Here is a 72,089-nt window from a genome sequence, read left to right as displayed (position 1 = left end):
ATTTTGATATATTTCTGAACAGCAATGAAATACACAACACAAAAATGTATGAATTTTGGGACATAACCAGAAGTGATGAAACAAAGTACTTGCCTACATTTGTCACATGATGGGAAACCAATGGAAAAATGTTGTGGAGTCTGGTTCTAGAATAATAGCAAAAAATGTGGTCTAAATTTGTGTTGACTGGCATCACTTGGTCTATCCCAGTTAATTTAGTAGCCTGATAAAGTAGCAAATGTATCTATTAAATGTAATAAGGGAGGGATAGACGATTTGGGATCAGATATATATAGAAGAATATTTTCTGCATAAAGAGAAATGTAATGTTTTTTCTTCCATTAACTATATATATATATATATATATATCTGGGTGTGTCTTGATACTTATAGCAAGAGTTTCAATAGGCATTGCCAACAACAGGGGCAACAGCTCATCATATTCCTGGGAATAGTGAAAAAGCAAGGGATATATTTTGATTGGTCAGAACAAAGGCCATTGAGTGCATATATAATATTTTTTTTAATCATGTAATAAAAGAAAAACCAAGGCCAAATACCTCTAAAACTACAAACATGTATTCCCATGCGATCTGATCAAACGCCTTTTCAGCATCTAGAGATAGAATAGCAACTTCCATCTTATCATTATATTTAGAACACAGAATGTAAATAAACGTCTCTGTGAATGGTGCTGGTTTGAGGGCCCGTTAGGCTCTGGGAATCAGGAGTCCAAGAGGGTTTATAGAATATTTACACATATTAGCCTTTGGTGAGCTTGGTAGTAGAGGAACCAGACGCACCATGAGCTGGCTCAACAGGTAGTTCAACGTGTCCTTTGTCCCTCACCTTTGACACAAGCAGGGCTGGTTGCTTTTAGGCTCCTGTTAACAGAAGCACAGAGCCATGTCCATAGGGCAGGTAATGCCTCTCTCTTGCTCATTCTGTAGATCTCCTGCCAGGTTGCTTCCCCAAAAGAACTAACTAGCTCACAGTCCCCATATAAGCTCCAAGCTCCAAATCATCATTTCAGTAACAGCTAATAACTAGCTGATTGGTCTATTACTTAATCGCTGATGAGGTGGGACTGGGAGCATCTGTGTAGCTGCCCTTAGCAAGATGTCTCCCTCAACCCAGCCCTAGACTTATGTCAGGTCTGTCTTCTGTTTGTCTGTTTCATCTCGATCCTTTTTCAATATTAATGATATGTTAGCTTTGCATAAAGAAGGGGGGGAACTTAAAAGAGAAACAGAGTGATTTATCATTCTTAACAAGAGAGGGGAGAGGTCCTTGTTGTATTTTTGGTGAAATTCTGTTATTCTGTATCCAGAGCCTCTTTCCTCTGACTCCTGATATATGACCCATGATGTCTGAATTAAAAAATGTCAAAATAATCTGGATCATAGGCAGCCTCTACACTCCCTTTAATGGCGCCTCTGGACCCTCTCTTTTCTTGACATCATTTATTTGGAACTTTCTATCGCCCGGGTCTATGGAGCCAGGGAGGGGACTGTGCTGGCCTGGAAAGCGGCCACAGATTCCATCAGATCTGTAATTAATCTGTACCCAGCTACTATTGACTGAACTAGGTCCCTGAGGTCCTTTATGGGGTGATTTGGGAGGGAGGGAGGGATAAAAATGGAAAAATGGGGGGAATTTCTTGTTGTATTGTTCTATCGTTGTTTGTTACCCAAATATTTGATAAAAAAAAAAAAAAAAAAAATCTGGATTATGTTGAAAAATGTACTGCTGCAATAGGGACAATGTGGGATACAGGAAAGGTAAAGTAATGTGTATTTTTAAGCACTGCAGCATGTTCTGTAACACTTTAAGACATATTTGTTGAAATAATTCATGCCTCGCTCACCAAAACAGGTACTAGAATACAAACAATGCAATGATAATATTATACAGTACTGTATATACAGAAAAAGCATAGAAGCCAGAAAAATTCTTCAGTGTACATTTAAGAAACAGATACTAAATCATCAAGTATGTATGTATTTCTGATTCTATATCCTTGAGAACTTGAAACTTTCCCTAAAACTGAGCAAGAGGTTAATTAACTTTTTCCTTTCACCCAGCACTGAGATGCCAATACCAAAATAACATTTCCACTGACATTCTTCATACATAGGTTTTTATGCAAAGCTCTTCTATGGGAATTACATTTTCAAACGTAGGAGCTCTAAAGGTCAAGGATAACAGCAGGATAACAACATTTAATAAAAAAAGAATAAAAATTCAAAGTGCAAGCTTTGGTTGTGATTCCCCACTGTAACAAACATGAACAATTACATTACATACAATCATTATTTTTGTTCCTGTATCTGCCAGATCTTTAAACAATCTCGCAGCTGCTTATCTTGATATGCTAATACCACATTTACATCTTAAGTACCAGCATGTAAAACTTAATCTCATCCCCCCCAGTACCAAACTGGGGCTGCTTTCAACTCCATCTATAGTCTGCAACCTAATTATCAGTTCTAAATTAATTAATTCTGTCTTAGTCACATTTGCGTGGTTGCTTTTTTCTGCAATCCATGATTTAAAAGCTACGTCTTATCAATCAGAGCCTGAGAGTATTCTCTCAGTATGTATTTCAAACTCACACTGTCAGAATCCCAGTTCAAATCCTGTTGATATTGATCTGCTGCTAATGGAACCGTACAGAATAGTTTTCAAACTGCATTTAAACCGATCCCACTGGCAGATGGAAATAAGGCATATGAGTAGACAAGATTGGTGACAGCCTGATAGTAGATACTACAGGTGGAAAGGGTGTCTATAGCTGGATTAATGACCCTAGTAACCATGACAAACCCATCTGTAAGGCATGCTGAGAAATCCTGCATCTTAAAACAGATTAACTCCCTATAAAAACTTAGCCTGAGGAACCTACAATTAAAAAATACTGTAATAACTAGCATTTGTACACCCTCAGCAAGCATGTTCTGTACCTATACAGGGTTCAGATAAGCATGTTAAAACTAGTTGAAGCATGGTTGCCAGACAGACATAATGCACTGGGCTGATGAATCTAACATAGAGTCTGTAGATATAGCCAAAGGCCAAAGTTTAAACAAGGAGGAGAGGTGTGTCACTCGTAACATTATTCTCCTTTTTAGAAATGGGTGATGGGAACAGTGAGTTTAATTCAATGAGCAATAAACCAGTGAACACATTGGTGTCCCACAACTGCATAAGAAAAACACATGCTTGAGATATAGACGGGTGTTTGTTGGCCGCATGCCCACGGTGATAGTGACAGGGTAGAAAATTTGATTTTCTACAATGGATGGCATGCAGCTACAGAAAGAGTGGAAAGTAAACAAATCCCTTAATTCTACCCTTTACATTAATCAGCACCCAAAGTGTCAATTACAAGTGAATCCAAGACATGGATTTCTTCAAAGATTATGGCATTTCTTTTCATTGTGAATTTAAGACACCACTGCCTTATAGTGACATCTGCTGGTGTATCAAATTGTAAAACAAGCTGAAACATATACAGGACTGCATTTTAATTATAGACTTTTAATGTACTTTTAATAAACATACTTTTATCAAAGTGTTTGTCATAATTGACTAAACTGATCTTTTCTATACCACAGCTTCACTAAGTGTATTTTTGGTAGTTTTACCATGGTATAGTTTAGTAATTAAAAAAAAAAAATGTTTAGGCAGTTTTGGAGAATCTGCGTAAATACTGTGCGTTTATATGGGTTGTCTGGAAATCTACTGCGATCTCACTGCAATCAATACAGCTGATGTACAGAGGAATCTGCAAATTCACTTAAAATTAAGTGTAAAATAACTTCAGGCTAATACAGCAATTGTACAATCAAAAATCAGTGTATTTCTTCATATGTTATACCAGTTTAATGTCATTTAAAGAACAATACTATTATTGAAACATTTAGCCTCAACAGCCATGTGAGTCACTTTAGCAAACTTATCAGTTTCTATCCTTTTGTTTGAATAATAACCTTATTGACATTAGGAATGATCTTTACAACATACATACAAAACATAATTATACAATTACTATCTGATTATACGATTATTACTGCCACCCTGTGTAAGAATATAGTTATATTAATTTGGATTAAATATAGCCATTTGTAGGTGTATGCTGCCCTCTACTGATTATAGCACACTATTTGAATATTGTGATTCAGTGATAGATCTTGCTGGCATAACAATCTGCTTGGATAATCTCACAGGGATTTATTTATTTATAAATTGACTTTTTTTCAATAAATCAAGCAATGTATCAAATATTCTGGTAGTTTTATTTTTTGTTCAAGAAGTATAAGGAATAAAATACGGAATATAAAGACAACTAAATGTAGAAAAAGGTAGAAAATAAGGCAACCTACTGTTATACAGTTGCATATTTTAATATAAACTGAAGGAATCAGTTGCAGTTTACCAGGCCATCCTTGATAACCTGCTGACACAGTTAAGCAAGCAACCAAGAGAAGAGCTGCACACCTTTAAAATGTAAACGTTTTACATTGAAGACATTCATATCTTTAAAATGTTAACGTTTTACATTGAAGACATTCATATCTTTAAAATGTTAACGTTTTACATTGAAGACATTCATATCTTTAAAATGTTAACGTTTTACATTGAAGACATTTATATCTTTAAAATGTTAACGTTTTACATTGAAGACATTCATATCTTTAAAATGTAAACGTTTGAAGACATTCATATCTTTATATCTTCAGGTTGCATTTCTTTCCCTTTTTCTTTCCTTTTTTTCACGACGGAACGATTTCCAGCCATGTCTAAAATATTAATGAGTTTAATTATGGATTTTTCAACTCACTGGAAAAAAGTGGCATCAGGCCTCAGTTGAAACGACCCTCATGGCACTGCAGTGATGCCATTAATCACTCAGAGAAGCAGTGAAGTTACAGTAAGGCTGCTTGGTTATTGTGCTGAGCCCAGCCTTGACTTTCTTTATTCTATCTTTTAAAACTGAATTACGAGTGGATAATTATCTGTGAAAGTGACACATAATGATGTCATATCACAGGTCTGGCAAGTGGTAGAGTGTAGGTTGAGGTATATACTAATGTATTCCTTTATTTTGGACACAACTATACAGGCTTAGTGTATTTTGGGTTAAATGATAATAATGATTGGCTTTTTATCTATCTTTCAAGTTTTGCACATAAGTAAACCAGGATTGCCTTTTGGTCGTAATTGCTTAGTCCAGTGTCAAAAGCATTAACATGGACAGATTTTGTTCTGGGTTTTAAGTTTAATATTCATCCAGTTTCTGTTTGTAATGAAAAAAGTAGAGCTTATCTGATGAAAACATTTTCCATCAAAATACTGCAGACCATTCTGTGTTCTAGCCAATGTACAGCAGAATGCTTTTAGCACCTGCACATCTCTTTCTGTCACCTGTATTAGATTAGAAAAGATGACTTCTTTTTTTTGACAGTGTATTTCAGCTTTGATAAGAAGACAATGACATTCCATATCTCAGTTGTTTTGGAGAAAATTATTGCACATCATAAAAAATGATTTCAAGATGTTAAGCTTTGCAGAAATACTGACAACTTGAAAAAAAAACTAGTACAACAATAGAGAAAAAAACTCTCTTCACAAATATCTAGTACTGAGAGTAGTTTATTACAGGGAACTTGAATAGAAAAAACACAGGGTAGTCTGCCATGTCTGCTGCTGTTGAAACAAAAAGTCATTATTCAACAGTCATTAAGAGGCAGGCTGTGCTGGGAATGGGAGCTTGTATATTGAAACTGTACCATGACCTGTTAAATTGAACTGAATGACAGAGAGATTGTACTTGTCATATAATTCCTAATAAAATAGTTATTCACTATCAGCTTCATATTTATGTCTCATGATACATTCGAAAGGAAAATGACAACTGAACTCTAATAGAAAGTGTGGCAACAGCAAGAGTCTCTGTCTCCTCTTCAAATCCCCTGCATAGCCCAACACGGCTGTTTGTTTAACCACGCCCTCTTGAACAGGAAATAAAAAAAATAAAAAAAACTTTGGATTCAGACAACTGGGACTGCTTGATTTTCCTATGTCATATTAATAGCTTTGGGGTTGTGCAAGTATGTTGTAGGCAGGAGGCTGTGTGGTCCAGTGGTTAAAGAAAAGGGCTTGTAACCAGGAGGTCCGTGGTTCAAATCCCACCTCAGCCACTGACTCATTGTGTGACCCTGAGCAAGTCACTTCACCTCCTTGTCAGAGCGTCTTTCGGGTGAGACGTAATTGTAAGTGACTCTGCAGCTGATGCATAGTTCACACACCCTAGTCTCTGTAAGTCTCATTGGATAAAGGCGTCTGCTAAGTAAACTAATAATAATAATAGGGATTTCAAGCCAATATATACTGACAAAGTACAGAACTGCTACATGCTGTGGTAAACTTGACATCCTAAAGGCTTTTTAAACCTAAACATAACCCAGACTCCTGCCCCCACCAAATGAAACTGACCCGAACCGGTACATTCAAAGGGCCTGTCTATATACATTAAAATAATAATACAAATATGTTACCAGATCAAAATATGATACTGTACTTTGAGTTGATATTATTCATGATATAGCATCATTGAGTTTTAGTTCAACCTCACTCAGAGATTCTTCTGTTCAATAGAACCTGGGATTTAAAGGTATGTTATTACCTTTTACAGCAACCAGCCCTACAGTTACTGCTTAATTAGACTGTAATTACAGTACTATAATTATGCCAGTAATTAATTTACCATAGTCCTTCTTTTATTGGTATCAGTATGGGCAAGTCATTGTTAACCTACGTCATTATTCGCTCAGCAAATTCTGTCATTTGAGGTACAATCCATTTGCTTATAATGACCGCCTATAGAAGAACCATATAAAATAGTACCATTCATAACTGTCTTTAGAGACAAACAGACCAGATGATTTGTCAAGGTAAATGTACACTATGTTCACAGATACTATCTGGTCACTATGTAATTGATTTGAACTAAGCAGCATGTAATGTTACATTCAATACTTATCTAAACAGTTCCTTAGCAATTACATTTTAATTAATGTAACTTAAAAAAGAGCCATTACACAATATAATGGGACCTGCTCAATGGAGTTTGAAAACAAGGGAATAGAGACAACAAGGCAGCACATTGATGTTTCACTGCAGCAGGAAATCATGAGTAGCGAGTGTGGGAAGGATTTATCCTGGCACGGACATTATGCGTTTCCAAAAATGGACTCCAGCTATTGATAAAGACCTTTAGAGTGCATTGCCATGCAGTTAGGGATCCATGAATGATATGTCCGCCGTTGATAGCTTATCCTTCCCAACCCATTAGGCTTACACAACCCCATCAGTAGTCACTGTAAAAGGGCCTGCTCTGGGTCAGTCATCTGCAGATGCAATCTGTGTTGGAAACTGTGGGGTGATTGCAGTAAAGAAAAAAAGCAATCTCACATCTCTCCTCTCAATATGTCAATTGCTTGGTGTTTCTCTCTGTCAAATAAACACTAACACTATCTACATTTGTGTGCTTCAACTATTAAGTAGATTTTCCAATAATAATAATATTAATAAATATCAATAATACATATTTCTCAATGTATTAGTATCAATCAAGCCTCTTATCAATTGCAGAAAATTCTATTTTTTTAATGGTAATTATATACATACTGTACTGTATACATTCTGGTCAGTCTAGATACTGGATGCATGATGTTTAACTCCATCAGCTCCTTTGGGGTCCAAACACACACTGGAACAATAACGTTGCTATGAGTAACACAATTGCATGGGATATTGTCTTTATTTTAAAGATAACATCTTGGGGTGCATTGTTAACATTGGAACCATATTTCAGACATATACACCAGTGGCTCAGACAACAGCCAACAGTTCTTGATATTTTTTCACTGAGTATAATCTTCTTGAAGTAAATTGTGACTTTCTTTTCATCTACTTTATAAACCACACATAACAGCTGCCATTCTTTCTTCTAAAACAGATAATATTGTGTGGGGTGTGTTTGCACAGAATCTTTCAAGAGCTTTGATGAGAGTTAGTATGCTCTTCTTCCTTATTTAAAAAGACTAGAGCAAAATCCTTTGATTAAAAAACGTATAATGTAAAGAAAATACCTTGAGTGACCCGCTGAAAACCCTTGAATGCCATTTCAAGAAAACCTTAGTCAGCGATGTATAATTTGTCACATTTTTGTAAACATCCTTTGAAAATATAGATTACGAAGACAAGGTTAGCAAAACACCTCAAACCTTTGGAATACCAATGTGTAACCAGAATGTAAATGTGGTGCAGCAGAGCTGTCTTCTTTGATAATCAAGGAAACACATTCCAAAAGCGCATTCCAATGGGAAAAGACTCAGCTGTAACCCTTAAAGCAGATGGATAAATACCAGATACAAAGAGTTTGCATGGCTATTAGTTCAATTAATTGTTTACAAAGTCATAATAGAGAAACCTGAAATAGTTTAAGCTCCAGTTCACAGGTTTGTTTCATTATGTGAAAAAAGTGTAGGTATCAGAAGAATATGGCCTGAGTTTGTTTGTGCAGGCTGGTATAAAAATAAATTGACAGGGCTTGAAAAATGACCACAATAGGTGTGCAATTAAGTAGTAATTTCGATCCCCTCTGTAACTATGATTTTGAATATTTTCATTTACCAACTCAAAGTTGTAGAGGGGGCAGAAATTACAGCTAGACATCCCCTTATTTCTAAAACAACCGTCCTTCTGAAATTCAGCTTTTAGGAGTAGACCTGTGGTTAATCAAATTGATATATAATATACTACACAACAAATAATGTGATTTTTAATGGGTAAGAAATTAATGCATTATTACAGTGTAGATTTTGCGCAGTATTAAAAATCACCACATAAACAGGTGGATTCGGAATTCTTACTAACATTGGTGAAATTTAGTCATGTGCGAACCATCCAGGTAATTTTCTCAAATGACCTCCATCTACAAGTCATGATGTTATAATATATTCAGTTCCTTTATACTAGTAGGAGCTAGAACATTCAGAGAACATAATATACTGGGTAATTTTAAAGCACGGGTGTTGTGGAAAGCATGTTATCTCCTGGAGTAGAAAGATAACCATATTAACACTTAGGCTTCAGCTATGTCACCCTGCAAAACCTGCCATCACTTGGTGCCTCTCTTAAAAAAGTAATCCTCACTGAAACCTCAAACAGCAAAAGTAAAAACATAATTAAACATAAGAACAACACATAGCCACTAAAAAATAATACTTACTGTAAAAATAGCAATGTTGTTTATGGAATAGCCTGTGAAAAATGTGATGAAATAAAATATGTTGGAGAGACTGGAACAACGTTATATAAAATAATTCTGAACCACCTTTTATTAATTAGAAATAAGAAAATTAGTGAACCAATAGTACAGCACTTCACCAGTCAATTACATGACATAAATTATATAAAGTTTGTTGTATTAGAACAGCTAAAATGAGACAATCCGAAGAATCAAAGAAAGTAAATGGATAAATAGACTGAACATGATTATGCCAGCAGGACTCAACAGAAAATAATGAACTAATTAACTCCAATAAATATATAACATTTAAATAAATAAATAAATAAATAAATAAATAAATAAATAAAATTCATTCAAAAGTTGTGCATGCTGATGCTCTGGGGATCCAAATCAAGGCTGATCCTCAGAGCCAGCATTGCATGATAATATATTATTATTATTATTATTATTTTATTATTATTTATTTCTTAGCAGACACCCTTATCCAGGGCGACTTACAATCGTAAGCAAATACATTTCAAGTGTTACAATACAAGTAATACAATAAGAGCAATATATAAATCTAATTTTTATAAACTAATGTTAATTAGAATTAATACAGATTTAAAAATCGAAGTAAAAATGATGTCACATTACATCATGTAAGAATAAATCATGGATTTGAATATAAACAATAACAAGTCGTTGTCATGCCATCAAAAACCTATAAATACCTCCGATGTTTTGATTCAAACACATGCTCCCCTCAGAAAGATATGTACAACATATCGAAACGTTGGTCAGCTGGCTCTTTGAGCTAATACTGTATATATATATATATATATATATATATATATATATATATATATATATATATATATATATATATAAAAAATACATATATATATATAAAACTGCAGTGTACAATATTGAAGGCATATATATTTTTAATAAATGTACACAAAAAGTTTAAAAGATTAAGAGACTAAAACTTTTTGTGTACATTTAAAAAAAAAACTTTTCTTTCATATATATATATATATATATATATATATATATATATATATATATATATATATATATATATATATACTGTAAGCTTAATTTCCCTGTTATAAGTCAGTTGGTAATTGCTTCCATATTGAAGACAAATTATTGACAATTCACGAGGGACCATCTCAAAAGTGATGACTCCATGGGCAATTCTGGGCTTCACTGACTATTTTTAAGAACAACTCCCTTAGGGAATTAGAGGAATCAATATATATGTAAACAGAGCAATTGGAACACCTTGCAGATGTGAAATCAGTAGCTTCTTGGCTTCCATGGTGGCCCTGGAACCTAAAGACGGTGTTAAAATGCTTGTGTTCCATACATCTCCCTGACAACATTTTCTTTCTAATAAGCAATGCCTTTCACATTTATGTACTGTTTATTGATATGAGTGATGTTATCACAGAAACAACCTAAAGATAAAGTTCAAAATGCTTTGATCTGATGAGCTGGAAATCGTGGGGGCAGCTGTATATTATGTTTTTATTATGTATTTTTGGTTCGATTTTAGGCTTTTCTCAGGTTCCGCAGAGTACTAACAGAGACAACCTCTTCCAACAGGGAATCAGTGAAACAGCATGAACATGCTGATGCCAAGAGTAGAACCGACAAGGTGGAAAGGGAGTCTCCATCTCTGTGGGCCTTGCCTCAGCTCCTCTCTAAGGAATGTGACAAGCAAACAATAAGTTAAGGAGTGCCTTTCAGAGGTCTGTGCAGGGTCAAGATTCAGAGAATCAGCAACTCCTACATCATGTAGAGACAAGGATTCAAGGTGGATGGAATCACCCACACCTCACCCCTCTTACAGATGATGGTTTCTTTTAATTATTTTCCACTAAAACACAGCCTTTGATGTACAAAATTCTCTTTCCTGTAATGCCAGTGCAAATTAATAAAACAGTTTTAATACTACAAAGAAATAACTTAACGAAGGGTTATTGGCTATTGTTATAGTGCCTTTAAAAGGTATCAAATAACGAAAACTGTGATAACTTTGTGGAATTATTAAATGCCAATACAAAATGAAATCATCAGTTGTCGTTATCAAAGATGGGATTTTTTTGGTACTTTTGAGGTGCGTTATAGGGTTAGATTAAATGTAAAGATAAGGTAAGTTATTATAAGACACAGGGCGATTCAGCCTTTTTGTTCTCATGCCATTGTAACAGGTCAGGGGCAGGGCAAGAACTGGCGAGCTAGCATATTAACAACTATGCAAAAGTGCCAGGCTTCTTCTGCAGGAGTGGCTATAGAGATTGTAACATGCCACAGATTGGATCCATGATGGCAGTGACTCAGACTGCTTGTTACATTTTCCCACCTTTAACCTTGACAATCGGCTGTATCTATGAGATCCTGCGACCACACATACCACAAGTTTTAATAACTACAAAAAAGAGCCAGGCAATTACACAGCGAGTGCAAGTTTAGCACAAACACGTAACTATGAGGGTACTTTACATAAATACAGGACTTCTGCATCAGTCATTTTCACTCATCCCCTGCTCAGGGTTAAATAGTTAATAGTGCTAACATATAATTTAGTAGAATAATGAAGAATAAGGCAAGTTGTATTGTGAACTAGAACTCCACATACATATTTGACAAAGGAGGTCAGTCTGATCAACATTTGCTGAGTTTTAATTCAGGTCATATTACAGTCCCAATTTTTGTTTTGTATTTGGCTTAATCGTCTTTTTAATATAAATGTTTTTTACCGGTACATAAGCAGGCTGACAATCTACTTGCGTCATGCGCAGCCAGACGGTGCTCACCTAAAGAAAAGTCTGTTACACAATGTTGTAGCAGTGTATAGGGAAGCTCATGCTGTGGCTTCCTGTGCTGTATCCAGCGTGTATATAACAGAACATGTTTGTCTCCGGTGCTGTTCCTGTGACTAATGTTAATAAAAATCTGCAGCAAAGCCATTAAATATTTGTATTAAGTCATTCTAAAAATTGACAGATTTGTGTATTTAATGTGTTGTTGTGCTTGAGATTGAAGATTGACCACAATGCACTACCTGCCAAAGCTGCTTCAGTAGATTGCCTTTTACGTTGGGTCCTAGTGGAGACTACTTTACTGACTAGTGATTATACGAATAAATTATTGAGAAATAAAAGTTTCAGTTCTGCTGCAATGTGAGGGGAACATTTCTCTGTCGTTGAATAAATAAATGGGACATGTCCTTCACATCCCCATGTAAATTAAGCCTATGCTACTATACAAACATATATCATTAACTGAGTAAAAAAAAATACAAAAATGGCTTCTTTATCATTATGGTCTTTGATCTTTGTTTACCAGTTCAGTTATTTCCCATTTGTGAATTACAGCGGTGGAATATGTGGAATGATGGTAATACTGTATAACCTGGTTTTATTGATTTATTCAAGAAACAAGGCCAAATTATGATAAAGAAAACACATTTTATGAAATGACATGTGTGTACACGATGCGTTTCAGGATCTTGCTTCCTGGGCTAGTGGGAGCAAGAATGTGTATGAGTCATCACAGATGATATTTTAGAATTGTAGAGGTACATATAACAATGTATTCTGCCTTTAAAACATAATACAGTTCCTGTTGATTCCACAGAAGTCTTCGTGTTGAGTGCGATAACAAACAGATGTTTCATATCCCACACTGAGTCGGACATGTTACAGGTACTGTGAACTAGAAAGGGATGACATGATTGATACTGATACTGATATAGTATATGATATCTAAGATCCGCAGAGGCCAAAGGTTGGGTTTTGACCTTTAGATAACTCAGTTGGAAAGTCTCAGGGAAACATAAATAGAAGTTAAAGAGCATCTTTGCAGTCACCCAGTGCACATGGAGATCTTCTTATTTTCAGTACTTATGTAGTTCCCTGCAGTAGAGCATTAATGATGGTTAGGGTTTAACTACTGGCAGCTATAGAACAAAGCTAAACATTTACAGAAACGAAACCATTCAGTTGTTAACATCCTGACAACTTTTTACACTTGTAACTTTAAAGTCTGTTTCAAAGCTCTTTTCAAAATTGTCACTCTAGTGTACTGGGGTTTGAGATCTGTCCTCTAAACCACTGCAGGAAGAGTGATTTATAAAAAAAAACAAAAAAACGTGCAACGCTATATTTTTCAGAACCTGCTACTTACTCCTTAATTCTGAGTACTTGTACTAGCTTACTAATCATTTCATTGCAAAAAGGATCATGTGATAAAGAGACCTCACCCACCACAGTATGTAGATTTGGTTATTTCAATAAAATAATTAGTTCTGTTCATTGTTTTTTGCAACCTTAAATCATATTAAACTCTTTAAGGCATTATGTTTGGGCACTGCTTGTGTTAAAGGAATTCCAGGTCTATTGAGCAAAAAAAAAGCCTGTGTGTTTTTGTTTTTTTCATTTTCATGATGTTTCCTGCAGCATGCCTGTTTCTTCCCATAAATTCAAAGCTGAGATAGAATTTCGATCTCAATTATTTTGACTGTTCCTTCGTCTGCGCCGGTTACACTGCTGCACACAAAAGTGGGCTGGGGATGTACAAGTATAAGAAAATATTACAAAATGCATTTCCTTCAGTAGAAGCAGTTTTCATTGCCGTGTTTAGTTTGTGTAATCTTATTTTATGTGATCCATTACACACAACATAGCCTTGGCAATTTGAATATGTAATAAAATGTTGATCTTTACTTATGATGAGGATGGGATGAGCAATTACAGGTCAAAAGTTTAAGTTACAAAACATTCCTTCCATACTGTTTATATCTTGGATTTCTAAATCTCTGACTTATACCTACCCATGGGAGTTCTCTTTCATTTCACGTTCCACACTGTACCAGTCCTCCTGATAAGAAGGTGCAGAGTTTTCTGTATTCTGTCAAAGGTATGACATTCCCCCACACATACAATAGCCTCCCCCACAAGCACAACCAGAGAGAACATTCAAAAATTCCCTTTACAGGTCCTTAAAATAATAAAAATGACTTTTTAGATGTGTGTCTGTCAGCCTATCTAGTTAATCTATTTATCCCCTTACCTACCAGCAGTGCACAGAGATGAAGTCTTGATTAGCTTACAACTTGCAACACCTTTCTGCTTTCCTGGCTGAAACAATAGCGCACAGCTGACAATGCCATGCATTTTTGACTCATAGGGTTTATAATAGAATACCAAAGTTCATATGTTTACTCCATTTAAGTCAGTCAAGTCAGTCAAGTCAGTCAAATGAAATCCAGCGACAGAAAGCAAACCACAGTTCGCAGGATATCAGCACCCCTGTCGTAGATGTGAGGAGGACTTTCGTGGATATAGCTGGTGATGAACCTAATGATCCTTGTGAACCCGGTCAGATGAACCAGCATAAGAGAGAAAATAACCTCAACGGGCACAAGCCTGGAGTTAAATGGCTAAGAGCTTCTGAGAAAACTGCATGGGACACAGTAAACACAGATCTCTGTTTTGTGTTGGAAAGGTTAAGTGGAACAGTTGAAAAGACACTGGATAAATTTGGGGACATCATCTACGCATATGGAAGTGAGAGGTTTGGAGTTGAAAAAAGGAAGGAAAAAGTACAAACTATTCCTGGAAAGTCTAGACGGCAGCAGGCGATTGATCGCTTAGTTAGAGAAAGGAGACAGCTGAGGAAGCAATGGAGAAGAGCAGAACAAAGTCAGAAGGAGGGACTCAATCTTTTACAAAGGGTCATAAAAGATAAGCTTGCAACATTGCACAGAGCTGAGTAACGCTACAAAAAGGAGGGTGCAAGAACTGACTTTTATAAAGACCCATTCAAATTTGTAAATAAGTTATTCACCAGTGAGAAAAATGGCACACTAAAATCATCTAAGTGAGCTGGAGAGATATTTGGAGGAAACACATACAGATTCAAAAAGGCAGGAGCCTATGTCAATTCCTTCAGACATCCCACCAATCAATCCACCAGAATACCAAATGGAGGACTGTGCACCTAAGTGGAAAGAAGTAAAGCAAGCTGTGAAAAAAGCAAGGATGTCATTATCTCCAAGGCCTAATGGAGTTCTGTACAGAGTGTACAAGAGTGCTTCTGGAGTTCTACGAATCCTGTGGAAATTGATGAAAGTGGCATGGGAAATACATGTTGTACCAAGAGCATGGTGCAGAGCAGGTGGAGTCTTTATATCAAAAGAAAAAGATTCTACAAGCATCAATCAGTTTCACCCTATTTCCCTATTAAATATAGAGGCAAGATTTTCTTCAGCATTATTGCTCAGAGTCAACTTACCTATTAAAGAACTGCTTCATTGACACTTCAGTACAAAATGCGGGCATTCCAGGTTTCCCAAGATGCTTAGAACACATCAGCGTGATCTGGCAACAAATTAAATCAGTTAAAAAGGAGAGGAAGGAGCTCCATGTGACATTCCTGGATTTGGCTAATGCATATGGTTCAGTGCCACATGAACTTCTTTGGGCAGCATTGGATTTTTTCAGTGTACCAATGACAATAAAAAATTTAGTGAAAGCCTACTTTGGAGATTTGCAATTTAGTTTTTCAATTTTAGAATACAGCACTACATGGCAATGTCTAGAAATTGGAATAATGGCAGGATGCACCATTTCTCCACTGGCTTTTACCATGGCAATGGAAGTAATTATTAGGGCATCAAAATGGGTAGTGGGAGGAGAGCGCTTGGTTTCTGGAATGCGACTACCACCAATTCGAGCATACATGGATGACATAACAACCATGACTACAACAGTAGCCTGCACTAATCGCTTATTGGGCAAATTAACCAATAACATCGAATGGGCACGAATGCAATTCAAGCCCACTAAACCAAGGATCATCTATATAATTAAAGGTAAAGTAGTAGATAAAAGGTTCTATATTAATTGTGAGGCAATACCAACAGTGTCTGAGAAGCCAGTGAAGAGTCTTGGGAGATGGTACGACGGGGATCTAAAGGACACAGTTCATGTGGGAGAATACTGCAGCTACCAGCATCCGCTCTAACCGAGGAGTTTAAGTGCGCCAAGGTCAGACTGGAAATGACATTAGTAGAGTCACGCGACAAATGCGTAAGGGAGGCAGCACCTGTGCTGAAAACTGGAAGAAAGTGGGAGGCAAAGAAAGCTGTGGAGGATGCAAAGGTTGCCCTTCGAATTGGTGATATCATGGGGCAAGTTCAGCATGGAAGAGGGGGCCTTGGTCTCAGTTCAGCTCCTCCTACATGGCACAAGGCAGCCCCAGCTCAACGGAGGAAGATGGTAATCAATGAGGTGCAAAAGCAGGAGGAGCGGATGAGGTGTATAAAGGCCATTTCCCAAGCCAAGCAGGGAGACTGGATGAGATGGGAGAGTGTGGAACAACGCAAGATTGGCTGGCAAGACCCTATGGTCAATGGAACAGAGCAGGATCTGTATCCTCATCAGGTCAACATATGATGTTCTCCCATCACCACAGAACTTAAACCTCTGGGTAGGAGAGGATCCCTCATGTCCTTTGTGTTCATCACCTGCAACATTAAGGCACATTTTGACAGGATGTAAGGTGGCTCTTAGCCAAGGACGGTTTACTTGGCGCCATGACCAGGTGCTGCAATGTTTGGCCTTAGCATTGGAAGACAAGCTTAACATGACCAATAAGTTGCCACCTGTTCCATCAAAACATTATACACAAAAGACAACATTCCTCCATCCAGGAGAGCAACCACCAAGAAAAGGTGTTAAAACCAATCCTCGCCCAGGACAACTGGAAGCTGCTAGAGACTGGAAAATGCTGGCAGATGTTGGTCAATGGCTTATTTTTCCACCTGAGATTGCTGCCAGTAACCTTCAACCAGACATTGTCTTGTGGTCTGGATCAGCACGCCTGGTTCATCTGGTAGAGTTAACAGTGCCATGGGAGGATGCTGTGGATGAGGCATATGAGAGGAAGAAACTCGGTATGCTCAACTAGCTGCTGAAGCGGAACAGCGAGGATGGAGCATCCGGGTTTACCCAGTGGAGGTGGGTTGTCGAGGATTTGTCGCACACTCTCAACCCAGTTTCACAGAGATGTCGCGTTCAGTGGCCAAGAGTTGTGTCACACAGTGAAGAAATTATCTGAAGCAGCAGAATGGAGCAGCAACTGGCTGTGGTTGAGACAGAAAGATTCTGGCTAGGGATCTCAAGCACAATAGAAAGAAAGCAAAGCTGATATACGGGTAAGTAAGCTGGGCTGAGTTGATTGGGGGACGGAGTGGGGTGATGTTGGGACGCCAGAATCACTGTGGAGCCCTCTTGAGGTGTCGTGGGCTAGTCAACGAAACACAGAGGACGGAAGGTGCCCACTTGAAGACCCCAGAGATGTACCCTACTTAGCTCAATCCAGACGGTTGTCATGATGATGTGCTCGGGAGATCGCACTGTGGTTGATCCCTGGAGCCAGCATCACAGCCATTGTGTGTGCTGATGCACTGGGTAGGCAAAATAAGCTGATCCCTGGAGCCAGAATTACACTTCAGCCATCAACACCAGGCAGAAGGATATCTATTTGCATGACATTTTTTATATATCTAAAGAAAAAAAAAACAAGTACTGCACCTCATAATCAGACTGTTACACTACTGATCAAGTAGGTTCACATTATTGCTTGTTATTACCACAATCACTATTCTAATTTAGCTAGACCCCTATAGAGTTGCATACATACAGCACTTTCCATTGCCATTATCCCTGGTATTGTGTCAAAATGCATAGCAACAAAGACAGCTCTGGTGCTGTTTTAAGTGTAATCTCAATAAGTCATCTTTTGCCAGCAGAATACGCCACACAGATTTGCTGCTGGACTGTAAACATAACAGTGCATTCACAAGAAAAATTGTATCCGTGTCAGTTCCAATAAGCACACATTTGATTCAGAATTGAACACTGCTAATATGAAACTAAGATACAGTATAACAGTATAAACATTATGTACAAACACCTCTTTAGGGATGAACCTTAATGCTCTCCATCTACCTGTTCTGAACCACCAATTCAATGTTGAACTCTGCAGCGTGTCTGTGCTTATCCATTGTATTCAATCATACCACACCTATCCATGCCTTGACCTTTGCCCCTTCAATTGCTACTCCTCCACTTTCTTCACCAAGTAGCTTTTATAAATTCTGAAGACATGCAGAGCCATCTCTGCTCCACCAGCTCCCTTGGCCTTTCTTTGATTAAACTCTCTGTACATTACAGTACCGTCTCACTGCAAACCATCTGCTGCCAACATAAGCCTAAAACCCACCTCAGGGACTTTTTATCAAAACTGTTTACTTTATTGATGTGTCTACCATATGAAGTACTATACTGTCTAGTCTTGAACAACAATTACTGTAATAGTGACAAGTTGCAGGTTGTTTCTCTCTCAGCTAACACACCAATTCCTTCAAAAATCAATCAACTACCACTTGAAAAATGTCTTGAATTTCACTTTGCAAAACATACTATGTGTCCAGCTCTGAGTGAACCGAGAAGTATTGTGTTTCAATACAGGGCAAGCATTTTCATTGCTCTTGTTTTTTAGTATGGTGCATCTATTCCCCCAAATTCTTTGCAGACTAATACATGAAATATATTCCAATATCTTGTTGAGTATGTTCCAGAGAACTCACAGGTTATTATTATTATTATTATTATTATTATTATTATTATTATTATTATTATTATTATTATTATTTATTTCTTATCCAGGGTGACTTACAGTCGTAAACAGATACAGTGTCGGGGAGTAATGCATTACTCTAAACTGTACCTGAGAAGTAACTATTTCTAACTATCTATTACTCTTTTTTAAAGTAGTAAGTTACTGTTACAATTTTGTTCAATTAATTAGTAACAGTAACGGATTACTTATTAAAAATAACTTCCTTAACACTGATAGATATATAAGCTGCTGACATGATGCATTACAAAAAATTTACTTTGTGTTCTGTTCATACTAACAATATTTATTTTAATAATAGAATAATATTACTTACTGAGTATTAGGCTACTTAGTGTACTAAAAACTGAAAGTGCAGTTGAATCGGTATTTGCTTTAAAGCCCGTTTTAGAGTAGTGGAAGGCAGAGGTATTTTCTGAATATAAAAATGATAAGAAAGTTATTTTTTGTAAAATATTGAAGATTATACCTTATTAGATAAGAGACAATTTTGTGCGTATGGTGCACTGTTTGCTTTTCTGCGTGGACGTCTTGGGCATAAATCTGCACTTCCGGCAGACCGGAAATGGGACATCGAGAGTTTTCATAAAAGTGAACAATGATTACGTAAAATCAGGACAAATGTATACAACTAATTGCTAACATGTTCTGAGAAACAGAAGTGGAGAATCCGTGTAAATCTTTATTTATGTTAACCCTTTCAATCCAAGATGTATTTTCAATCATAAGAAAATATTTTAAATCTTTTTTCCTAGTCTTATTGCAACTAGAAATGAGAATCAAACAAAATTTAGATTTTAGCCCAAATCTTTTCTTGTTTTTTTTTGTTGTCCACTCCAATGGACATTGGGACTAAACAGCAGGCAAATCAGAAAAATGGCAATGTCAGGGATATGTGTACTTTTCTTATTCCCATGTGGAAAACACATCTTTCAACATTTCCTGTAATTAAAACATAATAAAATATATATAAAATAATACTATTAAGAAAACAAAGATTCTGTCATAGGCCCTCGGTCTAGAATTGTTACTTGCGGTGAGCAGCCTTGAAACAATTTCTATGTGGCACAAAACATAGGTGCACTTTGCAATTATCGCAGATGACATGAGTTTTGCCAGTGCAGAATGGCTGCTTGCACCTTGTAGCTTCTTTCTTGCCATCAAAGTTTGGCATGTGGTCAACCATGTCTTTTTGAACTTCAGGTAGGGGCCTTCTCTGTTTCAGCCAATCTGATTGAAATCAGTCGATTAAACCTTACTATTTAAGTCATTTTTACTATTATGTCAACACCGCTACTAAATCCGACGTCCATTAAAGTGCTTCATCCCAACCAACTGTACCTCTTAGGAGGCTACTAGGTACCTACTGGCCCATTCCTATGGGATGATTTTCCTTGATAATGTCCCATTCAATCAACTGATTCCAATCAGATCGTGCGGTTGTTTATTAATTTGTTGCAAGACTTACTGGAAATAATTTATATTTGAAATTAAACAGTTCTTTTAATAATTAAAGGCTCCGTGTCCATCCTGTTACGTGAACAATAAAATGGCATCATCACTTTCACTTTTTTAATTTCTTTTTTAATCTCTATAATATCAATGTTGTATTAACTGGAAATCACATATTCATGTGCCTGCAAGTAGTCAAGTAAGTTTCAAGTGTAGGACATAGACTTAATTGAAGGATTAAAGTTTTGATCAACAGTGAACTTATTGCGAATTCATACCAGGCAGGGACTAATTTATGTGGTAAATCAAATAATTAATCATTAGCTTTTATGTGTATTTAATATCCATGTTCTAGCATCTTGTAACACAACTATCGCTTTTAAACAAAATTAGATGAGAAATAAAAAGTGTAGTACACATTTATATGAATGCATTTGAACATGTCAGTCCTGTTACTGAGTATGAGGTTGTGTTATGAAAGAACCAATATGTAGGAAGGCTGCTTTACAGTTATTTTTTAGTTCCACAGTTTGAAACAGTGCATGTCAGAGTAAAAGAAAAACACAGTTTCAAATGATTAACGCTATTTTTATTATTATTATTATTTATTTCTTAGCAGACGCCCTTATCCAGGGCGACTTACAATTGTTAAAAGATATCACATTATTTTTACATACAATTACCATTTATACAAATTGGTTTTTACTGGAGCAATCTAGGTAAAGTACCTTGCTCAAGGGTACAGCAGCAGTATCCCCCAGCTGGGATTGAACCCACGACCCTCCGGTCAAGAGTCCAGAGCCCTAACCACTACTCCACACTGCTGCCCTATACTCTACACTGCTGCCCTACCTTGGTTTTCTTGCTACAGGCACTAGAGCAAATACAGAGTCAGTTACTGTTGTTTGTATCATCTTGTCCAATAGCTTTCATGTCTCATAGAATTACATTGGTCCTTACAAGTACAGCACCTGCATCCTCTATTGTGTGTATAAGGATCTGTACACATCCAGTTTCAGGGTAGTCCACTAGGACTGTCAGTACCACAAGATCTCATTGTATTGTATATTTCTGCTTTTAAAATTCAAATTGTTTCAACATGAAAGGCCTTTAATAATTGTGGCCGAACAGCGTTCCCACAAAATAAAGCATCATGATTTAATAAGATCACACTGCCCTGAGATAATTTCTTTGAAGGGGGGGGCGGGGGGGGGGGGGGGGGGGGGGGATGGGTGGTGCAGGTGTGTGGCTAAGTATGTGAACTTGCCTTGCACACAGAATGCATGCCTGCCACAGGGCTCCCCTGGGTCCTAAACCCTGCTAGGTACAGACAGGGATTGCAGTAACTGCACATGAGAGGGGTATTGCTGCAGAATGTAGGCTCCCACGGCATAGTTCACATAGTGTAGCTCACACAGGGTAGTGCTGCGTGCGCAACTCCTAATAGACATCATCATTATATGCTACAGCCAGATCACATGATAAGGGTGATAAATTTAGGTACTAAAACGAAGTTTATTTCATAACAATAACCTAACCCTAAACCTAAGGCTCGTGGTGTATTAAGGTCACGTGGTAGGGGTGTTGAGGGTGAATGAAGCATTACTTATATTACGTGTTGTGCACTCAGCACTACCCTGTGTGAGCTACACTGTGTGAGCTACCCTGTGTGAGCTACACTGTGTGAGCTACACTGTGAGCTACCCTGTGGGAGCTACTCTGTGGGAGCCTTCGTTCTGCAGCTATATACTCTTGGCACACACCGGCCGTGACTTTTGCAGACATTAAAGGTTTGCTGACATAAGGAGGTTTAAGAGTTTTGAGCGAAATTCCGGGAGAATATCTGTCCTGGTAGATAAGGGTCCAAAATACAGGAGACTCCTGGTGAATACGGGACAGTTGACAGGTCTGCTCATGAATCCCAAATCCCAACTGTAGATAAACAATTGGCTGCTTAATAATAACAATTACTGTTAATAACAGCCTCACCCACCAATGTACAAGGGGTGAGGAGGGCAGACAAATGTATGACTATCCTCCATACAGTAGCTTGTCCACTCCCTTAGGTATATGTCATTACATCTACAGTAACTGACTAGAATGTGACATGTCATAATGTCATATTTGTGTGTGCACTACCAGCAAAAATAAAACAGCATCTCAATTTAAAATAAAATGTTCATCTTAACACAGTAGCAAGATACCGTAACACCTAATCTAAAGCAAATTACATTGTTGGTCATTATGACACAAATTCACAATATTAAACTACAAATAACGATATGGGAATAAATGATTGTATGTACAACACGTGTCCAAATATTTTCCCCAATATGCTAAAGTTTACTACTATTCAGTAAATTACAAAATGCATTGTTTTATATATAGTTTCCACCTTTTATTCGATTGTATTGTTTAACTCATTCACGGCAGCCCCCACAGCGGGATTTGGAGTTACTGCCTTTGTTAGTGTTGTAGTGCATGGGGTCCTACCAGTGTTTCTATTGGGTCCTGTTTTAGTTTCAAATGTGAGTGTCTGTGTATTATCTTAGGCATGTGAACAGCGCCAGCGCTTCTCATCGCTAAACTCCAACTCTAATAGTGCGCATCTTAGCCAGCCACTCACTTAACTCCTTGACCTCACGTCTGCAACATCCACATGAAAGAGCGAGACTCGGCATCTGACCTGCAAAAACAATTTTGATTTAAAAAAAAAAAAAAAAAGTATCATCTTTATAAGCAACAGCGAATAGTAACAACATTATTTTTTTTTTTTAAAAATCAAGAAAAATACAAGGACCCGTTTAAAAAAAAAAAAAAAAAAAAATTATTTGCATCCACAGTAACTGGAGAACAAGGCTGTTGGTAAAAAGAACGAGAAAGGAAAGAAAATGCGTGTCCTGGTTGGTGTGATTGGTTTCATGGGTGAGTTTTTAAACTGTTTCGTTATCTTACAGTATTAATTATACTTTAAAGTTCCTCTAGATAAAAAAACATGTTTAGTAAACACAACGGATAAAAAGTTTGTTTTTTGTTGCAAGGAAACACAGCAACAGCAGGGTGGAAGATAACGAGGATAGGTGTGCTGGAGATGGCAAAAACCGGTTAACATAATAATAATAATAATAATAATAATAATAATAATAATAATAATAATAATAATAATAATAATAATAATAATAAACCCTACCATGCAATATTCAATTTTATAGTTACTAACGTTTTGACAGGATTACTAATTGAAGCATACAATAAATTGCTTCCTTTCTATAGCTCTGCAAAGCTACAATAAAATGAAAATTGACTTGAAACATCAACTAATCAATACGGCAAATATGTTTTCATTATCAGTCCATCGGTAGCGTTGAAAATGTGTAGATCTATTTTGTCAATTGTGTGTTTTTTTTTGTTTTTTTTTATGAAAACAATGCAGTCTTGACATTTAAACTGGCGAACATTCATAGCAGATTGTAGTTTCCGAATTCACATAATTTGTCTCCCAATATTGGACAGCAGTGTTTACTGCATAAAGCATAATATCCAGTGAGGACACTATGAAAATCCTAACGTTGAATCATGAGAAACCGATAGATATTTTAATGTGTTTGGCCATCCTTATACAGTACACTTCTCACCCAGTCGTCTCCAAAGCAGAGATTGTGTATCTACCTGATACACACTTGTTTTATGTCTACTTGTGGATAGCTCTTTTTGTTTAGTATTTTTTTATTATTATTATTATTACACGGTAAGATACCTCCAAGGAGCAGGGAAGGGGAGCACATCTTGTTGGACAGAACACTAGCACTGACAAGCTCTAAAATCTAATCAATTTGGGTAAAGTCAACATATTCCTAAACTGCTGATTCCAGGTTTCTGGAGAGCACTCTAATTAGAGTTGTTGAATAGGGAGTGTTTCAAATAAACACAAGAATTGCTTAATGCAGAGATTCTGTTCATTGAAGATGCACTGGTAACACCTGCATTGCATTTTTTAGTCCACTTAAACCTGGACAAATTAAAGCTGTTCCAGGTACTGAAATATCACTTGTAACCATTTTGAAGAAAAAGTGTAGCATAATTGATCCATAACACTCAATCATAAAAAAACAAAGATATAGAAAATGTGGACTCGCATGCATTGATCATGTCCTGTCTGTCTGTCACACTTTACATGGTGAACACGATAACAGACATGAATTTTCATTAATCTTCTGCAAACTTTTATCATGGACTAGTCTCCGATAGACATTTAAGATTGCATTTTGGCATACTGGTAAACTGTTGACTAGACAAAAAGTACCTTTAGTTTTACACATTGTTCATTATTTGAGTGCTTGTAAACTTTTTTACATTTAATTTAATTCCATTATTTTTTCCATCTTTCCTCGGTTTTGAAGAAGCCTCATTAATGTAGACAGAAATGATAGGGCAGTAAACATCTTTACAAAAGCATTTTTTTTCTTGGTTGTCCTCCTCTATAAAATGTGTCTTCTGGAAAATCTTACAATCCTTGGTCTTGTTTCAGGGCTAATTGTCATGCAGATCTTACGGCATGGAAATCTGTCCACTAAGAACTAACTAGACCACCAGAGCTCAATGCTGTAGGTTTCCGTACAAACGTCGTTATTTCTCACTGTGGCTCAATATGTTTGTGCAGCTTGGGCTTGGTTATCCAGAATTGATATAATCTTGGAAATAGCAGCAATCCAATAACTTTTTACTGAGCAATATAATGTATGTTTGTGAGTAAACAGGTGAAAGCTTTTGAGTATTATTTTTCTTGATTTGGTATAAAAGGTATCAGTACTTTATGTACTGTTTCTGTGTTTCATTTTGTGAGTCCAGTGTTTCTTCTGAAGTACTGGACTACTGCACAGATACAGGGTGCTCCTATTCACAGTCACAATTTACTTTACTTGGATCAGGGGCAGTTATAATCTGTTATAAACTCTGTGCAGTTATAATCTGAGTTATAAACTCTGTGCAGCTACGCCCAAGAGCTTGTCTAGATTAGCTTTTTCGTGAATCAGCCACCAGTTGTAGCTTCTGACCCCAGAGAAGGCTGACTGTAAATAATTGTTTGGGCCCTGTCTGTTGTGGCCGCAGTTTGAAGTGTTACTGCTTTTCAATACATTAGGCAACATTCAAGCACCCATTCTCTTTTAATATGAAGCTTTACCCTCCAGCCCCAAGAATCCACAACAGTAGCTTTCTATTAAACTGTGGGATATCAACTCTGTAAAGAAAGACCCTTCTTTGGTGGGACATTTGAATGAACCTCCCCTGTGAGCTCTTCAATGGGGTAGCATCACTGTGATCCCCACCAGGGAGGTTCAGTAGATTCCATGTGTAACCTCACTAAAAAGATTTGTCATGGGGCCAGACTTACAAAGAGAACCCAGCTTGGCACGAGCTGCACTGTAAAATAATGTGTTGATTGTGGCATTTGTATTTTCTGCTAGCATTTTAAAAGATCAGCTCAATATGCAAAAGGTTATTTTTACAACATACCCAGGAAATGCGTCCATTGCATACACTCCTGTGTCATTCTTTAATTGTATATAGCCCAAGCCTCCGACAAAACAGGATTGTGTTAACGCCTGTTGTGAACAAACAGGACCTCGCCATGGGGCAGTGCCAGGGCTAACCCAGGCTTTAATGCTGGAGATGAATTGCAATTAAACCTTTATTGTTTCCAACAGCAAAATGAAACATGGTCTCCAGTTAATACATCCTGAAATAGAATCTTAATTCCTGTACTTTTTAATTTAGTATATGTCTTTAATAAATGTAGATGTTTCTTCATATACTGTGCAATGCTTGCCCAATTATTTTAAATGGAATTAGGATATAACCTGGTACATTTTTCAATAAGGTTAGGACAAACAAAGATATAATAAAGAGTATGCAACACAATGAAACTAAATATAATAACATGGGTAAATTAATTTAAAATACACAAACAAAGTAGGTCATTATTTGAAGAGATTTGAGACCTGCTTTTAATTCTGTATTTTGGTATTAAATAGATATTGTTATGAACATGGTTATAAAAAAAAAATAATTGCTGGTAGGTCTACTGACTGTAATGTTGGAGGCAGTTTAATAGGCTCACCATAAATGAGAGAAAAAAAATTCTGACAGGTTTCTTTCTTTGTCTCATGCCTCAATACCTGATGCATTCAGGAAGTTAGGATAGGATATCTGATGAATATTGTGAACCACTCTCAGTATTACAAAACATTTTGAAATTGGTATTTTAATTTTGTACTGATCTGGTAATGGTTTAAGTGCATATGTGTTGTATTGGTATGTAGTTGTGGTGCTATTTTAAAGATCGTCTGCATTTAATCATCCTATCTAATGATTACCAATTGGGGTTTCCTTAAGGTTTATGTTGAGAACATCTCTTCTGCATATCCAAGTTCAAGTTGCTTTAATTGTAATTATTGTAATTATAGTAACTTCAGCAGTCACCCACATAGATTGAAAACTAGCTTACTGCAACAACAATAATTTTGCCTATGGCCCAGCAGCTTTTATGGTGTACTCAGTATTATTTTATTAACAGATGTATTATTTTATTTGGTGCCATTTTAAAGTACTGCATTTGGCTCTGCCACCTGTTCAATGTAAATTGAGTTTAATGTTACAGATTCATATTTCATACTGGTGGAGCCAATGGCCTTGTAAAAGTCAGACCCAAACCAGTTTACTTGTACAGCAATGTTAAAGAGTGAACTCAAGTAATATGCTCTCACATTGACTGATATGCCTCAAATATGTACCTCTCTCTTAGGTACTGTATAGACTAATGAGCTGCCAGGAAAATAGCCTTAAAGCCCCCTTACAGAGTTGAATAGTAAACTGAGGAAGCTAGGCAAAGAAGAAAACAGTGAACAGATGTTCTCAAAGAATTTAACATTTCAATAGTGACAGGCAGAAACAATGCAAAGACACATTAAGTAACACAAATACTGTACTTCAGTGTAGAATAACTCAAAACCACACACACACACATAGCTATGTGGAAATAAATGCCAGGGAAGTTATGTTACTGATTCATTTCAGTAAGCCCATAACACCAATTGTGTTAACCTTTTGTAGCTGTAGCAAGGCCTCAGGTAGGACTAGCCAATAACTGAATACGACAGGAACTCACTATAGGTCGACAGAGAAGTCTGAATATCCATAAAAAAACAACACACGTCTTGTAATTGTGTGGATTGGTAACCTTCAATCATCAATTAGCAATTTGTTTTGTTCTTCTTGAGGACGTGACATCTCTAGAGCTTTAACAAATCAACGGCATGCTTGTAGTACCCAGCTTGCATATTTAGTGTCGGGGATCAATGCATAAACCTCCAAAAAACTAAGGACACTGTGTAATTAATTAATTTTGCACATTTACATTGCTGGAGTTTGTTTCTGTGTGTAACACCATCACTATGATGCTTCAAATCCTTAAATCTATTTCTAGAATAAATCTTGATGCCAGAACAAGTTAATTATTGTGTTCCATAATTTGACTTTATAATCAGAACAAGATTGTTAACTATGTAATATAACAATGTAAAAACAAAACATTGATTGTATTATATAGTGTTATCAGTATACCTTTATTATTGATTGCTATACACATATTACCTCTCCTTTAGCAATTATTTTAGGATTGTAGTGAAAGATATCATCCAGCGTACTGATTGTACTAAGGAATACACACATTGCTATGAATTTACTTGTCAAAATTAACTTTTAACCATCCAAAACCAAACCTTTCTACTAACTGGTTATGTTTAGACAACAAAAGTGATTATTTATGGTTTTCTTTCAAGACTTACTATAAAGAGGCCCTGTTAAGTGATGCAAATGAGTTCAGCAGCTTCTTTAAAGAGGTGTGTCAATCTCTATAGCGAAGCACTTTGTTGGGTGTAAGTAATATGAGAACAGGAAACAAACAGGTTCAACCTTCCTTTCTTAACAGGTGTTTATGACACAATACAGGAGGCCAAGCTCAGGAATTTTAAGAGGAGATAAAAAAAAATACTGTTTTAGTCTTGGTTGTATTATCTGCCAAAGCACTGTTGCCATTAATGTATAATAAAACGCAAGGTGTAGTGATGCAAGGGTCAACAAGGGTTATCAAGAAGATACAACTATATCTGTAAGTCGTCAGGGGTGGGTGAGCATATTGAAACATAGAGGGACTACAGTTGTCGTTTAGACTTACTGAGATATCAAAGCAGCATTCAGTTCATTCTCAGGGTGAACACGACAGAGCAGCTGCATAGACTTCTTGGTAGACTTCATTTACCATGGTGAAGCAAGGTAAAGCCTAAGAACCCTTGTTTCTACTGATGTAGTTTGTTTTTAGAACTATGGAAACAAAAATACAAACAGTGTTTCTAAGCTATACAACCTTCTTCCCTTACGCCTTGCCCACACTGACAGACGGCACCTGTAAAACCAGGGACTAACAAAAGACCCTGATGTCACATTGTATAGTATGCCACATGAATCCATGGTATAACTGCCTCCCTGGCCATGTGAACAGTGTGATAAGGGTGGAAGAATCCGGAGTATACAGAACACAGAGGATCATCTTTCATTTTCTTTTCAAAGAGCCATGGCTTATCAGAGCCCAGCTCTCTATCTGAAACAATGTGTTCCTGACAGCGGGCCCTGTTTGATTGCTGAGTGGACAGTGCGTTTTTAATTGTACCGATCTCTTACACGCACAGCCTGTCTGAGCCCCAGGATCTAAGTCAGCTTCTTTGTGTAAATGGTCATTAATAAATCCTTGTTTGCACACTGTGCTTATGATTGATTACAGTACAGCAGACATATTACAGTAAACTAGATTTTTATACTGGCCAGGGTATGGCAACCATGTCTCTAATATGAACAGCCCTCAAAACACACAGCGGCCCAACAAATGTTTCTGTATTCAGATATCCAGATTTTTTTTAATCCAGATTCAGTTTTTGTTATTGTTGTTAAGCCTAATGTGGCCTGTATGACAGCTGAAACAAACAAACAGAGCATTAAAAGATTGTCAATGAAAACACACCACAGAAGTACTTTGTTTTGGAGTAAGAGGCCAGAACTTCATTACCATAGAAAAGTGCTCAAGAACCTTCAAATAAGTACATTTTTATATCTTTGTAGGCACCAGGGAATTTGCTTTATTATAAGCTCATTCAACCATCCCTTTCTGATTGTATAAATTGCTCAAGATATTGTTCTAAAAACCCTGGAGAGCAGTTGCTAGCATTTGCCAATATTGCTAATGTTTAGTTTTTCAAGACAGTCGGAATGGGCATGTTTGACATCATTTCCTAGGTTATTATTCCCAGCTTCGTGTACTCTATAAATAGATGAAATCTTCCCAATTCATGTGGCTGCTTCTCTGACAAAAGACAATAAAGATGCAGTTCCAAAAGCTCCTACCCTGAACTTCATACAACCTATGTAAACAATACCTAAATTAATTCCATTACATTTCCATTAAAATATGTTGATTAAAAAAAATGTCTAAATGCTAAGGCACTATTCAGAAAGGAGAAAGTAATTTCTAAAATATTCCAGCTATTTAGATTAGTGCTGTAAATATAAAGACGCTAGTCCATACTCATTAGATAAAACAGAAGAGCAGCATTAAATGGTAAATAAATGAAAACCATTTAACCACTCTGAGGGTCTAAAAAATATTCCTGAACAAGTTTGTTATCTAACTTGCTGAATTGTTCATAGTGATGATGTGGCATGGCGAAAGCCCTAAATGTAATTTGTATATTTGTGTGTGACTATAGGGTTGGCAGGGAGGGGGTTAAAATCCTGGGAATGAGGCTGGAACCTTAATTGAATGATTAATGATATAAGAGCGGGCACATTTTTTGTTAGGGGTTGGTGTGTGAGAGGAGTGCTGGTGAGTTGTGTATATACTCACAGGCGGCGCGTGAGTCTTTCGTTTGGGGAGGCTATTCCACACTTTTACCCCCTGCATTTATTGAACCTCAATACAGTAAGATACACACACACACACACACACACACACACACACACACACACACACACATATATATATATATAAATATATAATTAAGACTTGCATTCTTTTTATTTTTTTATTACTCTGTTACTAGTGAGTCGGAATACTAAGTTTCATTTATTGTCAGACTGACGGACACAAATAAAAGCGGTAAACCGGATTCATTCTCCTGCGTCTTTTTGAGAACTTGTACTGTATAATAATGTATAGCACAAAACAGACCTATGGAAACCACCACTCAGGGACAGTGCTGCCGAGAGCCGTCATGGGCCCTGGGGGAGGGATTGGCATGCTTCTAAGTCAAGCAATGATACACGCAGTCTTAGCAGCGTCTGAGGAAGATCTGTTCAACTGATACAGGATGTTGATAATGGGTTTGAAGGAAACTGTCAACGACGTTGAATTTCAATATCTCAATTAAAATCTGCAGCAGGATAGTTTACTTTTTCTTAAAGTAGTTATGTTTAAGTTATTTACAGTATTCAAACTTATTTGTTTAGGTAAGTGCATAAATCATTATCTTGTACAAACTCCACATGTGTAATTGATTGGAAGCTTACTTAACATCAAATAACATGTTTTTAGCATTAAAATACATTTCAGTGGTGTTGCTTTTTCAAACACCATTTCCATCCCTTCACACCAATTTAAATCAGTTATTAATACTGACTATTAAGCTTCTAAACACACACTTACTATCATACTTATAATCAAGGGGCATTCAGCGTATTTCATAAGGTATATTTGCAAAATAAATAACTGCACTCTTACCTTAAACTTTTGACTATGCATATGGGGCTCCGATCAGCGGGAAGAATGGACGTTAAATCAGCCAAGCACTGTCTCAACGAATGACATTGAAATGCAACTAAATCCTGTATTTTGGACCTTGGTGATACTGCAACAGGACCGTCATAGCCTTGTTTACCTGTGTATCCGAAAACTGTCTTTGGTAAGCAAAACCATTCATTTTCATCAGAATATTAAAATATGTTTTCATATTTAGAGTACAGTACTTTCCTTGCAGACACTTTTTCAGAAGTTCAAAAGACCCTGCTTTCACTTAAAATGGAGAGAAGGACTGGACAAATCTGGAGAAAAACTTCAGAAACATTCGAAATCTGGCACCACAAACAGTGTTCTGCAGTGAAAGGTGGCATTTGTTCAAACAGTCAAAGGAAGTACGTTCTGACTGTAGTGTCACAGTTATCAAATTCTCACAAAACGGTGGTGCATGAAAACAGATAGTATGCTAAGAAAATATTTTGCCACAAGTTCTGTAAAGTCAGATTCGGATCAAGCTGTTTGTATAAATAACAGCAATTTGAATAAATGTAGAAATTGTGAAGAGGATATTCCAGGCAAGGGAATGAGCGAAAAGGATTCTGAGTTTTCGTCGGCTGCCTCCTGCAGCGGTATGGGGGGCTCAGATTGGCAGGAAGAACTGACTTTAAACCAGCCAAGCATTGTCTCCTCCAATAACAATGAAATGCAACTAAATCCTGTATCTGAACTACAGTGTTGATTTTGATATCCCAGCTGCCCTAGCACAAACAATTAATTATTGTTAATTTTTTTAATCTTTATGGCAATGCATGAAGCTGTCTTCATGATATTCAGAGTCATTCTTTTCCTAATTACTAGGCAGACACAGACATTTAAATATCCCCTCCCCTAAATTACTATGAATTGAGGAATCTGCATTGGTACGGCTGACTTTTTTTCCTAAATCAGAACAGCATAGCAACGCATTTCCTGAAAAGTACGGCAAAAACATTGTGAGGAAAACTGTCATGACATTTAAACGCCATCAATGTTGGTTAATGAACTTCTTTCCCTTGCAAATCTGCCAAAGATGTGTAGGGAATGCATAAATATTATAAATCTAAATAAATCCTGTAAAACTTATTTTGTTTTTCTCTAGATTGTAAATTATGCCTCAATTAAATTACTTCACCTCCCACTGCTATAAAGGAGGGTAGGTGAGTGGAATCAACCATCTCAGTGTGTAAGTAAATTAGAAGCATCCCAGCTTGAAATATTTATGCAGAAACATTAGTTGTGTGTTGTAGTGAAAGCATAGTAAAGTGGAAAAAGAAAAAAAAAGTAATTTAACTTTGCTGTGTGGTCCAGTGGTTAAAGTAAAGGGCTTGGAACCAGCAGGTTCCTGGTTCAAATCCCACCTCAGCCACTGACTCATTGTGTGACCCTAAGCAAGTCACTTAACCTCCTTGTGCTCTGTCTTTCGGGTGAGACGTAATTGTAAGTGACTCTGCAGCTGATGCATAGTTCACATACCCTAGTCTCTGTAAGTCGCCTTGGATAAAGGTGTCTGCTAAATAAACAAATAATAATAATAATCAATTTTAGCTACACGGATAACAATATGCATACTAAACACATCTTTGTATTTCAGCTTACACTGTATCTACCTGGGTTAGATAATGACTAACTAAATCAAAATTTGACAAAACAATTTGAAAAAGTGTCCTGTTTTACATTTTGTTACATAAGTCATTATCTTTTGTAAGTTTAACAAGTGGCAAAGTAGGAGAGTGCTTAATTTACATAGAAAAAAACTAAGAAGCCTTTTGTGAAAAAAACAACTAAGCAGACGTAATGGTCCATAATGCAGTTAGAATAGGTGTTTGTTGATTTGGTCAAGACGGGTTCAGTTCTGAGCCAGATGGGATAATTCAGTCATAGAATATGAGTAAAGAAAAGGTTAATTCCACCAGGATTGCTGCTTGCCCAAACCTTCCCCCTGTCACACTAGGTATAGTTTATACCTGAATTAGCTTTGACACTTTGGCCAATCCAGACTTTAGGCAGGCTTGTAAAGCACATTATTTTTAGTTTCAGGTCTTTGGATTACTGGTGTGTGTTTAACTGACAGTACTACAGCATCGGAAAAATCAAGCAGCACTTCTGAGATGACAACTACCGGGAAACAACCAATCAGTGATCCTAAAAGTAACCCTGTAACTGGCACTGAAGCAGAGGCTACAACGACAATCAGAAGGGCACCTATTACAAGTCAATCAACTTCAACTAAAGCAACTACGTCAGTGTTGTCTTCGGATTCCAGTACATCAGCAGTCATCACTGACACCACATCTCAACCAGCTTCTACTTCCACTCCTGTGACTACCGCTACAAGTCCAACTCATGGGACTTGTAAGTACAGTGGAATCCCTCTATTACAACCACAAAAGTAAAATGGACCCAGTGTATATTTCCTGTATTTAAAAATGGACTGTCTACAGTATTTTAATGGTCAGGCACAAACCCCATAGATTGCTGGATTGTGTTACAGAGTTCATCATAAAAAGCAAAGACCAGTGATAGCATCACAGGGAGAGACTGAAAAGATGATACAAATTGAAGATTCATATATTAACTGATTGCATCTCTGGGCTCTGTTTTACTTACTATAACTGAAAACTGTGTATAATCAGATGCAACTAATATTAAAACATACTGTCCTTTTTTTACAGCAAGTGAAGCCCCTACAGAACAATCTAGCCCATCTACTTCAACTAGCCCACCTGCTTCAACTAGCCCATCTACTTCAACTAACCCATCTACTTCAGCTAGCCCACCTGCTTCAACTAGCCCATCTACTTCAACAAGCCCATCTACTTCAACTAGCCCATCTACTTCAACTAACCCACCTGCTTCAACTAGCCCATCTACTTCAACTAGCCCATCTACTTCAACTAACCCATCTACTTCAACTAACCCATCTACTTCAACTAACCCATCTTCTTCAACTAGCCCACCTGCTTCAACTAGCCCACCTGCTTCAACTAACCCATCTACTTCAACTAGCCCACCTGCTTCAACTAGCCCATCTACTTCAACTAACCCACCTGCTTCAACTAGCCCACCTGCTTCAACTAGCCCATCTACTTCATCTAGCCCATCTACTTCATCTAGCACTACTTCATCTCACACACCTGCTTCAACTAGCCCACCTGCTTCAACTAACCCATCTACTTCAACTAGCCCACCTGCTTCAACTAGCCCATCTACTTCAACTAGCCCACCTGCTTCAACTAGCCCACCTGCTTCAACTAGCCCATCTACTTCATCTAGCCCATCTACTTCATCTAGCACTACTTCATCTCACACACCTGCTTCAACTAGCCCATCTACTTCAACTAGCCCACCTGCTTCAACTAGCCCACTTGCTTCAACTAGCCCACCTGCTTCAACTAGCCCATCTACTTCAACTAACCCATCTACTTCAACTAATGCACCTGCTTCAACTAGCCCATCTACTTCATCTAGCCCATCTACTTCATCTAGCACTACTTCATCTCACACACCTGCTTCAACTAGCCCATCTACTTCAACTAGCCTGTCAACTTCATCTAACCCATCGACTTCATCAAGTCCATCTACTTCAACAAACCCATCTACTTCAACTAACCCATCTGCTTCAACTAGCCCATCTGCTTCAACTAGCCCATCTGCTTCAACAAGCCCATCTACTTCATCTAGCCCATCTACTTCATTTCACACACCTGCTTCAACTAGCCCATCTACTTCACCTAGCACGTCTGCTACAGCTAGCCCATTAAACTTACCAAGTTCATCTGCAGAAAATACATCAAGAAGCTTTGTCTCAACTGTTACCACCTCTTCAGCAGCACCACTGATATCACAGGTACCAACAATATCAAAGTCCTAAAACAACTGATACTAATACCCAAAGTCAAACTTCTGTGCAAATCACAGGAACATCAGCAGTCCACACCACACTTCCCAATCTACTACAGTGTCAGGTGCTCCAAGTCATCCAGACCATCCAAACCTAAAACAGAACATTAAGGCAATGTAGCCATTCCTTTTAAGGTTTTTTTTTTCTTTATTAGACATGTTCTTCGCTGAAAAATGTTATGAGACCTCAGCAGTCACAAATCGGGAATGGATGTGAGTAAATGTAGGTTCTTGTGTATTTATGTTTTTATTGTGGAACACTGGATTCCAGATGGTTTGTCTTGTTTTTAGAAAGCCCCTTTGAGATTAGTTTTGGATGGCTTCATTGGATGGCACTGCTAGTTTAAACAAAATGGAAAATAGCTAATGCTGCAGCTGAAAAGCAGTTCTGAAAATAATATGCTGTGTGTTTGCAGAGTTGAATCTAGACTGAAGAGCATGAGCAATTTGTCTTTATTGGCTATGTGTAATTTGGTGATTATGTTATCTCCCCATTCAGGTAGAATGTGGTAACGAAAAAGTTGAAAGTACCGAGTCTACAGAGATGTTAAATGACAACAGAACATGTGTAAGTAGAAATGTAATGTGCCTGATATGTATGCATTTAGATGCCGTGCGTGGTAAACCATTATAAATGATTAATTAAAATATTTTATTTGATTGGACGGTAACTCTGTGTACAATAGACACATATATAAAAGGGATATGGTAGTACCATCATGAGGCTTGCTTGGTGAATCCTCTGCTAGCTTTCATATACATGAAAGACATCAGTGAGATGGAGTTGAGATATCCACATGGGACAATGACAGAACCTTGATGTCGAAGAACGTTGAAAAAGTAATTAAAGCCTGGAACATTGGTGCTAGAAAGTAATTTATAGAGTTATAGTAGTTATACGCTATAGCAGATATCACCATGTTAATTTTTAACCAATGAGAATGCAGCATTTGGTTTTGACAGGTGCCCTTAGCCAATCAGGATCGACCGGAAGTCCTGCCTCCCAGTTCCTGTCATGTGTTTGTAGTCTTTAAGCAATTCCGGAAGTCCCACACTCCCGTCCTGTCACATGTTTGTAGTTTTAATGCAAATATGGAAATCCCACCTACCATCCTGTCAGGTGTATGTTCCATGATTGTAGTTTATCACATTAAAATGGGGAATTAAACACAGGTTGTGGGTATTATTTTTTAATTTAAATATTTTTTAAGAGTGAAATGAGGGCTACAGTTTTGTTTTGTTATATTCTTTATTTCAGAAAAAATAAATGGACCATTGAAATGGGGAAAAAGGGGGGAATACATGGCTTTTTTAAAGAAATAAAACAGGAATTTTAGAAAAATAAAAAGTTTGAAAACAAGGGTATACAGTTTCTTATATTCTTTATTTCAGAAAAATAAAATCAGCAGGTCAAATGGGAAAAACAAAAATAAATAAAATAAGCCTGAAAGTGTTAAAGTATTAAAATGTTAAAACAAGGATATTTAAAAAATGACTTCAAGAAAAGACTTAAGCTCCAATGGACGTCCACGTGGCAGATGCAGCTTTTATTGATAGATATTGTTACAAAATAAAATAAGCTTGGAAATGTTAAAATGTATAAAGAGTTGAAAAACAAAATAAGTTTTGAAAATAAAATGAGCAATAAAATGTTAAAAACAAGGTTAACTCGTGTTCTTAAAAATGAAAAACTGTTTAATAGCGGAGAAATGTGAATTGTTAAAACCTGCAGAGAACAGAGAAGCGCGTTTGTTTAAAAACGTGTTATACACTTTAAAACACTGCTTAACCAACACATGAATAAATAAATGAATAAACAAATAAACAAAATAAAATGTGAGACCCTATATACATTGTTAAGTTAACATTTTAAAAAACCTTAATGCATTCCCACAAAGTGTCGAGTTTAAAACATTAAGAAGCCCAATAAAAAAAAGAATGCAAACCTTGACTATCAGCTGCCATTATGCTAGACTTGTTACAACGTATTTCCTTAAAGAAAAAACATTTTAAAAATAAAATGCTACAAACCTTAAATGTGTTTGTCTGTGTCTGAGGCAAAAAGAACACTGTTGTACACTAAACTGTGCCCCGCATGGAACTAAGGGACATCGCTCGAAGATAAGAAACTAGGGGCTAAGGTGTTGCTGGTCATGTGCTAAGGGTGTTGCTGGTCGCTCAGTTAAGAAGATAAGAAACGGTCCAGAACCAATGGCGAATCATTGCAGTAAATGATAAAAACAACGTTGCAATGCAGTTACTTAAAAATGAAAAACAATTTAAAAGGGGAGAAATGTGAATTGTTAACACATGTAGAGGTTACATGTCCAGAACTATATTGCCCCGATACAGAAAGAAGCGACACACGATGGCTTTAAATAGAGAAGTGTGTATATTTAAAAAAGACAAAGTGTTTTAAAAGTAACAAGGAACAGATGCTGTACAGATCTAAATAGACCTATACAAAAGTAAAGTGACACAGGCTGGTCTTAAACAGAGAAGCGTGTCTGTTGAAAAAAGACAAAATGATTAAAATAAGGAACAACCTGTTTAAGAAATATACATTCTTAACCCAACACATAAATAAATAAATACATACATATTTTAAAAATAAAATAATGTGAGACCCTGTTTATATTGTTAAGTTAACATTTTAAAAACCTTATTTCATTATTTATTTTATACAGCTGGATGTACAAGCACATGTAAAACAGAACGGTTGGCTTCTGAAATGTCTGTACCAAGTGTCTTGAGTTTAAAACATTAAAATGTCCAATAAAAAAAAGAATACAAACCTTGACTATCGGCTCCCGCTTTGTTAGACTTGATACAATGTATTTACTTAAACTGAAGAAAAAAAAAAACTGTTTTAAAATAAAATGTTACAAACCTTTTCAGTGTCAGTGCTTGTCTGTATCTGACAACAAACTGAGAGAGAATTGCGAGTGTGGCTGGCAGTTCCTCCAGTGTGCTAAGGGTTTGTGGAAGTGGCACTACCCCTTCCTGTCACGTGTTTGTAGTTTTTACAGAAGTTTTATCTCGGTTAAGGGCCACATGTGTAGTTTTAAAGCAGCAGTTTTCAAGATTGTAATTTAAAGTCAATTTTGATATTAAGAAAACTAATTGTTACCGTAAAACGGTAAATAAAACTAAAACATTGTTTAAGAGATGGTCTCATTCCAGGCACATGAAACTATAGCAACAGATGGTCTCCAATTACACACATTTAACAGGCTGTTTTAATATTTGAGAGAATATATCTTGTTTACTTGGGAGAAAAGTTAAGAAATATTTGAAAGAAAAAATCTATGAAAACTGTAAGGCCCTCTAAAAGAGAACATTTCCGTCTTCTACAAATTATGGTGAGGTTTTATAAAGAATCACAAACTGATATCGACCTTTCTTAAACACTAGCACTTGAAAAAATGGTCTTAGTGACAGGAAAAAAATAAAGGGCTGAAAAGATTGTGCACCAGCATTCCGGTATATTATTAAATACAGAATTAATCACATTGGCCTTGTCAGATAATACATGGTTTATGGAATATGTTTAACTTTTAGTCAACAGACTTCAAACACTTTGAACTATAATTCAGAACCAAGTAAGTCTTTGCCAGTTGTATGTGCATAACATTGATTTTCGCGTTTACATTTTTTGTATTACAATATTAATTTCTTGTGCCAGGTTCAAACTTCAGTTGTTCAGATTTTATTGATTGTGTATGCCTTGTGTTTTAATTGGATTTTAAATCACAGAGCATGATTCAGCTCACCAGAGCACAATAATTACAAAATTTTAAGGAACTGTAATTTTGTCAATATTTTTTTTCACCCGCATTTAGTTCAACATATTCCCCCAGCATTCTAAAGGCTCACTTACAGTTTTCAAGATTGTAATTTAAAGTCAATTTTGATATTAAGAAAACTAATTGTTACCGTAAAACGGTAAATAAAACTAAAACATTGTTTAAGAGATGGTCTCATTCCAGGCACATGAAACTATAGCAACAGATGGTCTCCAATTACACACATTTAACAGGCTGTTTTAATATTTGAGAGAATATATCTTGTTTACTTGGGAGAAAAGTTAAGAAATATTTGAAAGAAAAAATCTATGAAAACTGTAAGGCCCTCTAAAAGAGAACATTTCCGTCTTCTACAAATTATGGTGAGGTTTTATAAAGAATCACAAACTGATATCGACCTTTCTTAAACACTAGCACTTGAAAAAATGGTCTTAGTGACAGGAAAAAAATAAAGGGCTGAAAAGATTGTGCACCAGCATTCCGGTATATTATTAAATACAGAATTAATCACATTGGCCTTGTCAGATAATACATGGTTTATGGAATATGTTTAACTTTTAGTCAACAGACTTCAAACACTTTGAACTATAATTCAGAACCAAGTAAGTCTTTGCCAGTTGTATGTGCATAACATTGATTTTCGCGTTTACATTTTTTGTATTACAATATTAATTTCTTGTGCCAGGTTCAAACTTCAGTTGTTCAGATTTTATTGATTGTGTATGCCTTGTGTTTTAATTGGATTTTAAATCACAGAGCATGATTCAGCTCACCAGAGCACAATAATTACAAAATTGTAAGGAACTGTAATTTTGTCAATATTTTTTTTCACCCGCATTTAGTTCAACATATTCCCCCAGCATTCTAAAGGCTCACTTACACTTGGTTAGTTTCGGAAGTTTTAGGAATATTTTATTTACATTTTTGACTGTTGTTCTGTTCCAGGCATGTGATCCAAACAAACGCAGTCCACTTGAGAGTGTGTTTTTCAAAACTAATTGACACCATCTCAATTCATTTGGGCAAGCAAAATGAGCTTGGCATGTTTGTTTCTGAGCCATATTAACAGGAAAATGAATAGTTCCAATGATGTGAATACAGTAGGAACTGAGCATGTTTTAGATTGTGTTTCCAAACAAACTGAAACTGGTTTATTTGAAAACACCCATTACTTGACATTACAGTACAACACTGTTCTAGACATGGTCCGAACGCATTTTTTTATTATTCTAAACCTTTGACTTGGGAACAGGAAAAACAGCATCATCTTTAAAAATCAATCCTTCTTGTCCCAGAGTCTTTTGGTTATTTTTTTCCTAAAGTGAAGTCCCAGAGAGACATTTTTATTCTGAACACTGAATGCTGGAGCTCTTTGATATTAAGTTATCAGTTTATAAGTACAGCCTATGAAGAGTACAGTGGTTGGGGGGAAAAACAAATCTACAATATGTAGCACACACTTTATAAGTCTGTCCCTCACAGGGCTTTGTTATGCAAATAATATTCCACCCTGACATGTTTTTGTATGGGACAGATCACATCCTTGATATTTCACAATCTTTTATTTGAACGAATCAGAGCTGATTTCCTGTAAATTGACAAAATAACCATATGGTTTCTGAAGTGAATTATCATTTATGTTTTTACAGTCCTTTCATTTTCACTTCAAACGTTTCCCAAATCAGAACAATTTTAAAAAGTTTCACTCTTCACATAAAACCAGTGCCCATGGTGGCCCTACACTATATTCAGTGTTATAACTGATGTTTTATTTTTTGTCAAAACCTTGTATGTAATGAACAATTCTGCAAAATAATGTTTAGCAGATAGAATATCTGACCTGCCAAACTAAATTACATAAACATTCCTTTATTGCTTGTTAAAACTAAAACATGTTTTGTTTATCTAGGAAGATTTTAAAGCAGCAGAAGGATTGAAAGTGGCAGAAATCCCAGATTTATTTGCATTGCAAAATACTTTTCTAGTCAGTAGAAATAGGAACTTTGAAAACATGGACTTAAAATTAAAGTTCTCACGTTATATTTAGAAAAATGGATAGGCTCTCATGTCTTCTGTTTTGAACATCTTATTGGTGTTGCTGGAGAGATCAAATCCAGAATAATAATAGTGAGTGTGATTTGTAATTCCTATGTGATAAAGACATTTATGAAGATTATAGTTTTCAATTGATCTTTCCACAGTCCAAAGATGAAAAATGCTTTGGTGACTATTCTACATTGATTGCGATTCTCCTTTTGAGCGGGGTTCTTCTGTGCATAATCATTGGCTTCACTATGTATGCTACATGCAAAAGAAGATCCTATAGGAAGAAACGGGTAAGTATACTCATAGAGACGCAGTACATGGATTAAGGGAGGCATAACCAAGATTGTTGCACTGCAGGGCAAACGTTTAAAAAGAATGATCTTCTATACACATCATCTAGATCTTTGCCTTTTTATCTTTAATGACCATTTAGCAAATTTGGATTTGGAATCATTTGTAATGCTACTGGGCATTACCTTTTAAGTCGTTGTTTATAAATTAGAACTTAACAATAGTCACAAGTTTTACAAAATCAAATTTGTTGATTCAAAAATCCACACTGGAAAGAGCAGGAATACACCAAATATGTAGGTATTGTTCCAAATTGTGATAATTTTGCTCAGAAGTTGTGTGTCCAACATAATAAAGACATGTTATAAAATAACTTCATATTCCTCTAATTTCTTCAGCATCAACTCACAGAAGAGCTACATACTGTTGAAAATGGTTACCATGACAACCCAACACTGGAGGTAATGGAGGTCCAGCCTGAGATGCAGGAGAAGGCCAACCTGAACAGTGATGATGGCAATATTGTTCCAACTGACAGCCTCACCAAGGAGAAACTAGAAGGGGAAGCGGACACCCACTTATAAAACAAACGTTCAACAGACTGTACATCTCTGTGGCATTCAAAAAGAAATGGGACAGAGGAGAATGGTATATGAATGATATCTCTTCACAGAAAGCTTCTGTTAAATGACAGATTTAGAGAGCTCTGCTGTAGAACTGCAGAAATTATACCCACTCTCCGCTCCACTCCTTAAAATGTATTATATTGAGAACATTCTGCTTCTATTTGAAAAATTTTTGTATTTGTAGAATGACCTTGAAATGAAATTTTTAATATTAAGCTGACTGCCATTTTTTGCAGACTTGTGAAATGTACCAAAGTTATTAATGTGTTCAAATTTGATCTGTGACAAAATTATCTGTTGATTGATCTAAATATCATTGCCAACTGTTAAAGTTTAGGTAACACATTAATTGTCCATTGTCAAATACCGCATATACAGTACTAAGTTAGACTGTCAGAGTTTTAGAAAGCCGTAAAAAAAAAGACATTTTAAACAGCCGATTAGCAAGATTGTCTAATACCTGTTACTTTAAATGTGTTGTCATATTTTGACAGTATATGCGTTTGTGATCAGACCCAATAATCTGATTTGCTCAGCTTCATGTAAACTTACTTAAAATGCTTGCAAGGAATTCAATTGTATCACTGTTTAACCCTTTTGTGCCCTGTATCACAAGGTGAATTTTAATTTACAATATAGTTAAAGGAATGTTTTGGTGTTCTAAAACAACACACTGCTGTATATACTATTACAATGCATAAATGCAAAACTAAAAAAAAAAAAGCTATTGAATATGCAAATATACAGGCAGATTACATGCACCTTCAGTATATAATTGGATTAAGACACTTGTTATAATCTAGTCCAGCTATCAATGTGCATAATGATAATGTTTTTAAGAACGTAAGTCTGACACACTGGAATTAATGTTTTACACAAATAATTGTTTATCAAAAATTGTTTGTAAAAATAATAATACATTTAAAAAAAATCCAATTGTACTGTTTGTTTGTGTTATTTAATTAATATTTGACCTAGGTCTGGTGTAAAATCATCTTTTTTTTTTTTTGGTTGAAGTGGTACTTCAGGACGAGGATGCACAGAAATCATGATATGTAGCACCACCTACTGGTAAAGAAATGTAATTGCAAGTAATACTTGTCAATTTGTCAATCTTGTGAAAAGGACAAGAAAATCCAATATAAATAGGTTATGTGCTATGGTCTGCCAAATCAGCTACAACAGAAAGAAGCATCACTAAAATGTACATACAGTATTATAAATTAGACGGCTTCATTTCATGTAGATCAGGTTTAACACAACAAAACCAGGGTTTACATCTTTTATTAAGAAAACTGAACAAAATACAATTTTTTATATGTACATTACATACAATGTAATTCTACAATTAAGTCTACACATTCAAAATTCTAATGGAGTAGTGCCAAGAAACTATATATATATATATATATATATATATATATATATATAAACACATACAACATACACACACACACAAGCAAACAATCCCAGGGTCTCAAAACAAAATTTACAGAAGGCTCAGAGGGAAAATGAAAAGTAGTCCATTCGAGACAAAACTTAATAGGTAAAGGAAAAGAAAAATACAGTAATGCAAAAAATGGATTTGGCATTGTGTTTTGGAAGGTGCTCAACATTTTTCACTGGCATGAAAGCCTGACAAATAGACCAATATCATGCAATCAAATGAAAACATGCCTCTTCATCAAATCTGATAAGTTAACCATCATGCAAGCATTCGGAGTAGTGGCCATCTACAACATATTTCTTCTGCATTTTTCAGAAATGAAAAATGAAGAATAAACATTTATTTTGCTCAAAAGAAATGTCAAAGACATGTAAGATTTTCATTTTTACATCACTGCAATCAGTAATTTAGAGAGTACTGGAAGTCATCCTAATATTTCACTACACTAATGAAAAAAAAAAACTCTAACAATCACACTTGTACTGAAACTTTGTCCTAATTAAATAAGTTCATGCACCTTAGTAAATCAACTGAAATTATGTTGTGCCAGTGAAAGTACAAAGCATTAATTCCAAATCACAACTTTAACCCTTTCAATCCTGTCGGGACCTCAAGGTACTTGTATGTTAACATATGCCATCAGAAACCATGTTGGAACATCACTGGACTCCTTGGTCCCAGTCTTAGGTAGCGTATAAATACATGTTCAAAAAAAAAAAAAAAGAGTCCTGTTATCATGTATACTCAATAAAAGAGTTCCTTTTTTAATTATATAACTTAATTTCGCATTCTTCAACTCAACAAAAATAATCCAGGATGGAAAGGGTTAATAAAAATGGCTAAAAAAGCAACATCTTCAAGGGTTTCCCTTTTAGGATATGAAACAAAATCCAAACTCAACTTGTCATATCAGTTTGTTAAGGAGTAGATTTGGCCATTCCAACAAGATAAAGTAAAAAAAAAAAAAAAATGTTAATGATAAAACTTAATGTTTTCTGGCTTCAAACTTCTCAAATAATAGTTTATCTCAAAATTGTAACATGAAAAGCGTAGGCTGCCCAGTTCTCTGATCATAGTCAAGATTTTCTTTATTACATTTTTTTTATTGTACTATACAATGGGAATTGTTATCAAACATCTTACATGATATATTAAATGTTGATAAACTACATCTAGCAACTAAATCATTGAATCATTTTTCTTCTATAAAGAAGTATAGTTTATAATCCTTATATATTTGCATCATTGTTTTTCCAGCATGATAATGAATCGTTGTACCCTGAGTGATATTTGACATTAAGACATTGTAATGAGTAAAAAACAAGTTACAATAAACTTTATTTAAAATCCAATGACCACAAAAAGTAGATCCCATTACACACTGGATTAATGAAGCTAGGTATGTCTTAATGGAACTGAAAGATCTTATCAACAGTTTGCTTCAGCTTTTTTGGAGCATGTAAGAAAGATAATTTGAAACCAGCCCCACATCCCATCCTCTGTTTATTGTAAATGATTCCCATCTAGCTCTACACTGAAACATGAAATATGAAATATAAAACTGGGAAAAGTAAAGCACCATGCATTTCAGCTGCAATCATTGTCGTGTATTCTATTGAAGTGATATCAGTAAGACCTACCACAGTACTGGCAAATCACTGTACAAATGGGAAACAGACATGTTGAAGATCCAACATTGCATTTACTGTTCAGTTTCCTGCACACCAGACGTAATCCCACAAGATGTTTATTTGTCCTTAGATAGACAGTGTTGTAAAAGGCTATTTTTTTCAGTTTACAAATGCTATATTGCATAAAATAAAAGTAAGACATTCTTGTAATTTTAACTTTTATTTTTCTACTCTCAAACTTAGTAAACAATGGGTATTCCTAAGGATATAGTCCATGTTGGCAGATCACACAAACATGATTGATCTAACAGAAGCCATAACCATGAAAAAGGCCCTTAAAATATGAAATCACAATATGTATTTTTTCTGTGATTTCTTTCCACTAAATTGCCTCTGAATCAGAATGGTTAGGGCATTTTTAAAAAAAGAAAATAAACATTACTAAAATCATTAAAAAAAAAATTGGCCAGTTTCTGGAAATTCACGACCACTTTCAAACTTGTAGGAACAACTATTTAAAAAGTGTTTCTTACTTTTAGTAAAGCAAGCTATGTTGAAAACCATGTTGAGCCAGCCGAAGTAAAGGTTGTGAAAAGTTACCAAGCAAAGACTGGATACAGTAAACTTATGACGAAGGTCTGATGGGGACTAATACTTTCTAATTACCAATGTAAGGTTAAAAAAAACAATATAATATCTGTTAATGATTTTTCCTTAATTAGACATTGTATTTTTCTTCTTATGTAGATGATACTTACAATTAACACAGTGATAGGAATAAACCTATATTGCATAATCCTACTCTTACAGTTGTTTCGGCAACCACAGGCAGGGACAGGAATGCTGAACAGTCACATAATCCAACATTTACCTATAAACCCTATTCTTAAATACTGTTATTACTTTTTTCACAACTGGTGGATTTTTGAGGATAATTATGATTTTAAATACCACTATAATCTTCTAATTTCATGATACAACTATTTTTTTTCATCTTAATTTTGTTTTACATATATACTGTAAAATACAGACACAAAGCAAGACATGAGATAACCCCTGAATGAGTAAAATTCATGTCATTTTACTGTAAAAATAGTTTTGGCAACATCAGTAAGTCAAATAACTGCAACACTTTCAAGAAGGACGAAAGGACTTAGTCTTTCTGAGCATAACTTTCATTGGTTTAAAAGCAAAAGCTAGGTGGAATAGCCAATATAAAACACATGAGTAATTCGCTAAAAAATCTTTTGATTCAACATATTTAGGTGGACATTTTTTTTCTAAATTACTTTGTAAAATTTTAGGCTAATCTTACAAACCAGGATCAGGTTTGCCCATATAGTAGGCAGTAAGAAAGGTACATATACTGTACCATCACTGTAAAATACCAACTAGGGGCAAGCCCTCATTTTGTGTGTGTCTGTACCATCAGTTCTTCAGATCACTATGCTCTGACAATATAACTAGTGATTCAGCATTCATAAAACTCTTGGAATGCACTAAATATTAATTCTGACTTTCAGTAACCTGTTACAATCACATAATGTAATAGAACTGACAAGGCGCAGGTATTTTTATGAATCTCTGCAGACATTTTAAAAATGTATATTTTTAAATGGTATGTAAAAAAAGCCCTTAAACAATATCAGATCAAGTTAAATAGCAAACATACCAAAGGATTACAAAAGTCTTGACATTCATGAAATCTTATGATTCCAACAGGTGACTTTACAGTATTCTTTATTTTTAAAGATACCTGCAGAAAAACACAAAAGTTGCAATCAGTGTATCTTAGCAAATAAGTAAAAAGTGCTGTATGGCAGTGTAGCAAAAACAAAAAAAACCTAACAAAAAACAAACCAAAAAAAAATCTGACCACTTCAATCATTATTCTAAATAATACTTCAGTACATCCAATTACAGGCAACTATAAGACTGAACTATGACAGTCTCAATAGAAAGACCAATGTGATTTTGCTAATTTAATCTAACATTATCTATATCTGTCACTACTGAGATACAAACCTGTTTAATTAAATTATACCAACTAGGGGCACTTGATTAAAAAGCCAGAGGTAACACTTTCTGACCAAAACCACTCAAGCTGGATTTTATAATTACAAATTCACTCCCCCCAAAACGGGTAAATAGTCATTTGACCAGCACTTTGGAACTAGAACCTTTATAAAAATATTTCTAGTCGCTATTAAATAAAGTACTAAAAAGGTGCTTTTTCCTTGCTCTGTTACAGCGTGATGAGGTCGACCAGGCTGCCTTTTGGAGGAGTCATGCTGTCAGGGAAGAAATTCACCAGCGTGTCAAACAGCTGAGTCCGCTGAGCATAGGTCTGATCCACGTTCGAAAAACCTGGGCAACAAACAATAAACATGTTGCTTTACCAAGCATTTGCATTCCTATGAAAATAAACATGCTTAAAATGTAACTTTTCATTAAAACAGACGGATCCACTACATTCCCACACTTCCTACTTTTCTTGTGCAGAAAAACTAACAATAATAATAAATTATGAAATGCACTGCTAAATATACATATATATATATATATATATATATATATATATATATATATATATATATATATATATATATATATATAAATAATATTGTAACACAGTAGGGAGGGGGTTAATATCCTCCCTGCATGAAAAAAATGTGCAAATGCACATTGGTTTAATTTAATTGTTTTGTTTTATTGTTTAATTACATGTGTTAATTGTTTTATTAGTAATTATCCCCTGCACCTGGCTGTCATTGTAAATTAGAGCCAGGTGCAGGGTATTTAAAGAAAGCAGCCAGTCTGTTCTGGGCTGCTGAAGAGTGAAGTGCCCGGTTGGGAGTGTGTTCAACCGTAAAGAAAAAAAAAGAAAGGTAGTGGAACCTGATAGTGTTTTGTGTTAAAACTGTGTTTATTTTGTTTTGGTTTGTGTTACAGGTAAACCGCTTAGCTGCCCTGATTTATAGTTAGGTTCCTGTGTTGTGTTTAGTTTTTTTCATATGTCTCGTTATTTTTACATGTATTTGTGTTTTTATTTTGTTTGATAATTCACTGAATATCTTTTAAAAGATAGACATAAAAAATGAAATAATTTAGCATTCACTGTTTCTCAGGTAAGCATCTAAATATTTAGGAATATTTGTTGTATAATAACTGTAGAGAAAATGACACATTTTCAATGTGACAATGCTATTGTTCTCTGCTTTAATAAATCTTATGTTTAATTGTGAAATATCTTTTCTTAGACTGAAATAAGCAAGTTTTTATAGTGAAAAAAATACAGCCCTAGCTATAATTACAAGCACAGTAGTCTGTTCACTTACCCAGTGCTATGAAGTCTGAGCTGGATCTGAAAAGTGCGGAAGCCAGGAGTTGAAACTGAACAGTAAACAAACAGATGGTAAAGCATGGGAATAAAAGCATCTTGTTCCACTTCATTATACAAAGAGCACAACAACTTAATACATATTGTTTGGTATTTATAAAAGAAATAGGGTTCATCCCAGGGTTTGAAACAAATTATTGGCACCCGGTCCTCAGAGAAGTTTGGCAACCCAGGACTGCGTTCGCGAGTTTCTAACCCTGAACATTCCTTCTTTAAAAAAAAATAAATAAAAAATGTTCATTTCTAAAAATTTGTTAAAACACAAATAAAAATAATATCTACAAAGCAACTCTAGGGACATAATGTAATGGGAAATTAGATACTAATTGAATAGTTTGAAAACAAAGTAAAACATGAAAATGGTGTAACTACTGTAAAAATATTAAGACAATAACTCAGTGTACCATCTCCGTAGAATGCAGCAAATAAATCTAATTTCAATACAACGTCAGTCCGTCAAATGGTCTCCGATATGAGGCGTTGACACTGTAGTGTTGACAGCTTTGTAAAATTATTGCCGCAAAAGGGTTAATTTTTCTTTTGTGTGGTACCCACGATCAAACTTAACCAAGAGAATTATGAAATACAGTTGTTTGCAGAGTATGAAGCCATTATCTGAAAGCATTAAGTCTATCATCACGATACCAAAAAGTCACACAATCACAACATGGGAGTCACCTTAGGTCACAGGTCAAAGTGAATGGTGTCACTATATTTTTATGATATTGAAAATATGAAGTCTTTATCCAAATGGTTTATGAGATACCAGCAGTTGAAGAGGCAGCATTAGATTGACAAGAAAGAAAAAATACATATAATTATTATTATTGACAACTAAATAGGAACTCCACATACCTCTTTCGTCTCTTCAGGGTCTGAGTGATCCACAGTTACAGACAAGTCATTTTGTAAATACTTCAAAGCACTTAGAGGTTCTGTCTGAGCTTTTTCTTCAAACCTATAAAACATTGGAAAGAATGCAATTTTTTTTAAATATATATATATATATATATATATATATATATATATATATATATATATATTTTTTTTGTATTTTATTTTTTTTTAATTGAGGAGAACTCTAACCACACAAGCTTTTATAAATAAATTAAAATGTAACCTATATACTGCATAGGATAGGTTGGAAGTTTATATAGGGTTGGAAGTTCACATACATTTACAACTCTACAGATGCAGTAAGTTTAGTACATTAGGATTTTATGAAGGGACGAGCTGGGGAACTAAAAAAGAAAACTCTCACTGCACAACAGCAAGTTGTTTCTTACAAAAATAACCACAAGGTGTCACTACACTAAAAGACAGAGATGATACAGATAAGAGACATTTTAATAAAGTACTGGATATTAACAAAGATATGCCGCTACCAACGGCTGTAAAGAGGTCACAAAGCAATATGGCTAGGTAAAGATTTTATAGGCTGGTTTCACACACCCTGAATTTAGCACTAATCTTGGACTACCTAATGTTACCTTATGCTGTGAAACATATAGTATGTATGGCCTTCAAAGTCTAAAAGTGTCAATAACAACTGTCTTCTATATTGTACACCCCCTTATCGTACATTAAATATTTAGAGATTAAATTAATTTCAAAAAGCAGCAATAATTTAATGGGATGACAGTAGACAGTTTAAAGGGAGTCATAGCTAATTAAACAATTCCATAAGTATTCCCTCTTTTTATTTGAACAAATGGTACTGTGCCTTATTTGGTTAAACACAGCTCTCAATGTGCATATATTTAATTAACCTAGTATGATATATATATATATATATATATATATATATATATATATATATATATATATATATAAAAACACACACACACACATACATACATACACAATAAATATTTTGAATAAAAACACAAAAGTTTTTCTTTCCAAATGGCACATGTGATACCTAAATAGTAAGTAGAACTGCACGCTAGGTAAGACTTACTTTAATTAATTTATTAGCTACTTTATAACCCCTATAACAAACAAATGAGTGTTTAGAAATTAAAGATATTTACTTTTTTGTCCTTTTAATTATGAAAAGAATCTAACTATCACCGGTAGTCCTTCTATTGCACATGACGGCACTTAACTGTCAGTTGCCAAACATCCGCCTCACACTGCTTCTGGAAGTCTGTATTTCTAGGAAGTACAAGGCTTTATGGAGCGTTGACATATGATCATGTTCAGTATTAAATCTCTCAAGACGATGCAAGAATGTGACATCAATACAGCAACAGACCAATATAAGATTAAGAATAAGCATGTAACTAAAATCTGTCAACAAATTGTGTGTGTTCTATTCCTCTGATTTGTTACCCCCATTTGGAGAAGAAACATTGATTGAAATGTGCACACTGCTGTACTAAAACAAAAACAAAAAGTGCTGCACACAGTGTTTGCATACCTGTATTTCCTAATGAGGTACTTGCAGTGTCTGAGGAGGTACTCCTTGGATGGGCGGCAGAGCTTCAGTGACCAAAAATCATCCAGTCTCATTTTAGGGGAGCAAGATTTGCCAGGATTTCCACCAAACAAATAGTGAACCTGTAAATAGGTAACATATCCACTGTTTATAGACACTGGCCTCTATTAAGGTTACACTTATAAAAGACACCGGCCTATATATTCCCGTGGGCAAACCACAGACAAATAGTCCCCTCCATATTAAATGCATTACACAGGCAATTCACCTACAGTGCAAAACATGGGCCCACTAAGTCAAGTAGACAACAAATTCAGCTAGTGCCTTTAAAAAGAACAGATGTTAAAGGCTTACCTGAAGTAAAGAGTAAAAAATATCAAAACAACCAAGATCATGTTGAAAATACATTGGTAAGATATGGACAACACAGGACACAGCAAAGGTAAAGGGTGTTCTGTAACCATTTAATATCAATTAAGCACCTAAAGAGAATAAATTTGGACTACGGTTAACGGTACTTGTTGATTAAGTGACAAATTACAATTTTTGTATCTTTATTTCACATCACATATTTCTGGAAATCAGACCACTTTGGTAGTGTGCAGAGCACCGCATTCATTAACAATGCACCATTTTAGAATTAACAAAGGCTGGGCTCCCGAGTGGCGCATCCAGTAAAGGCGCTCCACGTGGAGTGCAGGATGCGCTCTATAGTCTGGACCTTGCGAGTTCGAGTCCAGGCTATTCCTTTGCCGACTGAGGACGGGAGCTTCCAGGGGGCAGCGCTCAATTGGCCGAACGCCGCCCGGGGGGAGGGAGGGTTAGGTCGGCCAGGGTGTCCTCGGCTCACCGCGCACCAGCGACCCCTGTAGTCTGGCCGGGCGCCTGCGGGCTTGCCTGTAAGCTGCCCAAGAGCTGCGTTGTCCTCCGACGCTGTAGCTCTTGGGTGGCTGCATGGTGAGTCCGCGGTGTGAAAAAAAGCGGTCGGCTGACGGTACTCGCTTCGGAGGACAGCGTGTGTTCGTCTTCACCCTCACTAGTCAGCGCAGGGGTGGTAGTGGTGAGCTCAGCCTAAATATAATTGGCCATTTCCAAATTGGGGAGAAAACAATAAAAATAATTGGCAAAGACTAAATTTATTTAAAAAAATAATAATAATAATTAACAAAGGCTGTTGCAAAAGAAGTACACTTTATAAGTTAAAATCCAATTAAAAAAAAACAAAAAAAAACAACATTTCACCATTGGTCTTTACAAATTACCTTGTGCAGTTCATCATAAACCAGCTGGTGGGCAAACCGTGGACAGGGCTCCTCCTCCAGTAGACTTTTATGTTCTTTCACTGCCTGATCATTCTTGTAAACACATGACCTTAAAGAAAAAAAAAAAAAGAGAAAGAAAAAGGCAATTCTCAAGTAGACAGCCATCTATTGGTGGCTTAGTAGGGGTGTGTGTTATCAGCAGATATTAAATGAAACTGAAACATGGCATTAGAAAATTGTAAATTTTAGAACAAGAAAAGCTGCCTTTGTCTCGTTTCTCCTCATGTTTACAATCAAGGACCAATCCATGGCAAAAGTCGCTTGGTAGCAATTTCTCCTATCACCCAGGGTGCTGACATATTTACTGCTGTACTACAGCATACTGGGAAAACATTTTTTTTGTCGAGATTAATCAGAGGTTAAATCTCATTCATGACTGCAGTCACAATTCACTGCAAAGATGACACACTTAAAAATGAAGAAAGTGAAAATCAGGACATTAAATCAAACTAAACTGATAAAAGCAAAAGGTAAGATAAATAATTGCAGAAACAATGAGTGGTTTTAGTTTACAGCTCTATTAAATAACACTGTCAGATTGTTACTGACTGGTACTCAAGTGCAAACAAGGGAAGGCTATCCCCCGTCAACCCCACTGCTGGAAAAATCTAATTGCCCTGCACATCGTCTTAATTTTGTTTAGTTTTTAGAACAACCTTGTTTATACTTGTAAACTGTGTCCTTCTATGTTTGATCATCCACACCAACTTAACACTCAATAGTGCTAAATTAAGTAATATAAAAATAAACAGAAAACATTTGGGAAAGACTTCTAGTCAAAATATTTGTTATTGAGTTTTTTAGTATTTCCATCCTTCTATTACTGGAAGAGACCCAGGCAAACAATGAGATGTGATATCTGTCTTTATGGATACCATCTTTTCTTTAAAACACACTACGTTTTAGTATGCAGAAGGCTCTTAGCAGTCATTGCCTCAAAAGATCCTTGACAATATAATATTTCACCACAGATGGCACTATGTTTTTTTGCTGTCTTCAATGCCCTCTTTGGTACATTGAACTAATGATCAAAATAATTAATATGTACTTTTAAATAATCACAACAATTTTAAAAAGATTTGCAAAGATATACACTGTTAGTAATAAAATATGCTTGGTAATAAATTGAGAGAAATGCTTAGACAAGACAAAGTCTTTACAAATAGCTATATGTGTTATACAAAATAGCCCATAGAAAAAAATATATATAAATAAATATATATATATACATACACACACACAAGTCTTAAATGTCTCTTACCAGCTATTTCTGGCTATGTCATATATCCAAAACGAGTTCCTCACATTCTCCTCCCGTTTATCCTTGTCCTTGCTAAGCCCAGAAAGTACATGGATCTCGTTCAATTCTGGGTCAATGGTGGCTCTCTGAGTAAAACCTGTCATTGGGACTGGTAAGACAAGAAACATCCTAAACATAAGGCAGTGTGTTATTCCATAAACTAATCAAGTATGCCGACAGAGGTTGTTTGTTTCAAAATGTATCCCACTTTTTAACCCAAAAATAGTATGGTTGCTTAGTTGAAATGATGTTGCAACAATGCACTGAATTTTCAGGAACATATTTGCTAGACAGATCAACAGGCAGAGAAAGATTTGCAAACGATCATGACTGTCCTGTTTTGGGCTACTTTGTTCCCATGAAATATATTTGCCAAACACATTCTGTTCCTGTGCACTCATAAACTAGAGACATACTTAGAAAACAGATCATTTTATTTTAGTTTGCCAAGTAAGACCATGTAGAGACAACCCAAGGGTTGATTATAGCATTCAGACAGTAGCTTTTTTTGTATTTCAACTAAAAGCGTCCTGCAACTTTCCCCCACCATAACAAAATAAATTCAATACATTGTTCTAATAATCTTTTTTAATGTGGCACATTTAGTATGTCAAAACGCATAAGACCAATTAAGATAATGTGCGGTTAGCAAATTATAGCGAAAAGTGTGCGAGTGGTGTATTGCTGAGAACCAAGATTATAAGCACGGCAAAAAAAATAAAAAGCATCCTGCAATGTTATTTAAATCATACAGGTTTCTCAATAATCACAATTTCTGTCAAAACTGGGAATAGCTGAAAGTAAATCTTTATATTCATAGATAAAGTTTTAGATGACAAATCGGAGTACCCCTAAAATAAGATGTGTAGGAATGTTCTGTACATACTGTAACTGCACACTTATGTAACCCTACGTTTGCAGCAATAAGTGCAATACCTGGACGGCAGAAAGGGGTGCAAATGCACCTACATACACAGTTAGCTTATAATTCAAATAAACAAATAAATAAATAATAAAAACACAGCTGATAATGGCTTTGATACAACATATATTTGTAAACAACGTACCCATGCCAGAGTCCTTCTTTGTGCCATCCGATATGATTTCTACATGGTCACTGTCCACATCGTAACTAAAGAAGTCATTCAAGTATGTTTTGGATCTCTGCCCCCCAAAGACATACAGGCAACGGTTTTTCTACAGGTAAAAAAAAATGCAAAAAGTCATGCAAGTGTGGTACGAATTCAGCTTGCACCAAGTTGCAGATCGTGGCTGGGGGCCCGCAGGGAGTGCTGCACTGGGTTTGGGAGGAAAATCAACTGCTTCGAGTTCACTTCATCACTTAAGTAAACTAGATTTTTCCAGAATCAATAAAATGCCACTGAACCCAGTTTAGGTTGTCTGCTACTTACAGTATGGAAGAGCATACAGTGTCCTATCCTTGACTGGACATCTTCAGGACCAGCGTTGCAGGAATCTTCCCGGAGAAGTTTCCATGTATTAGATTGACAGTGATAGGCATACAGTCCACTGAACTGTGGCTCATTAGTCCGAGTGTCATCCACATTGCCACTGCAAGTTAATATTCTTCCGCCAAATGTGTAAATCATGTGTTTTTCAGAGTCCATGCACATCTAATTCAGGAAGAACACAAAACACAAAAATACCTCTTAATTCTACAGCAAAAGAAAGTGTATCCTTTGTGCTGTATGTTAACTAATTCATGACGGCAGGTGTCTGGAGCTGCTCGTCACTTTCTCATCTCGCAAAACTTTCAATCTTTTTCATACATGTATGTGGATTTATTAATAATTGACTTACTACCCACATTGCAACCAAGATATGTAGAATATCCCTTTCATACATGTATAGGCTTAATCAACCTACATAAAATTCATTCTTCACCTATTTTGTGTACTTTTACCCTGCACTTAAATCCAGTTAAGTTATGTGTATCGGTCCAGGTTCCTGACAGAATTTATTGATTGACACTTCACAGCAGCCAATAACCACTCTGGGCTCTCCTCACTGATTGGTAGATACCGGTATGGGCATCCAGGGCGGGTTTAGTATCCTAGGTGATCTCAACTGATATTGTTAAGACAGTGAACATTTTGCAAGTGTCCAAAATGAATAAAATAAATCTACAATAAATACTGCAGCTGATCATGTACAATAATTTTGCATTTTACTGGTGGCAAACTATTTTGCACAACCTGCAGTGTTTCATTGGATCACATACATCGAGATACGATCCAGCGGCATTTAGACTCAGACAGCAATCAGCGGATAATGCATTTCTTCAAAACAAAAAGGTTTAAAAAAAAAAAAACAACAGCGGCACGTGGCAATGTAGCAAATGTTAAATATTATTAGTTTTGCTCAAGACAGACAGCTACAGTTGGGACTGATTTATAACATACATTAACAAATCAGGTTACACTTGATCTCTGCATCCTCATCCTGTATTTGCAACAACAAAGATTACTTTCTTGACAGCAAGTTTCACACACACACACACTATATATATATATATATATATATATATATATATATATATATATATATATATATATATATATATATATAATCGTTTTACCTGGTGATCAAAAACAAGCTTGGGTCCAACATCAGCTGATGTATCTTCACTAAGAAATGTCCATGTGTTGGTGTCAATATCATAACGATAGAAGTCGCTTTTCAGAGATTTGCTGTTCCTCACAGAGGAGTCCAAATAGCGCCCTAGTGTGTAGATCTGTCTTCTTTGGGAGTCGATGCACATTTTATGGCAGGATCTGGCACTGGGACCATTCTGTGAAAACAAGGACAGTGAATATACAAAATTAGCTGATTGATCCCAGAACTGTCAAGAATCAATTTATTATTTTTTTTTAAAGATTATAATAAACAATATAGAATTAAAAAAACAAAAGATTAACTAAAGTCTACTGTGTGGTGGTCAATAGGGATTAGTGGAGTTTAACATAAACAAAAATCAATACTGCAACATAAAGCATGCGGTTATAAACGAACAAAATGCTCATGGTTTTGAGTAAAAGAATCTGTAGGCAGACAACAATGTTCCATGTAGTAATCTGTATTACATAACAATGAAATGGCATATTTGACACTGACAAAGAACAGTGAGTCACAGTCACTCTTGGACAGAATGACCGGAATAAGTCAGTGCTGAAGATGAGGTTATTGTGCGCTTGGCCATTTAGTCTGGCTGCCTCACCACTTCTGTTCTCAAAACAAACAGCCCTGTTATCATACAATTTAAACTGGAAAAAAAACTGTTGACATTTCAGACCTATATATTGAATTGACTTGCACGCTGACTATTGTTTTGAAATTATTTTGCTAGCTACCACCGATTTAAGTTGAGAAGTTGCTCACTGATTGAATTATAGTTAATTTTGTAAGTATATAATCATTGGTAACGCTTTATTTCAAGGGTTGTTTTTTTTTTTGTTTAACTGTTAAACAGCTGATAAACATGTTAATGTTCATTATTTATTTTCTGTTAACTGTTTGTAAATAACATAAAATAGACCAGTTAAAACTGCAAACACCTCAAATCAGAAAGCGACTGAATTTACCTCTTTTTCAGTATCCCTGGATATACAGAACCATTGATTTTCTTGAACGCTGTATGCCCAGAAATCGGCCAAATCTTGCGTACCATCCCAGCCACCAAACAAATACACAGTTTCTGTAATAAAAATGGAAAATATTACTTATGGGGGGCTTTGTAACAGATTACTGTATCATAATTAAGATAACAAATAATTTAAAACATGAAAATAAATAAAAATAAAGAATTGTGCCATATTTAAGTCCAGGGGCTGCTAGCTCCCTGGAATCAAAGGGTTAATAAGCTCCGACAAGGCAGGAAAACTAATTTTTGTTGTTCAATCCACGATTTTGGTATTTGAAGTCACAAATCTTATAAATTCACAGTCCCAATAAAAATAGTGTTTTTGAAAAACAGAATTTGTATTTTATTGTGGATTTAAAAATTAGTAAGGACAGGTTTATTAGGATTATCAAAACTGGATTTTAAATATTAAATATCAATTTTAGAATCAATATACGTTGAGAGAAATACATCACATTGAAAGATCCACCATATTACTTTTTTGTCTTCATTTTAATGTTAATACTCTGGAACTATCCCATATACAAAAACACTATAGCTTGCTAAAGCATGTACTGTGGTATAATACTGGAAACTGTAGTGTTTTTGGGTGGTACTATGGTATTTTTATATAGGATCGGGCCATGTGTTGTAACTAACGATTCATTCTTTAAAATGAGTTGGACCTCCAACTTCAGCAAAAAAAATAAATTAATGGTGCAGACTTACTAAGCTTTGCTAAAGGAGTAAAAACACTGTTAAAACTATACAACAAACACTGTTAAAAGGGTAACAAACAACCTTTTAAAAATAATTACACAACAATTATTATTATTTATTTCTTAGCAGACGCCCTTATCCAGGGCGACTTACAATATCACATTATTTTTGCATACAATTACCCATTTATACAGTTGGGTTTTTAATGGAACAATCTAGGTAAAGTACCTTGCTCAAGGGTACAGCAGCAGTGTCCCCACCAGGGATTGAACCCACGACCCTCTGGTCAAGAGTCCAGAGCCCTAACCACTACTCCACACTGCTGCCCAATTATGGAAAGCCAAATCCTGCTAAAACACTATATAATTCAGGCTTTTAAAACTTTTACTAAAATGCAGATATACTGTCCGACTATTGAAGGTTGAGCTTGCAATGTACTAGAAGGCAGATCAAGTCATGCATGCTTGGGCATGTACTTTGGGCTTAGAGTAGCATTACCAAGAAAACAGTAACACTGATGATAACACTTAAATAGTAATACTGTTTGCAACTTCCAAACATCAGTTTTGTATTATTAATCAATGGTGTAAAAACTTAATTTTGATATACACAGTAGTATATAAAAAATGACTGATGAATACTGATACTTAATAAAATTGAGTCTATTGACATGTTTGATGATCTCTCTGCATACAGTGCCACAGAGCTGCTGGTGTCCCAGTTGTTTGTTTCTTTTTCTTTAAATGCAGATTTCTGAGTCAGGAAATACAGTTTTGAATACAGAGGACTAATGTGATCGGCAATAGAAACCGGAAGACTTTACTCAACTATAAACTTTGTAAAAATTGCCTCTGCCTAGCTTTATCACTGAAGTATCTGTAATTGAATAAAAGTCATGCATATACTTTGAATTAACAACAGATCTTGCTTATTGCTTGTGTTTCCTTGCAAGTTATCGATGCGAGTTGCACGGTCATGACAGAGACCATGTTTTTACAGAGAAGTCTGTCTGGCAGTATTCACCGTAAATGTGAGAACTAGTATCACTCAGACACACCATATTTCTCACAAGCCAACCTGGATCTTACGTTTTAGATAGAGGGGAGTTTGATTTCTGCTTTAAATTTTATTAACTGATAAAGTAAGCAATGTGCAAGATGACATTTGCACGGCAGTTTCTGAAGGACCCCTAAGCCGGTTGCTAAGTAACATGGCTGTCAGTACTAAGAGCTTTAGGGAGCCAGTTAGAATGCTATAATACAATTGTCATCAGCACAACTGTATATTTAGACTAATACAATTATTAAAGAAAATTAAAAGGAAATGATACATTTGGTATAAAAAGAACTGTTCTTCATTGTTCATTGAGTATCCTTCATTTATTTATTTTTAAACAAAAATTTGAGCTTAATACCCCTTTGGTGAAGCGCCGTAGCAGAGCCTCCAATACAGTAGCTGCTACAATCAGACTGTAGCAGTTGGCATCTCTGATGCATTTTTAGGTATGTTTCTCTGTCAGCAAGTTTAATAAAAAAATAATAATTTTCAGTAGTTGCTCATAACAATACTTTATTAAAATATAATTACATTCCTCTTTAAGAACAGTCAGTATTCTAGCAGAGTGAATTTTATATATTGCAGACTAATAATTTTATAGCTGAAATCTGTGCCAGGGTGGAATGACACAAATCCAGGTCAATGATGATTTGGTCATTATTTCCCAATAATATTCTATTACTGCTCACAGAGCATACATTTCAGCACCAGACTTCCTGTTAGGGGCTAATAGGATAAACTGGCAGATTATGGTGCATTTAGATATAACAGCAATTCCACCTCCTCAATGGGTGGCTGGTTTCTTAAGTAAGTTGTCAGCTGGTGCTGCTGCAGTAAGAGCATTTCCATAAAAGACCCCTGATTATGACTGAACGTGCTGTATCTGGCCTGAAAATCAGCAAAACACACTCCTAATCTTTGCTCACAAATTCATTCAAAATGCTCTAAGACAAGGGCTTCTGTTAATACTTGAAGGCAATTTAACATACAATTCCTTTTTATAAATGATCATATGGATTAATCTAAATGTCAGTACATTTTATCTGGAGTTCATCCAATACATAGAACATTATGAAATAAAAAATACACTATGTGTAATAGCAATACATATGTACAATGTTCCCTTTTGTGACCTACAATAAGTGAATACATTGCATATACAGTACAGTGTCTCTTTAGGGTGTGTCCAATCAGAAGAGATGTCCCTTCACACAGTTTGTATCAATCAAGAACAAAAACTACTGTATATACTGTTTTCCCAACCTGAAGTTTTACAGGTACATCATGAAAACACATTGCCACTCTTGACAGATTTTTTTTCCCCCCACTACAATTTAATTGAAGAGAAACATGAAAAGGTTAGCATTATGCAGGACAAACAAAATATGAAAAAGGGAAGAGTGTTTTTTCTTTCAAATAAGGTTATTGTAGTTCATTAAGTCTAATTACCCTTCCTATCCGGCACAGAGCTTAGTGTTTCAGATCAAGAGTGGGTATCTGATGTACAAATTCTCACAGCTTACAAAATCCACATAACAACAACAGCCTTATTGATAGCTATACACAATGCAAGATCTGGCATACACTTTACATCCTTTTGGGGTATTGCCAAAAGGGTGATGCACACATACAGAGATTAATGTTCTCAGTCTGGGCTCAACACCAATCCTAAAAGACTTAACTGAATATTTCACACGTTTACCAATTTGCGTGACATGCTACTTTTGCAGTCCTGGCAAGACCATAAGTACATAAAATCTGTTTGAAAACAACTGAAAATCATAAATTAAAAAATAAATAAATAAAAATCACATGACAAACCAACAATCTGATCTACCCCTATTATTTAACATTCTGCAGAGTAATTTAACTGGAATAAAACTAAACATTAATTACTGAAACTGCCTGCATCAAAGGCCAGTCCATACCTGTCTGGACATCTATCACCATCTGATGTCCTCCCCTCATTCCTGGCCTGCTGTCATCTCCATCACCTTGAATTAAAAAAGTACAGCACAGAAATACATTATATATATGCCTTTGCTCCACTTTATCAAACAGGTTATAGTCTACTAATTCAACAACACATTCCACATCAATCCCTACAACAGCAAAAACTGGTAACTAAATAAAGGATAATATGATTAACAGTTAAGGCAATCATAAAATTATAGTCCCAGACATCAACAGGCAGCGAACACCTTGGCAGATAAATATTTACTGTATAACATAGACCCTGGTCTGGTTCCAGCAACTAAAGTTACTTAGAAAAGCACTGTAACACATGGGCGCAAAACAGCTGAAGTAGAAATTGCCTAAGGTTGTAATTAAGGCCATGGTGAGTATTATTAGAATATTCTACAGTTTAGAACAACTATCATACAAGTTCACCCATTACAAAAGACATACTGGTAACTTTTAAAGGATTATGGTGAAGTACACAATATAAATGTACTGTTATTTTACCTTTGGTAGTTTTGGGGATAATCTGACTCCATCTAGGTTTATATTCTTGCTGGCTGATGTACTGGTTAAATAAGCCTTCTAAAAAAACAGACAAGAGAACAATGTTGTTTTTAGTTTTCATAAATATTTACATTCTATTTTTACATATATATCTATAGTGGGTTTCTTCACATTACACGAATGGCTATTTTTGTGAAAGTCAACAAAACAAATGGAATACATACACTGCAGACTTTAAATATAACTTTCTGAACTTACATTTTCCAATGCTGTATACAATGAAACCATAGATATAAAATGTAGAGTAATAGTTCCATAATCCAATTACCATTCACAGCCTTGTCTATTAGTCCCTCACAAGCATCAAAATCTCCCTTCAGGACCAGTTTATCGTGAAGGTCAGTCAGCATCGGGTGTTCGAGGGCGATCTTTGTCTTCTTCTGCAGAGACTCAAATGCCTCAGTGTAGTTGTGCTGGCGGAAGTGCTTTAGACACAGTCGAATTGCTTCCTGTTCACGGTACTACTAGAACACAAGGAAAGCCCATGAGGTCTCTGAATTAATCATGTAGCTTCACTTTAAAACAACAGCATCTAACCTATGTACTGGAAAATAAAGTTGTTTATGTCCATCAATGTGTTTTGATATGCTGAATAATGCTAAGTAAGCTCTTTACTGAATGAACCTTAATTCTTTCAGCACCAAATAACAGAAAGACTACCCAGGATAACTAACGAGGTTTACAGTCTTGCAGTGAAAAATAAACAAGGGTGATACATATTAGTATATTAGATTGATTCCTATAGTGAGGTCTACAGCTTAGAGTGGCGTTATGTACATGTACAGTTATGTGCATCAGATTTGACTATCCCCTTTTAGTTGATTGTTTAGTTGTGTTTTAGACAGGAAGAAAAAAGGAAAGTTTTGTGTAGGCAAAGAGAAATTTGAAACAATCAAAAATGGCTCTTATACAACTAATCCTGAAAGTTAAAGCATAAAATCAAAAGTAGCTTCTATACAACTAAAACGAGCAATAAGACTAAAAGCAATAAGACTAAAGCTATTGACTGCTTGTGTGTTGAGTGCCAGTCAATACAACCCACAATTACTTTTGTCTTTGCAATGCTGCTTCATGCATTTGGATTTTTCTTAAAATCTTTAACCTAGAAATGACTTTGTGTCATTATTGCAAGTTCTCTTAATAGCTACATATTAAAAAAATTTTTAAAAAAATAAAAAAGGCTCACACACATACAGTACCAGTAATTGAAAACAATAAGTGCTGAGCTTGAAACCAGTAATACTGGATGAAGTTCTGTTCAGAAACTGTATTTAAACAATGCAGGGCTAAGAACAAGCAGGACATTATTTCATAAAACACCCACAGACTTCTGCTGTTTTTTCACATGTTTACACAACTACCATATTTGAAAGAACAATCCCACATTGTAATAATTTGCAAGTAAAACATATTTTCAAAATCCTATGCTTGCATAAATGCAAGAATGTTATTTGAAAAACAACACGTCAACAGATTTGTATTATGAAATGTATCATGTCTACATGGTTACTGGTTTCATTGGTGATATATATTGGGGGGAGGGGGTGGGATATAATTCTGATTGCCCAAGATAGCATTGAAACACGGGCCTACCTTGCTGTACCAGTTAAGGCACGGCTGCACCACATCAGGTTCATCAATCCCATGAAGTTCAACATACCAGATACTGAAGTTGAAACTGGGCCCCCAGGACATCAGTGGAACTGTAATAAAAAGTTTCATTTAGTGAGAGTCTCTGTAAAGTTTTTTTTAATTTAGGACTGGGAGGGAGGAGGAGGACAGTGTACACTTTCTGATAAACACAATGGCATTTTTATACATCTTAAAATATGATCATGCCGTCCTGCAAAAGTACTATAGCCACCATTATTATGATCCTCCTGCAAGCCATAGAGAGAAAAAGATTATTATAAATTTTTAAGCCGGTGCTCAATTTACACAAAGCCTATGTCTATTTGTACAATAAACTAGGACACAGTAAACTAGTCACACATGTCTATTTTCACTTCCACTGGTTAGTAATTACATTTTGAAAATCTAGGGTTTTTCTTTGGCTGTAAACATACAGAGTGTGTCATGTATACTTGCTGTATTTGATGATCGTTTTGGACGACCCCTACCTTGATCTGCCATTAAAAAATTAAGAACTACTCTTATTTTTGTTATCATTAAAAGAATATGCTAAGATTAGGTTTTAAATACAATAATACACCAACACAAATTGAATATTTAACATGACTATAAAAATATACATGACTAATTTAACAATTGTTCTTGTATTAAAATCCTTAATATGGAAATGTAATGGTTAACTTACTATTTCTAAAGGGATGACAAATAGTACTGGTGAAATACAAAGTACCACATAAAAATCCATCTTAACCATGAATCACCTGGAAACCATAAAGTCACATGCCCACATTATGACAGTCATTAAGCATCGATTCAAAGTGATGCTATGGCTATATTTTTCATTATACTGATGTCGATAACAAAAATGGTTTCAATAATTTTTATGAGAATAAGAAAATGTAAATTTAATTCCTTAGTTACCTTAATGAATCTTACCTATCTTAATGAATCGACATGGGAACATCTGTTCATCAATTTTATGTTTCAAAGTGAATGTTTCTTTGTTGTAATCATTTTTAAGGCCACTGCAAATAAAACAAATACAAAAGAAAGTAAACTATATTATACGCAGTACATTTACAAACATTTAAAATGAATTAGCAAATAGCATGAAATGCCTCCTAAGGCTATTATACAAAGGTCACAGCCTAATGTAACTAATTTGTTGTAATAACAATTTAATATTGTTTTAATTGACAAAAAGACAGTAAATATATGCCCGGTGACAGTGAAAAAGGAATCGCACCTCTAATACCTAATACATGGTTTGTAAACATGAAGTAAATAAGAAATGTGAAAATTGAGTAGTGATTGTAAAGTGTGACATTTGTAAGAATTTTTTTTTTAATTGGAAAACTAGTCACAGGGCCAAGCGAATGACAGAAAATAATGAAAATGACTTGAAGAAATTAATTTAATTGATCTACAGTAAATGGTGACAAATCTAAATACTGCCACTTTTTCTTGAACGATTCACTGAATGTAGGATATAGATCCTCCACCAGTTAGATCCAGGCTGGTAGTGGACTATATATCATTAATAGCATACGAGATGAAAACAAAGGCCCTCACAAAACGTTTAATTTCTACTGGATGGTAAATTGAACATGACAGATGCCAAAAAATACAGCTGTGTGGATTTAATTTCATTAAGTGTGGTTTATCATCTAGAAATGAAAAAAATCACAGAACTGGAAATGTGGTCCACTAGAAAGATTTAAAATGCTTAAACAATAAGCATTATAAAGTACTCCAACTTACCTGGATAACAGTTCTGTCATATTTTCCTCACTCATCCCTCCAAAAACCTTAAACTTTTTCAGGTTGCATACGTGAGTTTTCTCATACTTTCCGAAAGTAATACTCTGAACAATGGAAGGCTTTTCCATTTTTAGAACCAAGTACTAAAACACAATTAGAAGAGAAAGATTGTAAAAGACTTCACCACTTTTGAAGCATTAAGGTTGCTGCTGATGTACAGAACTCACAGATTTTATATGGTTGATTAATTAAAATCAGTCATGCATCAGTTTATATAATACAGGTGTACACATGTAATGTATGTATACAGTAGGATAATGTATTTATGTATATGTAATGTTTCACCCATTAAATGTGTCTAAAAGTTCCACATATAGTATTTATAGCTCAGCCTTTCAGGTATCACCACAGTGAAAAAGTAGGTCACCAATGCCATAACTTTTCATAACCTACATTCATATTATAATCAAATCGAAAGACAGTCAGATATTTAGTATGCATAATCCAGAAACCCCAAACCCCACATGACTAAAAATATACCAGTCACATTGATTCACAGTAAAATAAGAAGTCTGAAAAAACACATTTGATTCCAAGTCTGTTGATTCTAAGACAGTTCCTAAAAAAAGAAAAGACTGCAACTTTTCTAAACTAAATGTAGTTGACTTAAGACTACTTAGATACATTTCAATTTTACATCGGATTTCTTTAGTTTAAAAAAAACTTTTTTGGAATGATTCTGCTATTTTCCCAAGGGGATCTAAAAATAAAAAAAGGAAAATCTAGGCCTGTCTTATCCTGCTTGTTTCTGGTTAGCTCTTGGGCATTGCATTTTTCTAATTATACTTTATGGACAAAGTGTCAATAAACAACTGAGCAATTTTACTGTGTAAATATATTTTGCTTATACGCTTGCAGTATGTCAGAGAACAGTACCATCATCAAGATAACTACTGTCAGACAGACAGTATAACTTTTTGGCACCCGTCATATCAATGTTTTTTATTTTTTTAACAGATGCATTGCAAAGTGTACATTGTATAATCAAGTTAAATACTAAAACTTTTCAACAGTTCTAAACCTGAATGTAAATAAAGTTGATACTGGAGATTTTTTTTTTAGTTTTTTTTTTTTTTTATCTAAAATTAAGCATTTTGTCTTGCTGATAAAAACAGCATGTACAAGAAATGTGCTGCTAATTCTGACAGCAACATCCTCTACCGTACAATCAACTTCCACTTTCAATTTCCTTTAGTCTAAACCACGAGTGACTTTGGAACACCACAAAGAGCTGAGGTTTGAAAAGAAAGTAACTTTTTTGACATTTAACCTTTTTTAAGCCCTCTAATTTTACAAACCAGAGGTTTACCAGACAGAAACATTCAGAAAGGGAAGCAAGTGAGTAGGCTTTCGCTATCTCTTTAACTACACATATGACAAAAGACTGTCTTTGGGCAATGGGGAGTTGGAGCATTATACAGTATGCAAAATACATTGACAAATAAGATTACACACTGTTCCTTTAAAAAAAAAAAAAAAAGCCCTTCTCATTTAATCAGCATATTTTATTGTCACATTTAGGCTGAAGGAAAAAAAAAAAAACAGATATCTTAACAAATTTCAAAATGCATGTTTTACTTGTGGAGGGTAGTTGCTTTCAGAAGACCACCGGGAAGACTGGTCATTAGGTTTATCTGCCAGAATGTTCCTAAAATACAATTTTGGAAAAAATTGCATTAAATTAATTCACAAAGCAAACAGTATTTTAAACAATTCATCGCAGTGAAGCCAATGTACAATATCTGAGTCATTTCATGAAAATACAATATTTGTTATAACAGTAAGTTTAAGATACAGAATTATACAGGGCTTATATATAGCCATAAAAATATGAAGCCACCCCCTTAAGTGGTTTCTCAGATATGAACCTATGACACTGTGGCAGCAGTTTTATACAATAACAAGCATGAAAGGGATCACTTTATTTGCACAATACCGACATTGAACTTGACTGAGAATCCCAGAATTACAGCTGTGTACTGATTATGAAGCCAGTATCTTGAAGCACTAGGTCTTCCATCACCCATGAAGCAGAAAGTCACAAACTCAACATGGTGGCCATTTGGGTCACAGGTCAAAGTGCAGGACACAAATTTTGTCCAGCAGTTACATTGAAAATATTAAGTTGCTAGGGATGCTTATTTACTTTGTTTGTAGTAATTATTGAACCAGGCCCTTTCTACTCCTTTGCCGTTTCACCCACATCATACACTGCTTGTTACTGTATAGACACTCGAGTTCCGTACTACTCAGTCACTGAGCTGCTGCTGAGGAACTGGGGAAAAAGAAACTGTGCAAATAATGGAATAATGAAATAAGGTTAAACATAATAACAGAATACAGTGCCATCAAACAAGCAGTGGTAAATAAAACCAAGATGTTTACATTCCACAATTTGCATGAACAATTACAATATTTAAAAAAAGTGTCCAGAACAAATGTTGCATCTTTAGAAAATAGGTAGAAGCACTATTCTTGAAAGTTTGTTGTTTCTGTAAACACTATTTTTTGGCCCGTTTCATTTTTCTTTTTTTTTTTTGGTGGGGGGTTCTTCCCATAATTGCAGGGTAATCCCACCTTGGAAACTACCGATTTTACCTTCTGTGTACATGCTACACCCAAACACTAGGAAAACAAAACAGAATGATAAACTCAGGAAAATCTCCCTTATATTGTTTTGACATAGAACTAGCACATGAAATAGACTAGTTCTATGTCACTATCCTAGACTGCTATCCTAGCAGTCGTCGGCTCACCAGAGCTTATGCCGTCGCAGAAGAGAATACACATACAACTGATAATGTCTGATTGATGAGGCTATCAACATTGTACAGTCGCTTGTCTTATGAAGAGTTTATACACAGGGTAAAATATAAAACATTTTACAAACCGGGCCTATCGAATTTTAGTAGGATATTTAACTTTTTTTTTTTTACCCAGCGAGTTCAGATGCTATTTTCTTTCTACTGTAGTGTAAATATGCGCTGGTCAATCACGACATCGTTAAGTGGAAAACTGTATTTATTATAATATTTTAACTCTTTGTTTGTATCAAAATAACAGTATTTCTGCACAGGGTAAAATATTAACGTAATTGCGGGACTTCATTTAGGGGCAGGCCATGTATGCATGCATTTAGCAAAACAGAGACATAACGTCGAGACACATCTATGTGTAAGCAATACTGGAATTCCTAAAATAAAATTATGACGCGTTACTCACTCTGGTAGGTACGTAGAGGAGTAAGAGCTCCATTTAAACACACTGTAGGAAAGGACTCTGTTCTCTGGAACAGCCGCCATCTTGTTGAGAACGAATCCACCAGCGGGATGCCAGGGGCGTGGTAACAACTCTTAAAGAAACAGTACCACTATTAATGACAAAACAAAGTGTTTGTTGTGACTGATCAAGTAGGTCATGCAGGTAGTACCATACTCTCCTTAAGTAGACTTTGAAAATGCATATCAATAATTGTGTGCAAACTACCACACGTATTTTTGGATTGTGGTTTACAAAGTTTTATAACACACTACAATACTTAAAGCAGTAAATAACGTGACTGCATTTATTTGTTCCTTGTTCACAGAGTCACCATAGGCATAACAATGTCTTGAGAACAGATGTTGGCAACCTTGTGTTCGCTAGTCATTACAGAATGTCTGCACGATTTCTATTTGGGTGTTCTATGGGAATGTCACATTCCAAAAACACACGTTAGTGGTAAGTTTTGGGTCATTGCCTTGCCTAACATTAATAATATTGCCCACACAGAAATTAAGGGAGGCAACATGCTGATTTGCAAACCTTTGTGTTTTGCTGCTGGAAGTATGTCCTTGATAGTATAGAAACGTTCCACTCCAGAGACAGCACACAGCACATAGAGACAGCACACAGCTTCACATCTTTTTCTCTTCCCCAGTACTGTACAGGAAAACATTTTTTTTTTTTGTACTTATCTGACCAAGGAGAATTTTCCTTTCAATTGGATATTTTTCACATTTAATCATTTTTTTAGGCGCTTTAATGATGTGTTTATCCTTTCCATTAATGTATGCAGAAGAACTGCATTTCATGCCATTCCTGAGTCTGGTTTTCCTTTTTTTTCTTGAACATTTTCAACATCTTGTCTTTTAAATGGATGTATTTTCTTTTTGTTACTAGTTAACCAGTAAATGCATCCTTTTTATATAAATTATATGTGACAGTCTCACTCGTCATCACCCAACTAATGTACAGGTAGTGGACAAAAAATGGAAACACCTATGTAAAGTCACTTAATAGGGTGTTGGGCCACTATGGTATCCCGCTCTGTGGAGTTCTCGGCAGACCGTTTTTGATGAAACTGGCTGCTCGCGCCCCAGGTTGAAATTTGCAGTCAGTTGATCTGCAGTTGCTCGCCTGTTTTGCCTTGCACTTCGAATTAATGCACAGATATCACGATCCTGGAGTATGCGCTTCTGCCCACTGTTGTCCTTTGCTGATGATGTCTTTCCCTCGGAGTTCCATGCCGACATCACCTTAGACACCGTTGCTCGTGAAACATCAGCAAGTTGAGCTGTCTTGGTCACTGAAGCTCCTGCCAAACGCGCCCCAACAATCACCCCTCTTTCAAAGTCACTGAGGTCTCCTCTTGCAGCCATGCTAGCCATAATTATAGGCAACCAGGCCTGTCCAGCATTTTTATACATGACCCTAAGCATGCTGGGATGTTATTTGCTTAATTAACGCATGAGTCACACCTGTGTGGAAGCCCTTGCTTTCAATATACTTGGTGTTTCCATTTTTTTGTCCACTTTGTCCTTTACCTCATACAGACACATGACATAAACTTGTTGTTAGGTTATAAGGAGAACATAGGAAAATAAGAAAGTTTACAAACGAGATGAGGCCATTCGACCCATCTTGCTCGTTTGGTTGTTAGTAGCTTATTGATCCCAGAATCTCATCAGGCAGTTTCTTGAAGGATCCCAGGGTGTCAGCTTCAACAACATTACTGGGGAGTTGGTTCCAGACCCACACAATTCTCTGCGTAAAAAAGGTGCCTCCTAGTACAAGTACAAAGTGTCATAATGTATCTGTATTTAGGTCTTGGAACACCACATATAGAAATAATGTATATGTGTGTTGCTCTAAAACATTTATTAGAAATGTCTAGTTTAAATGTACAGGGCGTCAACCATCTAACATGCAGCATACATTTTATGAACTTTGCTTTGGGTTTCTTAGTTTCCAAGAAGTTTGGGAAGCTGCAGTACCATATGTGGTCATTTTCAGAAAAGTGTGTGTTCTGTCTATAAACCAGTCAACGTGTATCCCCAGGCTGACTCAGTTTGAGTCATGAACAACTTTGTGAAGCTCAATACAAGATTCATAGTAGTATATATTTAAGTACCTTTCTGTTTCTACTGTTCTATGTCATATAGATTAAGTAATTGCTGCAAACTTGATTTGAGCTATCAGCGTGGGCTCATCAGACCTTTTCAATCAGTCTCGAGAACTTGCGATGACTAACAATGAGAGCACATCTGAGTGACATAAAAGGGTGGGGTTGTGAATCTAATATCTTATTATCCAGGCAGCCCCTTATTAAGGAGGCTATTGAAAGGAGTTAGAACTCAAAATATTGCCTCTCTCTTGGGATATTTTATTTTGTTATTAAGAAAAAGTAAATGTTAACTTTCTATTGTGGACAGTTTTTAGGAATGTTTTGTTAAGGATTGCTTTTTAAAGCCCATTTTTATTATTAAATCATGTTTTCAGTTCATTTAAATGTTTTTCAACTTTCTAAAGAGGATCATAGTTTTTTTCACAGCACTGTTTAATCTAGGCTAATGTTTTAGCCAGTGCTTTAAGTTTTGTGAATAGGGACCTATATTTCAATGGTGGAAGAATTGCAAACCCATTGTATAAAAGGCTTTGTAATCCCTTGTAATCCCGTGGAATCTGAAAATATTCCTACACGCTACAAGGAGAAAAAAATGAAAAACAGGATTATGTTCCGTAGTGAAAGAGTAGGACACCATGCCTTAAATGCATAAGAAAGAAAGAAAGAAAGAAAGAAAGAAAGAAAGGAGATTTAACATGGTCATGCAGCTCTGTACTGCTGAGAACGTGTCCATAATAAAGATGAAATTCAACACACTGAATTGTCAACATAAGCGTCTTTCTGTTTTGCACCAACATGTAAACCTTACTGTTTCCTTTTCTGGAAATCCCCGTCCACAAGACCTTGTACCAAAATACCCAAATTAAGTGTTGTTCAGTTTCACCTTAAAATGATCTCTTGGTTAAAGTTGTTTACATTTAGAGAATTCACAGAAATGAGGGGATTGTTTTGTTAATATGCCTGTCAAGAATTTTCAGGGGTTGTCATGCCACAGTCACAGTTCCTCATAGACCTATTATTATTATTTATTTCTTAGCAGATGCCCTTATCCAGGGCGATTTACAATTGTTACAAGGTATCACATTATACATTATTTCACATTATACAGATATCACATTATTTTACATACAATTACCCATTTATACAGTTGGGTTTTTACTGGAGCAATCTAGGTAAAGTACCTTGCTCAAGGGTACAACAGCAGTATCCCCCACTGGGGATTGAACCCACGAACCTCCGGTCAAGAGTCCAGAGCCCTAACCACTACCCCACACTCCAGACCTAGAATACAGGCTCGGTTAACCAAAGCAATAAACAGTAGCCAAGCAGTAGCTGGCGCAATAGAATTTCCCCCAAACCTACTACTGACTATTAAACGATTGTTTAGCATTATCGTTTACTCTACTATTGTATTTACAGATGTAGTGGGGGACTTTTTATGGGGATGGCTTTTTTATGGGGAGTCTATTGGGTGCTTATATTTTTACAAACATTTCACTCTTTAGAAAGAATAATAAAGAGACTTAAAAAGAATGATACAAAAAATTATTGTATGTTGACTGTAAGTAGATAGTCAAAAGATTTTAACAGTTACAAGCTGCCTGGTAATCACCACTACTTTATGTTTCTACTACTTGACCTTGCAGAAAGAAAAGCAATTAGACCATGATTCATGATTTAAGTGTACCTTCAGGAAATATCCTGATGAAAAGATGCTATGTAATGTAATTTTCAGTCTCATGTGGGATGA

General features: G+C 35.7%; 2 protein-coding genes across 6 annotated transcripts; one reads left to right on the top strand and one right to left on the bottom strand.

The window, feature by feature from the left end:
- Positions 1-23,018: 23,018 nt before the first annotated feature.
- On the top strand, positions 23,019-42,954 carry LOC117415237 (mucin-2-like). Its single transcript, XM_034025294.3, has 6 exons — positions 23,019-23,395; positions 33,381-33,701; positions 34,022-35,196; positions 35,749-35,817; positions 41,257-41,391; positions 41,791-42,954. The coding sequence occupies exons 1-6, from the start codon at positions 23,362-23,364 to the stop codon at positions 41,974-41,976; spliced, it is 1,920 nt and encodes a 639-aa protein (XP_033881185.3). The 5' UTR covers positions 23,019-23,361; the 3' UTR covers positions 41,977-42,954.
- A 1,439-nt stretch (positions 42,955-44,393) lies between these two features.
- LOC117415703 (muskelin) lies at positions 44,394-68,334 on the bottom strand. 5 transcript variants are annotated; one of them, XM_034026375.3, is made up of 19 exons: positions 68,176-68,267; positions 67,100-67,243; positions 66,532-66,601; positions 64,894-65,036; positions 64,069-64,157; positions 63,094-63,203; positions 61,769-61,961; positions 61,441-61,518; positions 60,903-60,968; positions 57,161-57,273; positions 56,158-56,370; positions 54,971-55,192; positions 54,626-54,755; positions 53,520-53,667; positions 52,199-52,307; positions 50,919-51,058; positions 49,352-49,454; positions 48,435-48,489; positions 44,394-47,463 (listed from the first exon to the last, which is right to left on the bottom strand). In XM_034026375.3, exons 4-19 carry the CDS (start codon positions 65,019-65,021, stop codon positions 47,342-47,344), a joined length of 2,019 nt encoding a protein of 672 aa, XP_033882266.1. In that variant the 5' UTR covers positions 65,022-65,036; positions 66,532-66,601; positions 67,100-67,243; positions 68,176-68,267; the 3' UTR covers positions 44,394-47,341. The 5 variants fall into 5 exon arrangements, with proteins under 5 accessions (XP_033882266.1, XP_058883291.1, XP_033882263.1 ...); XM_059027308.1 differs by having other exon boundaries at positions 67,100-67,228; XM_034026372.3 differs by lacking the exon at positions 67,100-67,243 and having other exon boundaries at positions 68,176-68,326.
- Between the last annotated feature and the right edge of the window lie 3,755 nt (positions 68,335-72,089).

This window comes from Acipenser ruthenus, chromosome 7 (genome assembly GCF_902713425.1).
Source record: "Acipenser ruthenus chromosome 7, fAciRut3.2 maternal haplotype, whole genome shotgun sequence".
Classification (NCBI taxonomy): domain Eukaryota; kingdom Metazoa; phylum Chordata; class Actinopteri; order Acipenseriformes; family Acipenseridae; genus Acipenser; species Acipenser ruthenus.
This window is presented reverse-complemented; position numbering and strand designations above follow the sequence as displayed.

What these genes read in the sequence shown, in the direction of transcription:
- LOC117415237 (XM_034025294.3), top strand. Translation starts at nt 23,362, where the DNA reads ATGCGTGTCCTGGTTGGTGTGATTGGTTTCATGG. An exon ending in TGGTGTGATTGGTTTCATGG is followed by an intron (nt 23,396 to 33,380) that starts GTGAGTTTTTAA and finishes CATTATTTTTAG; the next exon opens with TTTCAGGTCTTTGGATTACT. An exon ending in CAGCACCACTGATATCACAG is followed by an intron (nt 35,197 to 35,748) that starts GTACCAACAATA and finishes CTCCCCATTCAG; the next exon opens with GTAGAATGTGGTAACGAAAA.
- LOC117415703 (XM_034026372.3), bottom strand. Translation starts at nt 68,255, where the DNA reads ATGGCGGCTGTTCCAGAGAACAGAGTCCTTTCCTACAGTGTGTTTAAA. An exon ending in AAAGCAACTACCCTCCACAA is followed by an intron (nt 65,037 to 66,531) that starts GTAAAACATGCA and finishes ATTGTGTTTTAG; the next exon opens with TACTTGGTTCTAAAAATGGA. An exon ending in ATGTCGATTCATTAAGATAG is followed by an intron (nt 63,204 to 64,068) that starts GTAAGATTCATT and finishes TTTTTATTACAG; the next exon opens with TTCCACTGATGTCCTGGGGG.